This window comes from Hyaena hyaena, unplaced genomic scaffold, assembly GCF_003009895.1.
Source record: "Hyaena hyaena isolate Hyena2069 unplaced genomic scaffold, ASM300989v1 scaffold_9, whole genome shotgun sequence".
Taxonomy (NCBI): Eukaryota; Metazoa; Chordata; class Mammalia; order Carnivora; family Hyaenidae; genus Hyaena; species Hyaena hyaena.
Window position 1 is genome coordinate 232,981 of NW_024080641.1, and position 69,522 is coordinate 302,502.

Below are 69,522 nucleotides of genomic sequence, written 5' to 3' on the forward strand. Positions count from 1 at the left end.
GCAGTCAGCACAGAGCCCGACGCGGGGCTCGAACCCACGAACCGCGAGATCATGACCTAAGCGAAAGTCGGATGCTTAACCGACTAAGCCACCCAGGCGCCCCATCACACTTCGTTTATCTTGGGCCGGAGGTTATAGACCCCTACCAGCCCCGTGGACTGCAGGCCTAACCAGCCTTTAAGGGACCCTCCTTCCTCAAGCCGGTACTGTGGGCAAGCAGGTGATGGGCGGTGAATTGAAAGCCATCGACCAAGGAACAAGGGTCATGTGCTCGACCCTCAGGGCCGACCAGGAGGCATCTTGTGCCCCATTTCCCTTCCTGTGAGCGAGGTCCTTATCACGAACAAAGCGAGAAACATGAGGAAGACCCAGCTCTCCATTCTCTTGTCAAAACCCATCCCCAACCTGTTCCCAACCCAATTCCCATCCTCTATCCCAGTTCTTGTCTAGGTGGCATTCTCTGCTCCTGAGGAGCACACTTCCCAAAGTTACAGAGCACATGAGGAAATAACCCTCTGTGAGTGAGGCCCTGAAAGATCTGGCACCTCGGGAGCTCACCCTTCCACTTGAGCTCCAGGGCACAGACCATCCCTGGGCTCTTAGACTCCCTAAACTTCTCCCATCGCAGAGCCTAGAATCTGCTGTCCCTCTGAGCAACCCCTGATAATCCTTTCGGTCTCTCAGCGCAAATGTCACTTTCTCAGGCCCTACTCTGATTCTCTAATCCAAACTGGGTTCTTCCCCTGGTCCCTCATACTTTCTCATAGTATTATATCCTTTTTCTTCCTAGCTCTTGTCAACATTTTAAGCTGCAGTTTTGTGTTTATTTCTCCATTGTCTGTGTATGTGTGTAGATCACGAGCCCCACGGAGGCAGGGCCTGTCTGGTTCACCACACTATCCGGCACAAGGTGGATGCTCATATTTCTGTGGAATGTGTGAACTGTATGCCAAAGAAGCGTCCCTGCATTAGGGCTTATATAAACATCTGCTCTTGAGTACAGGATGACCATCGCATTGGTGCTGGATGGAGAACCACTGGATTTACGCACAAATAATGCCTCCAGGAAGAAATGACCCTTTTTTGCAACCTCTAAAAATTACCAGCATCTGGCTCCTGAAGGGAGGATGTCATCCATTCAGAGGGGAACAATACACAGCCATAGTCCATCCTTATGCCAGATCCCTGTTCTCATTTCTTGTGTGCCTGCCTTCCAGCCAAGAGATACTGCACTAACCTCTTAACGAGGCTCTTTGCCTCCAGTCTTCTATCTTCTAAGTTGAATAACTACTCCTAGAATGATTTTACTATGTATGTATGTTATGTATGCATTCTTTGCTTCAAACCTTGCAACAGATTATCATTCATTCATCCATTCAATTATTCAACAAACATTTTCAAGAGTCTATTATATTTTAGGAACCATTCTAGGTGCTGGTGGTTCAAATAGAAAACCAGACAGACAAGATCCCTGTTCTTGTGGAACGTACATTCTAAGGGAATCAGGATTAATAGCCTACCAGATAAAGCTCCAATGACTTATCTTGGAATTCATTCCCACCCATTGGGATGGTCTTTGTGTCTTTTCTCCGACTGCACCTCCGGATACTACTTTTCACTCACTCTCTACCCATGTATCCCTCAGGTGAGGATACTGAAGTTCAAAGGGGGCAGGGTGAAGGTCTTATCCAAAGACATATAGCCACTGGGCATTAAAGTTGGGATTCAATCCATATATAATGGGTCCAAAGCCTGGTGCTCTTGTACGTATATTCCAAGTTCTGGACATACAATAGGGGCTCAAAACTACTTCTGGACCATAGTCTCACATTTATTTTTCCTTCCTTTGACACCATCCCAGGCCAGAGCATACTTCTTCTGGTTAACCTGAACAACAGATCATAGAGTTTGCTTTCAAAGTTTCCAAGACCAGGTCCCAGAGTAACTCTGTTCAATGGAGAGCCAGTCAGTGTGAGGGACAGGTGGGGCCTTGAGAGGGCTTTGTGAGCTGAGGAGACTCCTGGGATCCCGGTTTGTTATAGACTCCAGGATTCTGTGGACTTTGGTAATCCCACAGATATTGGAGACTGCAGGTAGGCACATAGTTTTCATAGGCTTCATGAGCTCTGGTTTACCTTGCTTTTTCTGGAAGTTTAAGGTACGTGGTGCTAGAGAAAGGTAAAGAAAGAAGAATGTTGGAATAAGTCTAGAAGTGAGGTATCCAATTCTTTTTTTTTTCACAAATAGTTTATTGTCAAGCTGTTTTCCATATAACACCCAGTGCTCATCCCCACAAGTGCCCTCCTCCATGCCCATCTCCCCCTTCCCCCACACCCATCAGTCCTCGGTTTGTTCTCAGCATTCAAGTGAGGTATCCAATTCTTAAATGGACAGAATCCTATGTCTCCCTGTGAGCACAGAATTACAGCAACGTGGAGCAGGCATTGTCGTCACCTTTTCTCAGAACCCCATGATCTGCAAACCTGTTTTCTCTCACTGTACCTTCCTGTGCATTCCCAGCACTAGGAGCCACCTGATGTTCCCCAGAGTCTTCTGGGGAGTTCTGCCTGACTTCCCCAGGGAGGGTCAGTCCCTCCCTCCTCAACCACAACCCCTGTCTCAGCCCTGTTGCTGCAAGGCTGCCTTCCCACCAGCCTGCTTGCTCTCTGAGGACAGGGGCCTGAGTCTGACCCATTTCTGAGGCCCCGGCATTGCCCAGCATGGGGGTTGGGAGATACTGTAGGATATCTTGGTGGAATTTAACAGCTGCATGGTTTATCCACAAAGGGACACCAGCTTCTGGTGCAGGGCTACAGGAGGGCAGCAGAGCATTTCCAGTCCTAGAGAACTCAAAATGGTACATAACTGTGAGGCCTGCCTCTTCCAAGCCCTGCTGAGGATATGGGGTGCAAGGTAAATGAAGGAATACCTTGGCTTTGGTCTGCTCTCCAAGCACTTCAGGCTAACTTGGGCCTATGGTATCTACATACCGTGTTGACCACAGTCTACCAAACGCTCAGAGACCAAAGCCTTTGGCTTCTATTCTGATGCCACAAACACTGTTAGGGGTTCTTTCAACCCTGGTCTCAATGGGGACTCAGTGTAAAGGTGTGTGTGTGTGTGTGTGTGTGTGTGTGTGTACACATTGCTGATTCTAATTACCCTTAAGAGTTATTTCTCTTAATTTTCATCCTTCTTCCCCTCTGTGGGCCTTGGCTTCACCATCTATAAAATAATCTGCAAGCACATTCTGACATTCTAGATGCCCTATAGGACTGATGGTGGTGACTCCTTTAAACACTGTATGTGCCTCTCCTCATGAGTCTTATTGCCATTATGCTGATAGACTAGACTAGACACAATGGGTACCCACCAATATCTGGCTCTCTGAAGATGGAGTGATTGCGGATTTTTCTGGCTCCTTAGGCTTCAGAGACATCTTGGGTTCTTGGCATGCTCTGACTTTTGGGCTCTTTTCTGCTTTGACTGCTGCAATTTTCTTTGCCAGCTTCCTTCTGATATGTTTCATTCTAAGAAAATGACCCCCCTCCCCTGATCAGTTCTGGCTCTCTGTCCCCCCACCCCCAGTGGGCTCTGGTCTTGACCAGAAGTTTTGGTTAGCTTCAACGACACCACTGGCTTGCTGTGTTATCTAGGGCAAGCCACACAACCTCTCTGGGAATTGGTTTTGTCCTCTGTACAATGGGGAAACCTCGCTTATTGTGGCTCTTCTTTCTCACCCCTGATAGCCAGTTAGTCCCAAGTATCATCATCTCTCTGACTGCCCCTCATCACTTACCCAGCCCACACTGGGCTCTTTGCTGTGTAGTCTTCCTGCCTGGCCTCATGCCTCTGGCTCTTGCCCTCTGCTCTGTGTACAGACACCCTGCACTAGGAGCTTTTCTTCCCAGCTTAGCACTGTTCCATGGCTCCCAACTGAGGATCAAGTCCAAGATACTTTGACTGGCCAGAGGCCTCCCTGTGCCAAGCTCTCTGGCCTGACCTCTGGCCTCCTTACTCTGGGCTTCTAGCCAAAACATTTAGCCAAGTTTCAAGAGTCTTTATGAACTAACACCAAGAAGCTTTTTCAACTTCATGTTTAGCCATTTCCTGTCACTCTCAATGCACCTGACATTGCACAGAGACACCGGCAATTCCTCAAATGTGTCTCTGGGGTCTGCATATACTACTTTCCACCCAGCAAATGAGCACTCAGCCCCTCAGGACCACTTCAGACAGCACCCTGGGGAGCTCTGCTGGCTTTTCCGTGGCTGCCACTTCCTCTTTTGCTTTCTCCTTTATGAAATTCACTGAAATTTCCCTTGGGCCTTGTTTGTGGCTCAGCATAGTCCTGGATGGCCCTGGACTGTGGTGACCATGTTTGGTGCCTCCTTCCCTTGCTAGACCCTTAGCTCCTTGGGGCCAACCGTTCTGTCTTTCCCTTTCCCTGCCAGCACTGAGGCCAGGGCCTGCTGGGAATGGTTTTAGCCCTGGTGCTCACATGAGTGGGATGAGGCAGAAGAACAGAAGTGCAGCAGCAATGGCTCCATAGACCACGCCCTGGATCAGCCCTTCCATGAAAGTCTGGGGAAGAAAAGAACTCTTTCCTGGAGGAAGAGAGCATGTGAGACAGGCTTCTCTCCTGAGAGCCTGGAGTCAGAGTCCAAGCTCTGCACCCTCCCCATCCCACTTCCTCACCCAGGCACTGTGCCCCCTCTACCCTCACTTGGCATCAATAGGATGCTCAAAGCATGGGTTCCATTTTGGTTCTTCCCCTCACAGAGAAGGCTCGTGCTCATTTTTGGCTGCTCTGTCAGGCTGATGGTGCTGTTGGCCCAGGGGGCGATTATGGTGGAAGTCACCTGGACACTGCTATCCACACTGTTCACACCCATGGGAGCCCCTCCCATCCACCACTGCACAGAGGGTGTGGGGATCCCATAGAAGGAACAGCTGCACAGAAGAGTCTTCTCCAAGGAACAGGAAGAATAGAGCAGGCTGGCAGGTGCTGTGGGGAAGAGGGTCAGCAATCAGCAAGCATCCTGACTTCCTGACTTCCTGACTTCCACTTCCTCCAGGACCCAGCCTTCTCCTTATTCATGACTTCCAAGGAGCTTCCAAAAGACTTTCTGGAAGCCCAGAGGAGCTGGGCTTCACAGACAAGCTCCCCTTCATTCTTTCCCCTCACCTGGCCTCAAAGTGATCGTTGGACCTGACTAATGGCAAGGGAACTTCCTGAGAATCTACACTGCCTATGAGCCCTTACCTGACCCCCACCCCCACCCCCAGACTCTTCCTTCCATCCCTCAGGCTCTGCTTCTTCCCAGCTCCCTCTGTGATCAAGTTCTCCCACTCTCTTTTACTGTCCAGATGCTGTTGGGCAAGTCACTTCCCCTCTCTTTGCTCTTTACCAGTTTGGAAAATAGGGGTATTCGCTGAACCTGTATCATGATATCATCAATGTAAGTATAAATGCCCTGGGGCACCTGGGTGAATTGGTTTTGGCTCAGGTCATGATCTCACAGTTTGTGAGTTTGAGCCCCACACTGAGCTGTGCGCTGACAACGTGGAGTCTGCTTGGGATTCTCTCTCTACCTCTCTCCCTCTCTCTCTGCACCCCACCCCCCAAAATAAATAAACTTAAAAAAAGGAATGAATTCCCGGCGGTTGGCAGTGTTCCTAGCTGAGTACATGGTAAAGAGTTCCCCATTCAATAAATAGAACACTTTGCTAGATTTTCTTCTTCCCAGTCCCAAGTGGCCTTGGAGCACTCATCCTAAGCAGAGATCACTATGGCACTTTCTGGGTAAGAACACTGAGCCTGCTTCACGCTACACAGAACAGGTGGGATATGGTATCCACTTGGTGACTTTCGTCAGTTAATAGGGAACAGTCACCCTCTTCAAGGTCTCTAATGAGGAATCAGTTCTTAATATTACTGACAATGCATATATTGTCACTGGGAGTTGTTTGAGATTACTGGAAGAAAGGGGTCATTTCCCCCTAAACAGTAGCCTTTGATCTTGGACTTTACATCTGGGTCACACAGGGGCGGGGGAGAGGAGTTTGCAGGGATTCTCTCCCACTGCTGTCCTCTGGATTATGTATTTTTACCATCTGAGAAAGCATGCCTGTGGACAGTTACTGACAAACCCAGGAAAACTGACTAACTCTGGGTCTTCCAGCATTTTGTGCTCATATGTTCAACCTCCCTGGCTGAGCGCCCACTCTCACCCCTAACTCCGCTCCCTGGCTCAATCTGCTCTTCAGGATCCGACACACAGATGTCTAATCTGTGTTGGTTATTTGGTACCTTACACCCTTATGTCCTCTTCTGAGACCCTGTAGCCCAGCTCACCCTGGTCCTGGCACCTCAGACACCTCCAGCGCTGCCTCTCGCCACTACTCACCCATCTGCAGCAGCAATGGTCCTCAGGAAGAGGAGGGGCCCAGGGTCTTTGCCTCAGCTGGCTCTCACATCAGAGCCATGTGGTTCAGGAGGGATGAGATGGCGAATAACTGAAAGAGGATGTGGGTGGGAAATAGAAATTATTCTCAGCAAGCTAGGGGCTTGTGTCTCAGGTCATCCTGGAGGTCTGTCCATCCTCAGAAGCCGGAATTACATGGGGTGAGATGTTCAAGAGCATCTAGGGACAGGAAGCACCCCTATAGCCTCTGGGCGACCCCAATGCCACATCTCTTTCTCTCTCCCCTGGTCTTTCCCTCCCAGACCCAGCCCACTTGGGAGAAACTCAGTTACCATATCCCTTGGGTTCTGTCTCAAAGCAAATAGGGTTTCATGGAAGGGCCGTGTATCTCAGGGGGACAGGACCAGTCTGGGTATTCCCATAGGAGCCACAAGAGGAACTGCCTAGAACAGGAGCGACTCAGGCCAGGTGGCCAGGGAGGAGTGATGGTCCGGAAAGAAAGACATGCTTGAGTTGGTATGTGGGCCGTGAGGGATGGAGAGGATGGGACAGCTTTCTTTCTTTCTTTTTAAGTTTATTTATTTCTGAGAGAGAGAGAGGGAGAGAGAGCACAAGTGGGGGAAGGGCAGAGAGAGAGGGGAACAGAGGCTCTGAAGAAGGCTCTGCACCAACAGCAGTGAGCTGGATGCAAGGCTCAAACTCACAAACCGTGAGATCATGACCTGAGCCAAAGTCAGACGCTCAACTGACTGAGCCACCCAGGTGCCCCAAGGAGGGGACAACCTTAGATCCTTTGGGAAAATGGAAATGGACAGGAACTCCTACTGCTGATAGGATAAGTTCCAAACTTCTTTGCTTTGCAAATGCGATTCTCCACAATTTTGCCTCCCCCTTGCTTTCTGCCCCACCCCCTGTGCCTTTCCCAACATTTTCCACACCAAAGGGAAAGTGCTGCCTTCTCCAGTGTTCACCTTACACATCGTTCCCTTTTCGTAGCTTTTCCTCTGGCAACTCTGCTCCGCGCACCTTCAAATCCTACTTCAGTTTCAAAGCTGAGTTCCGTGCCACTTCCTGCATCTCCTGATCTCTCTGCCAGGTCAGAAGTGCAGAAATCTCTCCCTTTCCAGAAGGACCCAAGTATTTCCTTTGTAGTTTCTTGAGGAAAGAGTCTGTTTTTCCCTCCTAGTGGAGTTGTTTTATGCAGCAAAACAACAACTATCCACCCTGCTCTTCATTACTAACAAACCTAACTTTGTTTATGGGTGCGTTGGTGCAAGTTAAAGCACTGTTTTGTCCTCCTTTGCAGTTAACTGGTGGCACCCGACATTGTTCTATTGGAAGTGGGCTGGGGTTCCTGGGAAAGTCTTCCTTTCCTGATACTGTCATTTCCTTCTTCCTTGCCACTTTCTTCTCCTTCCTCCCTAGAACATGGATGTGATCCTGGAGGTAGAGCAGCCATTTGGCAGCCATGAGGTGACTACGAGGATGAACACCACTCATGAAGGATATTCTAGCAGAACAGTTTTGAGGAGCCCAATCCCTGATGGCTACACCAGCCTCTGCACAGCCTATCTCTGTACATCTCTTTGGGTGAGGAAGGCAAACTCTTATTTGGTTAGGTCACTCTAGTTGGGAAGCTAATGAAATATTTTAGTAGCGGATCTGCCTGAGACTGAGCCCTTTAAGGGAAGGCCCTACATCAAACAGACCCTTGTGACCTCAGAAGAGCTTAGAAAATGACCTTGCTTGGGGTGCCTGGGTGGCTCAGTGGGTTAAACATCTGACTCTTTTTTTTTTAAGTTCATTTATTTTGAGAGAGAGAGAGAGAGAGAGAGAGAATCCCAAGCAGGCTGCATGTGGACAGCTCGGAGCCCAACGTGGGGCTCCAACTCACAGACTGTTAGATTGTGACCTGAGCCAAAATCAAGAGACAGGCACTTAACAAACTGAGCCACCCAGGCACCCCAAGGGTCCTACCCTTGATCTTGGCTCAGGTCACAATCTCACAGTTTGTGAGAGCGAGCCCTGTGTCGGGCTCTGTGCTGACAGTGCAGAGCTTACTTGGGATTCTCTCTCTCCCTCTCGATCTGCTCCTCCCCCCTTCAAAATAAATAAGTAAACATTAAAAAAGAAAGAAAGAAAATGACCTTGTTTTATAGTCACTGATAAAATATTCACCTGTCCATCTTGTCTTTCCTCAAACTATCAGGGGTGGTGTGGTGTGGGGGGAATAGTTTAAATAAAGAGTCGACTTAAGAGCAGGGACCCTGGATTTGAGCACTGATTATATAAGTTATGTCACTGATTCACTGGAGGACCACAGACAAATCCTTTCCTTCTCTGGGCCATGAGTCCTTCATTTCTGAGTAAATTCCTGGAAAAGGCAGGATGAGGGGAAGTGTCCCTAGTCTGTAACACCTTGTGGCAGATGCTGCTGGCTTCTGGCCCAGGAGGTATCCCCACACCATTATCCCTGTTGTCTCCACTACAGAGACCAAAAATAATAAATATTATTGTTCCCAGGTTTCCTCATGTGAATGTCCCGCTAGTCGGGTGACACAGTTTTGGTCAAGGAAAAATAAAACAACCTTTCCAACGATATTGATATTTTACTGTTCAGAAAGGTCACTCAAACCTAGAAGGGAAAAAGAAAGCAAAACCCTAAATTTGAACACAAACAAGATCTAGTAAACAAATTAAAACAATGATAACAGAACCATCCTGAAAGAATATCTACTTGAAGTAACCTTGGAATGCAGTGCTCTGACGGTACTGTCTTAAGGGAGACAAGCTATCAATACAAACCCTTGGCTTAAAAGAACAAATTCTATTTCCATATTCTGTTCATTGAAAGACCCTAGAAGTAATGGCATATCCCTAGTGATAAACATGCTTAGCACCTATGTCGTGGTTTCTAAACAATATCCATCAGTGGGATGGAGCCTGCGTAAACCAGCTTTAAAAAGCTGATTATTAAATTTTCAAAAATGTTACAAGCTGGTTGTCAAACACAGCCATTATTAAAAATTAAGCTGTATAAACTTATAAACAAATCATATTAAAAACAAAGGTAATAAGCACTCAAAACTGATTACTTCATGATTTTTCTATTGCATTTTACAGTTATGTGTCCTTGAGGTTATTCACACCGTATTGTATCTGTGTGATGGAAATACCACATAACGGTGTGCTACTGTATCTCTTCTTAACTCTATATGATGATGAGTTGGTGGCTTGAAACTGTCTCCAGTGAGAGTTTCTACACAGCAGACGTTGGCAATACTACAATTCAGGGTTTCTTTTTCCCTTTGGAGATCTGGCTAGTAAATATTTACTAGCATACCATTGTTAATATTTCCCACTCAAAGGAACCCATTCATGTTGAAACAGCCTTCCATAAACCAAGCAGCTCTTTATTGGTCAATTGAGAGCGACTCACTGTCACCACCCAAGTGGCAGCTCTTCAGGTGGTAAAAGGAAAGGAAAGAGGTCACCTGCTCACGAATACGATGCCTACCTCCTCACATTCCCACGGTCCCACGTTCCTCTATAAACCATTTCCATGTATTACTGAACTCTTCTGGACCTGGTCTTCCTTATTAGCACGTGTGTCCAACATTACCAAAGGTATCATGGGTATTTCAGGTTTCAGGATTATTTTACTTCCCTCAGTCCTATGGGCAGTTTCCATCAGAGTTCAATAGCCAGCTAGTTGTACGTCTCTCAAATGGAAATTTCCTGATTAAAAAAAAAAAAAAAAAAATCCCAGTGGTTGCCACAGGGTGGTGCTCGCTGGCTATTGCCATAAAATGCAGTCTGCATAAAGACTCCAAGACTTCACTCTAGTGGTTTTATGGTTAGGAGTTGGCCATATTCCCAAATGTAGAATATGTGTCACCCAAAATCTAAATCATTCAAACGCTGGCTTCTGATATGTTGTTTTTTTTTCCCCCACCAGGTATCCTATATTTTTCTAATTAACAACCTGTGTGGGCTTGGGCAATTTTATTGGTTCCCATTTAGCATATGCTGGCTGAAGGGAGGATTTACATGCCTCCTGTTTCATAATAGTAGGTAAGGGAGGTGTTTCCCAGTCAGGCGCAGTATGTACGTACATTCAGATGAGGGAGGAGACACAATGGATTCACATAAAATCTGTTCAAGTATTATATTTTTCATCTAAACCTCCACTTTAACTCCCTTAATCCGTCTATTCCTGTATCTTCCCAATCTAACTATAACTCCCACTAGGACTCACAATGCATGGGGGCCCCAGCTTAAGGAATCCCAGAAGCATCTCTTCTCATGACCATTTTACCACAAATGTGCATGTGGCTTTGAGTCCCCGGCTGGGCATGGAGCCAATGAACCAGGCCCTTTTACCAATCATCATCTTTTATTTCTTTTAAAGAATATTTATTTATTTTGAGAGAGCAAGCACACATTGGGGACAGGCAGAGAGAGAAGGAGAGAGAGAATTCCAAGCAGGTCCTGCACTGTCAGTGCAGAGCTGGACTCCGGGCTTGATCCCACAAACTGCAAGATCATGACCTGAGCTGAAGTCAAGAGTAGGTTGCTCAAACAACTGAGCCACCCACGCACTCCTGACCAATCATCATATTGATTAAATCATGGACCATGACCACAAGCAACTTGAAGTTCAGGTCCCAGTGTCATAGTTGCCTTTGGGCTTGTGAAATTCTTCCACACTAGGGCAACTAGAACAGATTTTATTGGGATCCTTCAAAGTTGGGGGGATATCTGAGGGTCCACCCAAACTCCAAGAGCACTGCACTGAGACCTTTGTTTTGAGCCCATCAATTTCCATTTTATTCATTCAGTTTCTTTATTTTTTTAATGTTTACTTTTGAGAGACAGAGAGAGAGAGAGAGAACATGAGTAGGGGAGGGGCAGAGAGAGAGGGAGACACAGAATCTGAAGCAGATTCCAGGCTCTGAGCTGGCAGCACAGAACCTGACGTGGGGCTCAAACTTACAAACCATGAGATCATGACCTGAGCCAAAGTTGGAGGCTTAACTGACTGAGCCACCGAGGTGCCCTTATTCATTCAATTTCTTCATAACTGTTTAAAGATTTTCCTCTCTGTTGAGATGAGTCCCTTTGACACTCCCTTTATCTTTCTCCATTGTCTTGTGAATCACTTTAATTTTCTTGGCTACCTATTGTTCCAGTGGTAGCCCTGAGACCAGCAGCCATAGCTCAGACTGGACAGAACCCAAACTTGGACTAGCATTAGGATCCACTCAGCTCTTTTCTTTACTTTCATTATAGCTTTTACAGATAAAAGCAGCCAAGGGATTGTTATATTTAGCTTGTTTCTTGAGATTTTGAATTTCCTTATGCATCTAGTGAGTCAACTTCTTCAGAGTTGGATCCATAATTTAAAAAACCAAAAAACATTGGTAACTTTAACTTCCTGTAACTAATTGCAGAACAGCTGTATTTTCATGCTCATGAGTGACTTTGGGGACATACAGGAATGAAAGGTTCCTCATCCCCTGATTTCACATCTTTGCTCTCCCCAAACCATATGTATCACTGAGTTAAGGTTCTCACAAACCTCATTTCTGAGGCCAACTGCAAAATTAGGGAACAGTCCCAAAAACATACCCTCACTTTTTTTTAATGTTTACTTATTTTTGAGAGAGAGAGAGAGAGAGATACAGAGTGAGAGTGGGGAAAGGAAAGAGAGAGAGGGAGACACCAAATGTGAAGCAGGCTCCAGGCTCTGAGTTTTCAGCACAGAGCCCAATGTGGGGCTCAAACTCGCAAACCATGAGATCATGACCTGAGCTGAAGTCAGAAGCTTACCGACTGAGTCACTCTTTGGGCTCCCTAAAAGGCCCTCACTTCTGATACCAATTGTAGACTTTAGAGGTCTCTAAAACCACCCTCACTTTTTTTTTTTATTTTATTTTATTTTATTTTATTTTATTTTATTTATGTATGTATGTATGTATTTATTTTTATTTCTAGGAGAGAGAGAGAGAGACAGCGTGAGCAGGGGAGGGTCAGAGAGACAGGGAGTCACAGACTGAAACAGGCTCCAGGCTCTGAGCTGGCAGTCAGCACAGAGCCCGACGCAGGGCTCGAACCCACGAACCGCGAGATCATGACCTAAGCGAAAGTCGGACGCTTAACCGACTAAGCCACCCAGGTGCCCCAACCACCCTCACTTCTAAAGGGAATGCCAGCTTCCCTATTTTTTGCCCCTGCTTCCAGCACAGAACCAAAGTAGACCCTGCTCCCCAATTCAATCACATGAGATACTCCCACCCCTTCCTTCCTTCCTTCCTTCCTTCCTTCCTTCCTTCCTTCCTTCGAGACAGAGAGAGAGAGAGAGCCACAGGGCAGAGGGAGAGAAAGAGAATCTTAATCTTAAGGCACGCCTGGAGCCTGTCACAAGGGCTTGATCCCATGACCCTGGGATCATGACCTGAGCCAAAACCAAGAGTCAGATGCTCAACTGACTGAGCTACCCAAGCGCCCCTAAATTGCCCCTACTTCTAATTAGCTAACCTCCAGCTTCCCCATGATAACAATCTCCAATCAGACCCTATCTGAAATCCTTCTTTTTATCCACCATGCTGCTTCCCTTTGAGTTGTTGCCAAATGCAAGTGATGGTGGCTGACTCTCCTGCTACAGCAAACTCTGAATAAGTAACTTGTTTGTTCTCATTTGGGTCATCTTTTCTTGTTTCCAGGAACCCTGAGGAATTAAGTCTTACAGTTTCCTCAAACTGAAGCTCAAGCAAAGAAGTGATTTTCCCAGAGCATTGATCCAGTGTAGTTAGAGATGGATTTAAAACTCAAGTTCCTCTTGACGGAGGACCAAGGGGGAGAAGAAGGGCGGAAATGGTGGAGGAAAGGGAGAGAGGCAAACCATGAGAGACTCTTGAATGCTGACAAAAACTGAGGACTGATGGATGTGGGGGGGAGGGGGGGATGGGCATGAAGGAGGGCACTTTGGGGATGAGCACTGAGTGTTATGTAGAAACTAATTTGACAATAAACTATTTGTAAAAAAAATAAAAAAAAAAATAAAACTCAAGTTCCTCTTGCTCCACGTCAACCTTCCAAGAAGCAGAAAAATCCAAGAAGCAGAAAAATGTATAAACTACCTACATTCTTTGGCCTGTAGGCAACAGAGCAAGGGTAAAAAGTAATATTAAAAGTTCAAACATCCTTGGTCTCATCTCAGAAAAAGGAAAAAAAAAACAAACCACGAATCACCTAAAACTTAGGAAACATGTCTCTAAATCAAATGAAATAGTACATAGGAAGAAATCAAGAGTCTAAACCTTCGAGTCCTTTGTGACTACTCTCTTTTCTCTCATGGCCGGCAGCCATGTTGGAAAATCCTGTGGGCACTGCTTTCAAAATACACTCAAGGGGCACCTGGGTGGCTCAGTTGGTTAAACGTCTGACTTTGGCTTAGGTCATGATCTCGTGGTTCGTGGGTTTGAGCTCCACATCAGGTTCTGTGCTGGCAGCTCAGAGCCTGGAACCTGCTTCAGATTCTGTGTCTTCGTCTCTGCCCCTCTTCTGCTCACACTCTATCTCTCTCTCCTTCAAAAATAAATACATTAAAAAACTTTTAAAAACACACACACAAAAAAACAAAATACACTCAAAACCTCACCACTTCTCGTCACCTCCACTGCTGCCACCCTGGCCCAAGCCACCAGCCTCGCTCACCCAGACCACTGCAGGGACCTGCTTACTAGCCTTGCTGCTTTGCCTTAGTCCCTGTCCATTCTATTCCCTGTGTTGTGGCCAGAGGAAGCCTATCAACACCTCAGTAAGAGCCTGCCCTTTCTCTGCTCCAAACTCTCCAAAGCTCTGCATGAGGCAGCCCCTCTCCCTTTACCTCTCTGACCTCACCTCCTGCCACTCTACAGAGGCTCTGGTTTCTACTTCAAAGCACAGTCTGCAGGCACCTGGGTAGCTGAGTTGGCTAAGCGTATGATTCTTGGTTTCCACTCAGGTCACAATCTCACAGTCTGTGAGATCAAGCCCTGCGTGGGGCTCTGCGCTGACAGCTTGGAGCCTGCTTGGGATTCTCTCTCTCTCTCTCTCTCTGCCCCCCCCCCAAAAACAAATAAACATTTAAAAACAAACAAATAAACCACCATTTGGATGTTGGAATGAGTCCTGTCTGGGTCCTCGCCCAGGCTTTGCTAGTAAATCACTGAATAGACTTGGTCAAATATTTTCTTTCTTCTCTCTGGTTTTCCTTTGATTTCCTCATCTGTAACATGAGTGGGTTTTTAATTTGAGGTTGAGTGATCCGTCTAGCTCTAAAATTCCAATTTCTTCTTGCTTTTCTCCTGTCAGGCTGTAGAGATACGGGGGATGACTCCTCATGCACCCTCTTTTTTCCCTCCCCTTTATACTTCCTTTGCCCATCATTTTACCTTTGGCTCTTCTTCCAAGGGCTCCAGGATATTTTTCGTCCTCAGCACACTTCCGACCGTGTATGTCCTTGACAGAGTCTAAATCCTACAAAGGGCTTTTCCGACTTGCTGCGGGAACACCCACTTTTGGATGACTGGCCTACTTATGCTAACTGGAAAGCTGATTTTCTAGGGACGCCAAGGACTAACAGAGAAACTCATTAACCGGATTACACTCGGGATAACCGAAAGACTAATGACTGAGCGCCTCACAAGGGGATTAATTTATTAAGAGACGGATTCAGAGCGAGCATAATTAACAGACGAGCAGGGCTGGCTACGAAGTAGGTGGATTATCAGATTCACTGATTAATTGGTTTGCAAGGGGACCTGTTCGACTCATAAGGACGCTAATCTGATCTTTAATCAACAGACCGCTTGGCGGGCTTATTAGACCGGTGACCCCCCTGGCTGCCCTTGAGGCCGACCTGGTGATCGACTTGGTGGCAGGCTGAATGCAGACAGGCTCCTGGCGAACTGACTGAGCCTCCGCAGACGAGCGATCCAAACTAGTCTCTGCCACCGACAGGCTCCAGGAGGCCTCTCAGGTGGGAGAACCGCCCTGGTGCCCAACCGACCCCCAGTGACTGAGCCCAGGACCGTCTGACTGACAGGGAAGCCCCGTCTTTAGGGTAGCCCAGTTTCGGCCGTCTCAACGCCAAGCCGCTCACTCAACGGTAGCCAGGAAAGAGAAGAGGCCAGGAGAGGGCGTCCGATGCTCGTGGGCTTCCGTCGGTGACGCGGGGAAGGTTGCGGCGCGGCTGGAGTCCGCGGGTCCTGCCTTCCAGCCTTGCCTGGGGCGTGGCTACCCTGAAGCCAATCAGCGGCTGCACGGGCGTATCCCGCAACCAATCAGCGGCTGCACGGGCGTATCCCGCAACCAATCAGCGGCTGCACGTGCCCTTCTGCTGCAGCCAATCAAGGAGGCCGCTGAAGCTTGACAATCCCTGGGAACAATCTTGAGAACTTGAACCAATCCGCACAGTGGGCGAACCCGTGGGCATGTGGGTGCCCGTTTTCTTCTGAGAGGCCCTTCTCGATGATGCTGATGAAAACTCTTCTACCCTCCCTGACTCTGCTGGCTCAAACTCCTCGATGCACTCGTTAAGTACTTTCTTAGCCATTAAAGGTTTTCAGGGTCCGCCTGGCTGGCTCAGTCAGGCGGGGCATCGACTCCTGATCTAGGGGGTGTGAGTCGGAGCCCCACATTGGGAGTAGACAATACCTAAAAATAAAATATTAAAAAAATTTGGGGGGGGGGGCACCTGGATGGCTCAGTCGGTTGAGCGTCGGACTCCGGCTCAGGTCATGATCTCACTGTTCGTGGGTTCGAGCCCCGCGTCGGGCTCTGTGCTGACAGCTCAGAGCCTGGAGCCTGCTTCAGATTCTGTGTCTCCCTCTCTCTCTGACCCTCCCCTGCTCACGCTGCCACTCTCTCTCTCTCAGAAATAATAAAGCATTAAAAAAAATTTTTTTTTTCAGGAGTGCCTGGGTGGCTCAGCCGGTTGAGCCTCCTACTCTTGATTTCTGCTGGAATCTTGATCTCACGGTCAGTGGGTGGGTTAGAGCCCTGACTGCGGCTCTGTGATGTCAGTAGGATGCTTGCTCGCTCGCTCACTGTCTCTCTCAAAAATAAATAAAAATAAACATTAAAAAAACATTTTTGGGACACCTGGGTAGCTCAGTTGGTTAAGCTTCTGATTCTTGGTTTCAGCTCAGGTTGTGATCTCAGGGTTCATGGGTTCAACCCGGAGTAGGGCTCTTCACTGTCAGTGTGGAGCCTGCTTGTGATGCTACCTCTCTCTCCCTCTCTCTCTGGCCCTCACTGGCTCATGCGCCCTCTCTCTCAAAATAAATAAATAAACTTAAATTTTTTTTTTCAGGATACTTTTTGCTACTAAATTAAAGTTTTGCTTATAGTCTGACTACTTCACTAGAATGTAAGCTCACTGTGGGCAGAGTTGTTCTGTTTTTTCAACGGGTTTACCACATGCTTGGTATAGTGAGGATATCTACTATTCATCAATAAATTTTCCTTTAATTGTGAACAGGCTGAAGGGACAGGAACTCAAAGTTTCATGTTAGGTGTATGTTTATTAGTTGGTCACATACTGCCAAAGAATTTTCTGAAGTGAATGAGCCAGCTCAAACTTGCGCCAGCAACCTATGAGAATTGCAGATGCTTCACATCCTTGCCAACATGTGAAAACAGCTGATCTTTAATTTTAGCCATTCTGGTATTTGTGTAATGATACTTAATTGCAGTTTTAATTTACACATCCCTGAGGGGTAATGTTATGTTTATGTTTTTTTTAATTGAAGTAATCAATATACAGTGTTAAATTAGTTTTAGATGTACAATATAGTTATTTAATGCACACAGTGTGTTATCACCATAAGTGTACACACACAGTGCTCATCACCATAAGCATATATCTTAATCACCTTTATCTATTTCACTCATCCTCCCCTCTTGCAACCACTATTTTGTGCTTTAAGAGTCTACTCTTCTTTTCTTTATTCATTTGTTGTGTTTCTTAAATATCACATATGAGTGAAATCATATGGTCTTTGTCTTTCTCTGTCTGATTTATTTCATTTAGCGTAATACACTTAGCTCCATGAAATTTGTTGCAAATGGCAAGATTTCATTCTTTTTTTTATGACTGAGTAATGTTCCATTGTATATATGTACCACATCTTCTTTATCCGTTCATCTACGAATGGACATTTTGGTTACTTCCATGTCTTCGCTATTGTAAATAACACTACAATAAGCATAGCAGTTCACTTACTTTTTTAATGTTGGGTTTTTTTTTTTATTTCTAGGAGAGAGAGAGAGAGACAGCGTGAGGGGAGGGTCAGAGAGAGAGGGAGTCACAGACTCTGAAACAGGCTCCAGGCTCTGAGCTGGCAGTCAGCACAGAGCACGACGCGGGGCTCAAACCCACGAACTGCGAGATCATGACCTAAGTGAAAGTCGGACGCTTAACCAACTAAGCCACCCAGGCGCCCCCGTACTTTTTTAAATTAGTATTTTTGTTTTCTTTGGCTAAATACACACTGTGGAATTCCTGGATATATGATAATTCTATGTTTAATTTTTTGAGGAAACTCCATACTGTTTTCCACAGTGGCTGCAGCCTTCTGCACTCTCACCAGCAAAGCACAAGGTTCCCAGCTTCTCCAAAACCTTATCAACCTTGTTTTTTCTGGTTTTGATAATAGCCATCCTCATGAGCATGAAATGGTATCTCATTCTGATCTTGATTTGCATTTCCCTAATGTCTAGTGATGCTGAGCATCTTTTCAAGTGTTTTCTGGCCATTTATATATCTTCTTTGATGAAATGTTTATTCAAGTTCTTTACCATTAAAAAAATTGGGTTATCGTATTTGTTGTTGAGTTGTAGGATCCCCTTCTATTATCTGTTAATCCTTTATCAGATATCTGACTTGCAAATGCTTTTTTCCGTTCTATGGGTTGCTTTTTCACAATGTCCAAAGAGTCATTAGATGCACGAAAAACTTCAAATCTCCTGAAGTCCAATTTATCTACTTTTTCTTTTGTTACCTGGGTTTTGGTGCCATGCCTGAAGGGTATTGGTTTATAGTTTCATTTTCTTGTAGTGTCTTTGTCTGGCTTTGGTATCAAGATAAAGTTGGCCTCATAGAATAGTTAAGAAGTGTTCTCTCCTCTTTGATTTTTTGGAAGAGTTTGAGAAGAGGTGGTATTAATTCTTTATTTATTACTATTTTCTAGAGGTTTTATTTTTAAGTAATCTCTACAGCCAAGGTGGGGCTTGAATTTACAATGCTGAGATCAAGAGCCACACGCTTTACCAACTGAGCAAGCCAAGTGCCCCTAATTCTTCTTTAATGTTTGGTAGAACTCACTCATGAAGTCATCTGGTGCTCAGCTTTTCTTTGTTAAAAGGTTTTTGATTCCCAATTCAATCTTACTAGTTCTAGGTCTATCAGATTTTTTATTTCTTTATGATTGAGTCTGGCCAGATTGTGTATTTCTAGGAAACACATTTACCTAGGTTACCCTATTTGTTGGTGTACAATTGACCATAGTACTCTCTTATAATATTTTTTTATTTTTGTAGAATCCGTAGCAATGTCCCTACTTTCATTCCTCATTTTGTAATTTGAGTCTTTTTCTTTCTTAGTTGATCTAGCTAAAAGTTGGCCAATTTTGTTGATCTCTTCAAAGAATCAACTCTTGGTCTTGTTGATTTTCTTTATTGTTATTCTATTCTCTTTCATAATATCCATTCTAATCTTTATTATTTTGTTCCTTTTGCTAGCTTGAGGCTTAATTTATTTTTTTTTTGTCTAGTTCCTTAATATGTGAAATTAAGCAGTTTATTTGAAATCCTTCTTCCTTTTTAACTTGAGCATTTACAGTTTTATATTTCTCTCTGATCACTGCTTTCACTGCATCCCATGAATTTTGGCAGGGTGTATATTAGTTTTCACTTGTCTGAGTATTATCTGGTTTTCCTTATGATTTTTTCATTGACCCAATGGTTGCTTAGGAGCATGTTATTTTAATTTCCACATATTTGTGAGTTTTCCAGTTTCCCTTCTTATCATCAATTTCTAGTTGTGTTCCACAGTGATCAGAAAAGATGCTTTGTGTCATTTCCATCTTTTCAGATTCATCTGGACTGGTTTTGTAGCAAGAGGAGTCCTCCTTCCCCTTTTGCAATAATCTCCTTTTCTTATGGCAATAATCCTTTTGAACAAACTCTTGCTTTGTCTAAATCCAAGTTCAGTTTTTTTATGTGGCATACTGAAGGATGAAGTCCAGCCCCCTTACCCTAGAGACAGGGCCTTTGGAGAGCAAGGGCAAGACCCCAGCCAGAGTTTCCAGGAGGAAATTAATCTGGTCTCCTTCACCCCAGGTTCCAGCTAGTGCAGACTGACTGGTCTTGCCCAAAAGCTGCCAGGTCATCTCCTACTTCCTTGTGCCCGATGTTATCACTCCTCATGCTGCTTTTCCTCTCCTCTGCTTGGCCAACTCCTGCTTGCCCATCAAGGTGTGGCTTGAAAGAGGTTTTCTCAGAAAAGCTTTCTCTTTTTTCTTTTTCTTTTAAAAATAAAGTTTATTTATTTATTTTGAAAGAGAGAGACAGCATGACTGGGGGAGGGGCAGAGAGAGAGGGAGTGAGAGAGAATCCCAAGCAGGCTGTGTACCATCAGCACAGAGTTCGATGCAGGGCTTGAACCCATGAGCTGTGAGATCATGACCTGAGCCAAAATCAAGAGTTGGACACTTAACTGAATAGCCACCCACCTGCCCCTGAAAAGCTTTTTGTTATTTATTTACTATTATTATTTTTTTAATTTTTAAGAGAGAAAGAGGCAGAGTGAGCAGGGGAGGGGCAGAGAAAGAAGGAGACACAGAATATAAAGCAGGCTCCAGGCTCTGAGCTGTCAGCACAGAGACAGACGCAGGGCTCGAACTCATGAACCTCAAGATCATGACCTGAGCCAAGGTTAGGTGCTTAACTGACTGAACCACCTAAATGCCCCTTGAAAAGCTTTTTCTAACCCTCTTTTCACCCGTGAAGCAGAGGTCAGAGCTTTTGCCTTTGGGTCCTCAGACCATGGGCTCTACTTATCTGTTTAACATCCCATGTCCATCTTTATAGAAGCCTAATCACACTGTGGTGTTTTTTTTTTTTAAGTTATTTACTCATTTTGAGAGAGAATGTGTGCCTGCAAGTGGGGGAGGGGCAGAGAGAGAGAGAGAGAGAGAGTCCCAAGCAGGCTCCACTCTGTCAGCACAGAGCCTGATGTGGGGCTCAAACTCATGAGATCATGACCCAAGCCAAAGTCAGACACTTAACCAACTGAGCCACCCAGGCGCCCTCACACTGTGTTCTAGTAGGTTGCATATTTCTGTCCCTTCCCCAAATCCTACCCATGAAACTGAGCTTTTCTGAGGCAGGAACTGAATCTTCTTCCTCTTGGAAGAAGTGTTCCCATCACATAATGGGCATGCAGCAAAAGTGTAGAGAACAAAGAAATGGGAAGAAAAGCAGGGATTTCCCAAGGCTCCCCTCATGAATGTGATGTAAAGGAACAGAAATGCACTTAATTGTTTTGTAACTGGCCAGGAGTCAAGTGGTGTCTGTGGTAACCTTGAAAAGAACTGGAGAAAGTTCTTCGTCATTCTGTATGTGTGAGTGTATAGGAGGTCAGTTCTAACTCAGTGGTTCTCAACTGGGGACATTTGTGCACCACCCCCACCATGGACATTTGGCAATGACATTTTTGGTTGTCAAAAATAGGTGTGGGAAGCTCCTGGCATCTTGTGGGTAGAGACCAGGGCTGCTGCTTAACATCCAAAATGTACAGGGCAGCCCCCTCCCCTCTGCACCGCCACAAGCAGAATGATTCAGCCCCTCATATCCACATATCAATAAGGCTGAGGTTGGTAAACAATGCCTTAACCCAACCCGTGGGAGAATGCAGGGTTGCGGGGGCGGGGGGGTCAGGTAGGAAATGCAGCTTGTCTGAGGAGGTGGTATTTGAGCCAGATCTCAAAGGGTAAGTGTGTGCCGTGAAGATGGAGAAAGGGGATAATATCACAGTGAGATGGAAGCATGTGAAGAAAGCATGGAGAGCACAAGGGGCTGGAGATGTTCAGGAAGTGGCAAGGATGTGGCCGGAGATGTGTGAGGCGTGGTGGCTGAGGGAAAAGAGTGAGGCAGGTGACTGTGGGATTGTGGAAATTCTTGAGTAGCCCTCATTGGAGAGGACACCTCATATGGAGGGAAAGGCACGGGGCAGTTAGCAAGTGAGGGACAGATGGGCTGATGGGGAACCCAGAGGCTGGGGAGGTGGCTGTTTCAGTGGTCTGGGAGTTGTGGGAGAGGTCAAGTGAGACCTGATTTGGGGATGCAGAGGAGGGGACAAACCAGGAACTTGGTGACTCATGAGAATGGGCACGGAAAGAGGCGGAAGTGAAACTAAACCCTAGCAGTGAAGACTTGAAATAGGCCTTATACTTCTTATTTTCTCACTTGCACATCACTGGCCTTTCTCTGGGACCACAGAGTTGCCCACTCAATCCGGGTGTGTGCAGAGAATCTGACATCACGTGTCTACACAGGTTGAAGCCTAGAGGTTGTTAGCCAGTGGAATGATTACCTGGGCAGCGTTTGGCCCTTGGCTGAGTGGACTTCGATGGGGCTCCTGGAGCTCACCAGACACCGGGCACAATGCCACCTGGTGCACATTGATTCCCTGCCTTCTCAAAACCACTTGTTGTTATTGTTATCCTCACTTGATGGAGGAACAAGTGGAAACATCAAGAGGTCAAGTGGTGAAGTGGGCATTCGAATCCTGGCAGAATGACTTTGAAGAACGTAAATTATTTTTTTTTAATCACGAGGAAATTATGTTACATGAAATTAATGAAATTTAAAATTAATTAATTATTTTTATTTTATTTTATTTTTATTTCTAGGAGAGAGAGAGAGAGACAGCGTGAGCAGGGGAGGGTCAGAAAGAGAGGGAGTCACAGACTCTGAAACAGGCTCCAGGCTCTGAGCTGGCAGCACAGAGCCTGACGGGCTCGAACCCACGAACCGTGAGATCATGACCTAAGCGAAAGTTGGACGCTTAACCGACTAAGCCACCCAGGCGCCCCGTAATTAATTATTTTTTAAAGATTTCTTTTGAGAGTGAAAGACAGGGGGATCAGGGAGGGGTAAAGAGAGAGGAGGCAGAGCATCTAAAGCAGGCTCTGTGCTGACAGCAGTGAGCCCGATGTGGGGCTCAAACTCATGTACTGTGAGATCATGACCTTAACTGTGAGATCAGGACCTGAGCTGAAGTTGGATGCTTTACTGACAGAGCCACCCAGGAGATCCCAAATTAACGATTTTAAAGCAAACGATTTAGTGGCATTTAGTACGTTCACAATACTGTGTAACTACCACCTCTATCTGATTCCAGAACATTTTTATCACACCAAAAAGAAACCCCTACACCCATTAGAACAGTCACTCTCCCTTCCCTCGTCTCCACAGCCCTGGCAGCCCCTTGTCTGCTCTCTGTCTCTATGAATTTACCTATTTTGTGTATTTCATAGAAATGGAATCATACAATATGTGACCTTTGTGTATGGTGTATTTCATTTAACATATTTTTGAGGTTCATGCATGTTGTATGTATCAGGGCTTCAGTTCTTTTTATGGTTGAATAAAATTCCATTACACGGATAGACCACATTTTGTTCATCCATTCATCCATTGATGGACATTTGGGTTGTTTCTACTTTTTGGCTATTAAGAAGGGCATTAAACATTCAACTGCTTTCCCCTACCGCCTTCGTAAAGACCACAAAGATGGTCTCTAGATCCTGTGATTAAACTACAGTGGAGAGATGAATGGGGTCTGTGGGGTTCCAGAGAAAGAAGTTCCAGAATCTTCCTCAAGATAGCAGGAAGGGGTAGAAGAAGGTTTCATGCAGGAAATTGGGCCTTGAGTACTAGTGGACCTTGGGGGCATTTTATATTATGGCCAAGGGGGCCTCATAGCCTCCAGTGGGGGAGAGGAAGACAGACTCACCAGATTCAGGAAGTGGTTCAGACAGTGGCTTCTTAAATGAACAGGCAGAAAAGACCCTAATTTGGGGCCTGTGAGTTTGAGAAGGGGAAGAGGCCTGTTTTGCAAGATCCCACTCAGTGCCAGACCAGAAGTTGTGCTCTGGTGGGAAGTTGCAGCTAATACAGTCACAGGAGTGTGAGACTCTCCTTGAAGAGATAGCGGGCACCATGCTGGTGGATGGACATTCTCACATCCTGGGTGGAGTACCGAAGGGAGAAGCCCACTTAAGGGAAGACATGGAGCCAATTTGGGATGCATTGAAATTGAAGAGTCTGTGGTCCTTCAGGGAGAGAGATGTCCAGGAAGACATAAGGCTTTATCCAGGAAGACATAAGGCTTTAGTTTAGGAGAGAGTCCTGGGCTGGAGGTACAAGTTGAAGGCCCCAGCAGAGCCCATAGACATCGTCCCCTTGCACTCAAGGGCAAGGCATTTCAGAGGTTCCCTGGCCCACTGCATGTGCTGTGTCCAAAGCTGGGCTCTGAAAACAAAGGGCCAGATGTAGTGCTGTCCCTGCCCTGGGAGAGCTTATAGTCTCGTGGAAATCAGAGTTGGATATTTACAAGGATAATCTTTTCTTTTAAATTTTTAAAAAATGTTTTATTTATTTCTGAGAGAGAGAGAGAGAGAGAGACAGCATGTGCAGGGGAGGGTCAGAGAGAGAGAGAGACACACAGAATCTGAAACAGGCTCCAGGCTCTGAGCTAGCTGTCAGCACAGAGCCCGACGTGGGGCTCAAACCCACAAACCGTGAGATCACAACCTGAGCCGAAGTCGGACACTTAACCGACTGAGCCACCCAGGAGCCCCAAGGATAATCTTTTTTTAAATTTTTTTTAATGTTTTTTTTTTATTTATTTCTAGGAGAGAGAGAGACAGCGTGAGCAGGGCAGGGTCAGAGAGAGAGGGAGTCATAGACTGAAACAGGCTCCAGGCTCCGAGCTGGCAGCCAGCACAGAGCCCGACACGGGGCTCGAACCCACGAACCGCGAGATCATGACCCAAGTGAAAGTCGGGCGCCTAACCAACTAAGCCACCCAGGCGCCCCAAGGATAATCTTTTTTTAAAAACGTGAATGTGTAGTGGAGCCTGGGTGGCTCAGTCAATTAAACATCCAACTCTTGGTTTCAGCTCAGGTCATGATCTCATGGTTTCAGGAGATCAAGCCTCACGTTGGATTCTGGGTTGGCAGCATGGCGCCTGCTTGGGGTTCTCTCTCTCTCTCTCTCTCTCCCTCCCCCTCTCTTCTTCCCCCACTCACACTGTTTCTGTCAATAAATAAATAAATAAATAAATAAATAAATAAATAAAGGTGAATGCAAATTTCATTAAAGAGTACTATTCAAATAGAAAAGGGCACAAATCACAAGTGTGTTACTTAAAAATATTTCACAGAGTGACCTCATCTGAGCAATTAAGACCCAGATCAAGACACAGATCTTACCTGGAACCCCCAGAACATCCCCACTGTCCCCTCCAGTCACTATCCCCCAACAGCAACCAGTATCTTGACTTCTAACACCAAAGATTAGCCTTGTCTGTTTCTAACCTTGTAAAGAGGCTGTCACATCGCGGGGAACTCTTGTGTCTGCGTTCTTCACTCCACATTAGGTTTGTAAGATTCTCCCCTTTACTTATTCCATGGCATGACTACTCTGCAGTTTATCTACCTGTCTTACTGCTGGTGGGCATTTGGACAGGTTCCATTTTTCATCCATTGCAACTACAGCTGCCAAGAACTTTCTTGCACACATTTGGTGATTGTTTGTATGCACTTCTGTTGGATACACACCTTGCAGTGAAATCAATGGCTTGTGCACTCAGTGTTAGTAGAGAGTAACATTTTTCCAAATGGTTGTACCAATTCTCACTCTCTTATTCTTGTACAGGGGCCACACTAATAATCTTCTCCAGATCTTTCCACTTTTTGTATATGTGTTGCTGAAGCACACCTGATATTCTTTAGGAAAAAAAAATTTTTTTAAGTTTTTAATTATTTTTTAAATTTTATTATCTAATTTTATTTTTATATTTATTTTATATTCATTTTACTTATTATTTTATTATTTATTATGGTTAAGTTTTATTTATTTATTTAGTAATCTCTACACCCAATGCGGAGCTCAAACTCACAACCTTGAGATCAAGAATCACATGCTCTTCTGACTGAGCCAGCCAGGCACCCAAAGGAAAAAAAAAAGTGTTTATTGTGGTAAAGTATATACTGTTTTATCTGTACAATGAGTGGCATTAAGTACATTCACATTGTGCAATCATCACCACCATCCATCCCTAGAATTTTCTAAACTGAAATTCTGTACCCATTACATATTAACTACCCACCCACTCCCCCAACCTCTCTACCCCTTGGTGACCACTATATATATTACTTGGTTTTATTGTGGTAAACAAAACAAAACAAAACAACATAAAAATCTACCATCTGAAACTTTTTTTTAGAGAGAGAAAGAAAGCACACACACGCAAGAAGCGGAGGGGCGGACAGAGAGAGAGAGAGAGAAAGAATCTTAAGCAGGCTCCAGGCTCAGCTAGAAGACTGATGCTGCCTCAATCCACAGCTGTGAGATCATGACTTGAGCTGAAATCAAAAGTCAGACACTTCACCGTCTGAGCCACCTAGGTGCCCTAATCTTAAACATTTTTAAGTGTACAATTCAGCAGTGTTAACTATATGCACATCATTGATTTCTAGAAAACCTTCATCTTGCAGAACTAAAACTCTACCTATTGCATTGCAGCTTCCTATCTGCCAACCCCCACCCCCTCCCAACTCCCTCTACCTTTGTATCTAAGAATTTGATTACTTTAGATACTTTGTATAACTGGAATCATGCAGTATTTATCTTTTGGTGAAGGCTTATTTCCCTTAATGTAATGTCTCCAACGCTTGATATTGTTTTTAAAAAAAAAAAATTTTTTTTTACGTTTATTCTTGAGAGACAGAGACACAGTGTGAGTGGGGAAAGGGCTGAGAGAGGGAGGCACAGAATCCAAAGCAGGCTGTCTGTGCTGACATCCCAGGGCCTGACATGGGGCTCGGACTCACAAACCATGAGATCATGACCTGAGCTGGAGTCGGATGCTCAACCGACTGAGCCACTCAGGAGCCCCAACACTTGATATTCTTGATATTGTTTTTATTATTTTCGCCAATGTGGTGGCCATGCAATAGCACAGCATTGGGGTTTTTATTTGCCTTTCCTTGACAGCTACTGAAGTTAAACACTTACCTATCTGCTAATTGGCCCTCTGAATATTTTGCTTTTTATTGGGTTATCTGCCTTTTTCTTATATATTTTTTTTATACTGTGGGTGAATCCTTTGTTAGATACACGTATTGGGAAATATCTTCTCCTGCTAGAGGGTTACATTTAGAAATAGATTTACTGGGCCGCCTAGGTGGCTCAGTCAGTTAAACATCTGACTTCAGCTCAGGTCATGATCTCACAGTCTATGGGTTTGACACCCCTGCATCGGGCTCTGTGCTGACAGCTCAGAGCCTGGAGTCTGCTTCAGATTCTGTGTCTCCTTTTCTCTCTGCCCCTCCCCTGCTCATGCTCTCTTTCTCCTTCAAAATTAATAAACATTAAAAAAAAATTTAGGGGCACCTGGATGGCTCAATCTGTTGTGCATCTGACTTTGGCTCAGGTCATGATCTCATGGTTTGTGGGTTCGAACCCTGTGTCAGGATCTGCACTGAGAGCTCAGAGCCTGGAGCCTACTTCCGATTCTCTGTCTCCCTCTCTCTGGCACTCCCCTGCTTGTGCTCTGTCTCTCAATAAATAAACATTTAAAAAATTTTTAAATAAAAATGAAGAATCAGTGCCTGGCACACATTTCCTCAAAGATGCCCTGTCTGGGCTCCCAAGGGGGGGCCGTGGGTGGGGCTGTCAGTCTGGATCTTGATCTCTGCATACTCCGTGGTTTCCCATTCCTGGAAGTTGTGTGGCCTCAGCCCTTGGAAGGTGAGGGAGGCGTAGTAGAGCTCTTCCTGCCCCTTCTCTGAGAGGGAGGCAGCTGGGTCTGGGGGCGGGGGGGCTGACGGGCTGTCTGACCAGGGTTTGTCCAGGTGACCCTGAATGGGACGAGAGAAAGGCATCGGAGCTGGCCTTTCGGTTTGGAGAAGGGAAGTAGGGGCTTGGGGGACACTTACCCATTTACCACTTCATGCCCATTTCCTGAGCGTTCATTCATTCATTCACTCACCCATTCATTCATTTGTAGCTTTAACAAATTTTCATCATAATGGCATTGATTCCTTGTAAATCCCCTCACTCCCCTGTGGATGATACAGCTGTTATCCTTTCATTTTACAGATATGGAAACAGAGTGAGCAAGGTCAAGAAACTCTTGTGGACACACCATCTCTGACCTCAGACAGCCTATCAGGACAAGGAGTCAGTATTCGTTTGTCTTTCTCTCTCACACACACGCGTGCGCGTACACACACACACACACACACACACACATTATCTAATTGCACATTGTGATTTGGTGGGCAGAAGCAGGGCGTTAGGAGTGTGGGTGAGAATCACTGAGGTTTGCAGAAGCCCTGCCAACCCCCACCCCCCCCACAACCCAGGGGCTCACAGGGTGTTGGGGACAGGCCTGTGGTTACTACAAGAAGGCATGATGACAGTTTGCCTGCATAGGGAAAGGGAATATTTAAACTGGAGCATGAAAGGCATTTAGGGGTCTGGCTAATGCAAATGGAGAGGAACAGAGGAAATCATGCATGCAAACACACAGAATTAACAGAGAATGAGCCTTGCCTGGGGACGGGGAGCTCATTTTCAGGGCAGAGGCAGGAAGTGGGCTGGAGGACTCAGCAGGGAACAGATCACAGAACACCAGCCCGAGGAAACTGTGTAAAATATGTGTAAAATACAGTAGCTCCTAGCCACCTGTGGCTACTGAGTATGTGATTCATGGCGATTCCAAATGGAGCTGTGCCATGAGTGTGAAATAAACCCTGGGTTTCAAAGACTTGGTACCAAAGGAAGAAGAAGAAGAAGAAAGAGAATGCAAACTATCTCATTAATAATCTATACATTGATTATTTATGATATGATGGTGAAGTGATATTTTGAATATACTGGGTTAAATAAACATTATATTAAAATCGATCTCATGCTTCTCTCTATTTAAAAAAGTTTTTTTATGTTTATTTATTTTTGAGAGAGAGAGAGCTAGAAACAGAGCATGAGTGGGGAGGGGCAGAGGGAGAGGGAGACACAGAATTCAAAGCAAGCTCTGGACTCTGAGCTGTCTGCACAGAGCCCCATGCCGAGTTTGAGCCCATGAACCATGAGATCATGACTGGAGCCGAAGTCGGATGCTTAACCGACTGAGCCACCCAGGTGTTCCTCTCTATTTTTTAAATGTGGCCACTAGTAACTTTTAAGCCAGGCACATGGCTCACATTATATTCTTGGTGGTCTGTGCTGATCTAGACAGTGGCAGGCACAGGAGTGAGAGTTGTTTGGGGAATTTCTTGCCCAAAGCTTGGGAGGAGAGGTGAGTCCGAGAAGGGTGAGGCCAGTGCCCCAGGAAGGGAGACAGTGAGGGCTCAGCAGGGAAGGGGCAAAATGGAATAAAGCTTTGCTGAAAGGGAGTTGGGTGGGAGAGGAAAATGTGGCTCTCGGGTCTCTGAGCTGACTGCAGCTGGAAATCCCGAGGGAGGACCTCACGGCCTAGTCCCCATGCCTGATGGAAAGATGCCCATGTCACTCACCTGGGAGTCATCCCTGTGCGCTGATTTCTGGGTTGATTTCTGCCTGTAGGTCTTCACTCTGAGGAGAGAGATCGAGGCCCTTCAGTCTGGCTGGCTCACTGCTGGGAGCCTGGGAAGATGACTGAGGCAGCTGTCTGGCTGCAGAGACCATGAGGAGAACGCATATTCCCTCTTCACAACCACCCCATATGGGGAACACACCCCTCCCTGGCCACCGAAGGGTCAGGGCGCTGAATTTCTTTTCTTTTTTTTTTTTTTAATTTATTTCTAGGGGAGAGAGAGAGAGAGAGCGTGAGGAGGGGAGGGTCAGAGAGAGAGGGAGTCACAGACTGAAACAGGCTCCAGGCTCTGAGCTGGCAGTCAGCACAGAGCCCGACGCGGGGCCCGAACCCACGAACCGTGAGATCATGACCCAAGCGAAAGTCGGACGCTTAACCGACTAAGCCACCCAGGCGCCCCAGGGCGCTGAATTTCTGATGCTTTGACGCACTGCGCTCCTCCAGCTCTGGGCTTTGAGTTCAGGAGATTTTCTCAGTCCCCTCTCTGCCCAAACTCGTGAGGCCCTCACCCAAACCGGGGTCACCACTTACACGAAGAAGGTGATGAAGCAGAGACACAGAGCAAGCAGGGCTGTGACACCAGCTCCCCCGATCGCCCCGTGAAGTGCACCTGTCCCGGGCCCTGGTCTCCCTGCAGGTAAGAGGCACCTTGAAGCAGGCACCTGAGCGTTCAGCCTTCTGGAGCCCCGGACCCCGTGGTGCGCCCAGTTCTATCCAGGACTGGCTCCTCGGTCCCCCGCCCCTCTATGGGATCCCAGCCTCCTGTTCCCCAGCCCCTCCCCCACCAACCTTCAGGTGACTCTGACCTCTGGTGCCCCTTGGCCCAGAGTCAGAGGCACTTCTCTGCTCAGCGTCTTCTAGGATCCTGCCTCCTGCACCCCCTTCCTCCAGACATCACCCTCCCCCCACCCCGACACAGCCCCCTGACCTGGCAGCAGCTGGACCACAGCGCTCTGTTCCCCGTGTGCGTTCCAGGCCTCGCAGCTGAGTCTGAGGCTGGAGCCCAGCGGCTCCATGAAGCTCAGGTTGCTGTTGGCCCAGGGCCCCTCCGAGCTGGAGGTGACGGTCAAGGAGGTGTTGCTGTGGTTCGCCTCCAGCAGTCCCTCCCCCAGCCGCCAGTGCAGAGAGGGGGTCAGCTGGGATTGAGCCGAGCAGGTGCAATGCAGCCCCTCGCCCTCCCAGGAGCAGGAGGGACCAAACAGCTTTGGGGGGTCTGTGGAACGACAGGAGAGGGATCAGAAGAGCCCCACCTCCCCAGGACCCAGGCATCCTTTATAGGTATGTTCCAACTCACTCTTCACAAGGAGGCTCAGGGACGCCTCCAGAGAGCCCAGCGCGTGCTGAGCTTGGCAGACGTATTTCCCATGGTCCCCCAATTCCACCCGGGGCAGCTGCAGGACCCCAGGATCTGAGGGTTGCGGAGGCTGTAAGGTCAGGCTGCCCCGGGTCCAGCGCAGCCTGGCAGGGGGGTTACTGTCGTAGACACAGACCAGGTGCAGGGACTGGCCCTCCTGGACTGGGAGAGATGAACCGTTGCCCAGAGCCTCAGGTGCTGGCAAGACAGAGAGAAAGTTAAGCCCCAGCCCTCAGTGGGGGGTATTCTGTCTCTATCTCTCTCTTTCCCTCACATCATTTAAGTCTGTTTCTTCTCTTCCACTGCATTATGGGCTTCTACGTTTGGGGTCAGCTCCAGGGGACAGAGCTGGGAGCGGGCACTACAGCCTTTCCAGGGGTCCCTCGTGCTTTCATCTGAACCACCTCGTTTCTCACCTGCCTACCTCTGTCATCTGTGCCAACATAGATCCCATATTGGCCTCCAAGAACCTGGCCATTCTGCCTTTCACGGAGTTCACTAAGACCCGTCTCATTTAGTTGGATCTGAGAGTTCAGTCTTATGAGTTAGATACCCCAGAATCACTGTGATGTGTTTTGTGACAGGGGCCCATTGTTCAAAGGAAGCCCTGTGGATGGTTGTTCAGTGAGACCGGCAGAGCAGGGAGGGCTTCCTGCAAGAGGAGAGGCTACGGCGGAGCATGAGAGGGGCTGGGAGCTGGCTGGAGGACGATGCTGGCATGGAAGGGCAACTGCAGGAAGCAGACATAGAAAGTGCAGCTACGGCGGGGGTGTGAGATGGTCTATATGTCAGGGAAAATCACATAGTCCCGTAAGGCTTGAGTGAATGTGTATGTTTGGGAGTGTTTGCCTATGAGGCTCCTGGAGACTAAAAAAATAATATTAGACTAGGGAAAGACAGAGGTTGAAAGGAAACATTGGTACCCATAACGATGCTTTACTGGTAAATGTTTAACAACCAGGTCATTGGGGAGGGCGGAGGGGAGGGAAAAGAAAAAGCCCTGATTTTTGTCATTTGCCAATTTCCTTGGTGTAAATACTTCCCTGCTGGCCAATTTCAAGCACCCAACTAGATGTCACTGAACCCAGAGTTGAGGAAACATGGGTGTAATTGGCTCCCGTCCACCAGTGAAAGCCAACTCCAGGAGACCAATGAATGCAACACTTCCCCTCAAAAAAAAGGCATGTTTTTGCCTAACAAAGTCACCCCATGCTAAGTCAAAGAGGCCATTATTAGGCAAATAAATCCTTTCAACTAACACACAACTGATTTCCTTCATATAAAAAGCACTTCTTCAAATCACTAAGAAAAAGTCCACAAAGAAATACAAATGATTCTCAAATGTAATGGAAGATACATAACATTGTTTACAAAATGGTCATTCAGTTAAAATGGCAGTCAGTTCACTTAATATATCAGCAAGGATGGAAGTGTTCAGCAGCTTGAGATTATCAACAGAACAACTTCCACGCCACATGATTTGGCAGTATCTGTGGAAATTGCAAACACACGCTTTGATCTGAAACTTTTCTTCTTGAGATAATTACCTTATGGACACATGTACACGTATGGGGAATGTTTGTACAAGTTATTTGTTGCAGTGTTATTTGTCTTTTTTTATGTGGGTTTTGTGTGTGTGTGTGTGTGAGAGAGAGAGAGAGAGAGACAGCGTGAGAAGGGGAGGGTAAGAGAGAGAGGGAGACACAGAATCCAAAGCAGGCTCCACAGGCTCTAGGCTCTGAGCTAGCTGTCAGCACAGAGCCCGACGCAGAGCCCGAACCCACAAACCGCGAGATCATGACCTGAGCCGAAGCCGGACACTTAACCTACTGAGCCACCCAGGCACCCCTGTTGCAGTATTATTTGTCTTAACAAAAGTCTGGAAACACCATGGCTTCCCACCAATGGGGGCTAATTAAATACTTTACCTTGTAATACACTTCGAATTAGAAGACCGTGGAGTCATCAATAAGGGTTCTAACGTCTCTTAGTTGGGACAAACGTATCATGACGATGTAAGACTTTTAATGACAAGCAAAGCTAGGTGAGGGCTTTATGGAAACTCTGTGTACTATGTAAACCAAAATTACTCCACAGCGAAATGTCTATTAAAAAATAATAGCTAAGTGAAATAAGTCAGTTAGAGAACAACAGGTACCATGTGATTTCACTCAGATGTGGAATTTCAGAAGCAAAACAAACGAGCAAAGGGGAAAAAAGAGAGAGAGAGACAAACCAAGAGAACAAACTGATAGTTACCAGAGGGGAGGAGGTGGGGGTGGGGAAATAGGTGATGGGGATTAAGGAAGGCACTTGTAGGGGTGCCTGGGTGGCTTAGTCGGTTAAGCGTCCGACTTTCACTTAGGTCATGATCTCGCGGTTCGTGGGTTCGAGCCCCGCGTCGGGCTCTGTGCTGACTGCCAGCTCAGAGCCTGGAGCCTATTTCAGAGTCTGTGACTCCCTCTCTCTCTGACCCTCCCCTGCTCACACTGTCTCTCTCTCTCTCTCTCTCCTAGAAATAAATAAAACATTTAAAAAAATTTTATAAAAAAAAAAAAGGAGGGCACTTGTGATGAGCACCAGGTGATGTGTGGAAGTGTTAAATCACTATTTCATACACTTGAGACTCATATTGTACGTTAACTAACTGGAATTTGAATAAAAACTTAAGAGCGGTGTATAGAGTATGGTGTATATGTATGTGTGTGCTTTTAAATGGAGATGCGTAGGGGCGCCTGGGTGGCTCAGTCAGTTAAGTGACCGACTTCGACTCAGGTCATGATCTCACAGTTCATGGGTTCAAGCCCCACGTCGGGCTCTGTGCTGACAGCTGACTCAGAGCCTGGAACCTGTTTCAGATTCTGTGTCTCCCTCTCTCTCTGACCCTCCCCTGCTCACGCTGTCTCTCTCTCTCTCTCTCTCTCTCAAAAATAAAGCATTAAACATTAAAATAAATAAATAAATGGAGATGTGTAAATGATGTTTGGAAAGATAACCAAGAGGGGAGATTCGCAGGTGCTGAACAGTATTTTATTCTTATTCCTAGTTTTGTTAGGGACTGGAATGTGTTCCCTTCAAGCTCAATGCCCAAGCCCTAACCCCCAATATGGTGGTATTTGGAGGTGTTTGGATGGGCCTTTGGGAGGTGATAGGGTTAGATGAAGTAATGAGAGTAGGGGCTTCAGGATGGGATTAGTGCTCTTGTAAGAAGAGACACCAGAGAGCTTTCTTTTTTTTCTTAATGTTCTAATGTTTATTTATTTTTGAGGGAGACAGAGAGAGAGAGAGAGAGCAGGGAAGGGAGATAGAGAGAGAAAGACATAGAATCTGAAGCAGGCTCCAGGCTCTGAGCTGTCAGCACAGAGCCCAATGCGGGACTCGAACCCACGAGCTGTAAGATCATGACCTAAGCCGAAGTCAGACACCCAACCAACGAGCCACCTGGGTGCCCTAGAGAGCTTTCTTTCTTTCAGATGCATGAGAGAAAACACGGCCAAAAAGCATCGCTCTCACCAGGAGTGAGCTCTCCCCAGGAGAAGCTCTCCCCCAGAACCATACTGGCTGGAACCTTGGAACCTTGACCTTGTGTATATTTGCCAGTCTCCAGAAACGTGAGGGATAAATGCCTGAATCTTAAGCCCCTCAGTCTGTGGTATTTTGTTATGGAAACCTGAGCAGACCAACACACTTTACGCTTACTATTTTAAACAATATCATTCTAATGTTGAAGGAAACTGCAGGAATAGGCAGGGTCCCGGTCCTGAGGGAACAGGGAGAGATTTGGGAGGGGACACACCCTCACATCCGGGAGTAGTACACCCATCAGGCATGGAGGTCATGCAAAACCCCTTGGGAATCGGGTCAGCAGTGGGAGGAAGGCAGTTTGTAAGCTGAGGAGCCAATGGGAGGTCTCCCACCTCCGCTGTCCCCACATCTGGCCTGAGCCTTTCTTCCATCTGAGTTCTAAATCCCCATCTCTGCTCTGAGGGGTGGAGACAGATGCCCCTTCCGTCAAAGCCTGAGAGGAGAGGTCGTGTCCTACCTGTGCCTTCTCTCCGGAAAACACTGATGGTCAGGTTCTGGGACGCATCTGCACAAATAGACATAAATGTTTTCATAGGCAGGAAGATGACTGTTGGCCCTATTCTCCCAGAAACTTCAGAAATAGGAAAAGGGTGGAGTCGGGTGTTCTCTTTCCTTCCTCTCCAGGATTCCAGACCCTCCTTCCCCCAAGCCCACTGCCCCCAGGGACCCTGGCGTCCTGGCCTGGCACTCACAGGAGACATTGAGCTGGATGGTTCTCTCTGTGCTCACATTAGCTCCAGGGAAGGTCACTCGACAGGTGAGGTTGGTGCCATGGTCCTGGGGCCTCGGGATGAGGGTGAGCACCGAAGAGAAGTGTGTCCTGGGGTCCAGGGAGGTGAGGGCGTCCCCGATCCAGGAGAAGGTGGGGGCCGTCCCCCTCTGACAGGCCCAGGGCACGCTACAGGTAATGTTGCTGGGCTGGCCAGATTCTAGGGGCCCCTGGATGTGGATGTCCGGTATCCGTGTCAGAGCTGACGGGGAGACAGAGAGGCTCTGAGTGTTCCCCAGAAGCAGCCTCTACCTCGGGCCAGCCGTTTCCTCCCCAGCCAGGATGGAGATCAGGGGGTCCCCTCCCAGGCCTGCCCTGGGGGCCCTCAGGACTCATGCATGTCCCCTCCTGGACCCCACTCCTTACCTGTCACATGCACGGAGAACCGGTTCCATTGGTAATTATATCTCACATAAGACCCTCTCTCCACCCTAAAGAAGTATGCCCCCGAGTCACTCCTCCGTGCGTCTCTGATGTCCAGGGAGCAGTTGTAGTCCTGGGGGTTTCCAAGGAGGTGGAATCGGCCTTGGGTCTCCTGCTCCACTTTTTGACCTGGGTTGTTTGTGGCCACTGGAGCACTGCGCCCTGTATGGGTCCCTTCACGGAACCAGTAGCCATGAGCTGGGTCACTGTCATTGTATTGGACTTGGGGGTGGGAGAAATCACAGGGCACAAACACACACAGGCCCTCCTGCACCGTCACGGTCTTCTGCACTTGCAGGTGGAATCTGGAATCCTGAGCCTGGGACCCTGCAGGGAATTGGTGGTCAGTGGCAGTCCCCGCCCACCCGGCCCTCTCCCCTCGGCTCACTCACCGGCCCACAGCGGCAGCAGCAGCAGCGGCAGCATGTGTGGGGTAAGGGCCATGGTGCCTTTGTGTCGCAGGACGGAGAGGAAGCCCCGATAGGAAGCCCAGGGCCGATGTCTGGAAGGTGACTGTCCACAGAAGAGGAACTTGGCTCCAGCATTGCTCTCAGAGGTGGCGTGGCCCCTGAAGATTAACCACTCCTACTTTCCAGATAGGGTGCAAGCAATCTACCCCCATTCCCCGGTCCCTGTCCGTGCCCTGTCCCTCATGTGCCTCTGTCCCCACCAGGAGGGCAGGTACTACCTGGCCAATGACAGCTTCTAGAAGCCCAGAGGGTCAGTCCTGCCAATTGTGGGGCTCAGGAAGGGGTTTAACCACTCTGTGCAGGGGAAGCTTGAAGCATTAAAGATGGGGACAGGTTCCCCACACACACCCCAGGTGAGGGAGATGATGATGAATGAATGAATGAATCAATGAACGTGATAAATGTATCATGAACAACTCCTTTCAGGGGAGTGGAGTCAGAAGGGAGATTGACAGACTTTGTGTCCGGTCTTGAGAACTTCCCTGACACCCAAGGAGATGGAGACACTCCAGCCCACACCAGCTCCTGCTGGGAGAGTGTGAGCTGTTAGGACCAGGCCGGGGCTTGTAGGAAACTCCATTGCTCTGTTGCTAGAAGGTGAGTTCCCAGGTCTGAATGGCCAGAGTGGACGGGACCAGGACTCTGAGGGGGGGTCTTGGGCTTCCTGGATGGCTCATAGCCCCCTGCCTCAGGCTTCCCTGGGGTTACCTGCACCAGGCCATGCCTGGGAGTTGGGCATTTGCTGCAAGATGACAGCACAACATGATGTTGAGGGAGAATGTGCAGGTGTGCCTGACCCTCCTAGCCTCCAAGCCTCAGTCTCCCCAGGAGTCCCATGGAGAGATCACAATACTCAACACTTTGTCTGCGGGACAATCCCATAGGAAGACAGAGGCGGGCATTTGCGGCAGTCGCGGGTGTGGCCATCTTGCATGTCAAATGTCTGGCCCTGTCCCTTCCTCAGAGGTCATTCTGAGTCCTGCCTTTAGTAAGAAGATTCTGGTGATCAGCCCTGCCCTAAGGCTTCTTCATCTATGGCCTCCAGTGAACGGATCAGGTTTCCTGGGACTGCACCAGATAGCTCCAGGCTCGGGCATGTCTCCCTAATGCTCAGTGTGCTGCCTTTAACCACTCTGCACAGTCAGATGCTTATGCTCACAGGGCCAAATGGTGTACCTCCAAAATTCATATGTTCATTTCCTAATCCTCAGTACCTCCAAAAACCATTGTCTTTGGAGAAAGTCTTTAAAGAGATCATTGAGGTAAAATGAGGCCATTGGGATGGGCTGTGATTCAATAAGACTGGTGTCTTTACAAGAAGATTAGGGCACAGACACACAGACAGGTGGACACAGGGAGGAAAGGTACCACCTTCAAGCCAAGGAGAGAGGCCTTAGGAGGAACCCGTTCTGCCGACAGCCCCAGCCTCTGGGGCTGGGTTATTTAAGCTGCAGGTTTCGTGGCACTGTGTTGTGACAGACCTAGCCAACCAGTGCATGGGGGGTTTTAAGAAGATGGATGCATTCACACATGGGAAGTGCTCCCAGCAGGCTGGCCTGGCCCACGCTGGACAAAGTCGGCACATTGGCCAGTGGCCAGTCTATAGGATGGGGCTGATCTGAAGACGGAGGAAAAGGGAAGGGACAGATTTGGCAACTGGAGGAAACATCCACTGCTCTTCTGTGCTCGGATCTCTACCTCGCTCTTACTTAACCCCAGCCACACTTCCTCTTCTCTCCCCAGGATATGACAGGCTTCGTGGGCCTCTGTTCCGGCTGGTCCCTCCGCTGGCTGGGCTGCTCTGGTCTTCTGAACAGGGGCTCCTGGAGGCTGGGCTGAGGCAAGGCTGACCTTGGAGGAGCAGCAGCCAGGGCCAGGATGGAAGAATCAGAGACACAGTCACAGCCTGGTGTGGACAGGGCTGACCAAGGAGGGAGGACGGGGCTTTTGGAGCCCAGAGGAGGGGGTGAGGATGTGCCTGGAGGATGGGACAGCTGAGCTGGAGCTGGAGGGTGAGAAGGGTTTTCTCGGAGGCAGGCTCGTCTTATTCCAGAGAGCAGGACCTCAGGCAAGCACGCTGGTGTGAGCAGACGGGGTGTCTGCCTGCAGCACTGGCTGCGGCCTGCCAGCCCCTGTTCCACTCAGTCTTTCAGGCTCTCTGTTCCAGGGGCCAAGGAAATCCAGTCTGATCTCCTGAACCACCACATCCCCCCATCCCCTCCTCCTCCTCCCATCTTTCTCCCCTCCTCCTGTCTTCTCCCCCTCCTCCTCATCCCCTTTTCCTCCACATCTCCCTCCCCCTCTGCCTCCTCCTTCTCCCCCCTCCCATCCTCCTCCTCATCCTCCTTCTGTCTGGGAAAAGAGAATGGTAACTGAAGCACCTGATGAGCTCTGTAGCCAATGAAGCTCATAGCTGTGCCAAGCAGGGGACCCTAGTTCCCTCTGACCAGGTCTCTTCATCAACACACAGGTCCCCAGGAAGACACCTCAAGAGCTTCCTCAGGGAGCCCAGAGTCCGGCTGGAAGGAGTTGGAGTATCCAAAAGAGATGTTCTATTGGGCTGGGCTGGGCTGGGCCCAGGAGCACGGGAAGAACTTTCTGAGCACCCTTGGGGGGCTCCCGGCATGTCCCACGAACTCCGCTCACACCCCATGGGGCCCTCAGAGCAAGACTGAGGAGGAGCTCCGGGGACAGAGCCACTTCGTCGTGCACCTGGGCCTCCCACAATGGCCTGTGGCCCCAGAGCCCAGCCATTTTTGCCCCCTGCTCTTTCAGTCCCCACTCCCTTTAGGTGAATTCACTTTGCTTTGCACTTGTCCTGCCTGCATGTCCGTCTTCCAAAGGCTGAGAGACGTTTCCATCTTCCCTGTCCATTCCCTGGTGATCGGCCCGAGTGTGGACACAACTGTTCTTCCTGACACAGGCCAGCAGCTGGCTGGCGAGGTCTCGGGATCTGGTGGTTCAAGGACAGCAGGGACAGGTGGATGGTCATGCTGGTGGGCAGGGGAGGTGTGTACCGAGAACAAAAAGGTGGCCCACTTGGCAGAAAGTGGCCCAGAGTCACAGGGCACCTCGACCTTTCTCTTCTTCTAGGACATTGGATCTGTCTGGCCTGACCCAGAGCAAAGCTTTCTGTGTGGGGAGTCAGTGGCTAATGCCTCATCCTGTGTGGCTGTGATGTAAGTATTTATGAGTGTGTCTGTGGTGTTTGTGTATTGCAGTGTATGTGTCTGTGTATATGCATGTCTATTTGTGTCTGTAGTCTCTGTGTGTGCCTATGTTGTGTGTATGTTTCTTTGGTCTTTGTATACATGTGTGTGTTTGCTGTTTGTGTGTGCATGCCTGAGGCATGTGTGTCTGTGTATATTTGAAGTACGTATGTGTCTGTGTTTCTATGTGTGTCTGTGGGTTTTATGTGCACGTCTCTATTGTGTCTGTACATATGTGTGTATGATTTATGTGTGTGTATTTTGAGGTGTCTGTGATCTTTATATATGTGCGTATTTTTGAAGTACTTGCGTGTCTGTATTTGTGTGTACATGTGTCTGTGTCCTCTGTGTGTGCATATTTGAGTTGTGTATATGTGTCTATATAAATGCCAGTGGTGCATCTGTATATATGTGTGCACACTCAACATCAGTTTCTCAATGATCACATTCATGGACAACATATTGAAGAGTATAATCCATTTCATATTCTCTGTATATCTTTCTCTTTTGTTTTTCTTCAAACTTCTTATCATGAATCAATATAACACATAGTCTACTTATTTATTGTCTGTCTCTCCTGTCACTAAAATGTAATCATCACAAAAGAACTTGTATTTCCCATTTACTGCTGACTCCACTCTGGCTAGAAAGATGCTTGGCATACATTAGGTGATCAGTGAATACTTGCTTTGAGAAGTGTAAGGATGTTGGGGTGCCTGGCTGGCTCGGTCCATGGAGCATGCACCCCTTCATCTTGGGGTTGTATTTTCGAGCTCCACGTTGAGGGTAGAGACTACTTAAAAAATAAAATCTTAAAAAAAGAATAGGGGCGCATGGGTGTTTCGGTTGGTTAAATGTCTGACTTTGGCTCAGGTCATGATCTCGCAGTTTGTGGGTTCGAGCCCTGCATCAGGCTCTGTGCTGACAGTTAGCTCAGAGCCTGGAGCCTGCTTCAGATTCTGTCTCCCTCTCTCTGCTCCTCCTCCGCTTGCCCTCTGTCTCTGTCTCTCTCAAAAATAAATGAACATTGAAAAAAAGAATTATAAGAATATTTAGAATAAGTGAAATAAGATAGCTGGCTGCCTCTAATGAAAAAGTATTTATTTTTTTTAATGTTTATTTTTGAGAGAGAGAGACAGCACAAGTGGGGGAGGGGCAGAGAGAGAGAGGGAGACGCGGAATCCGAAGCAGACTCCAGGCCCTGAGTTGTCAGCACAGAGCCCGACACTGGGCTCTGACTCACAAGAACCATAAGTTGGATGCTTAACCGGCCGAGCCACCCAGGCACCCTATTTCAAATGCTATAATTTATAGATAACTACTAGCAATGCAAATAGTTCTTGTCCATAGACATGCATATACATTCTGGCTGGCTGGGGAGGACCTGAATCCTCCTACAAAGCCAGTTTTACATGCCTTCACAATTTCATTTCAATATTCCTTTACTCCATATAAATTTGTGCATCTTTAATTTCTGCCTGCTCCTTTCATTCATAATGAGTTAAATAAAATGGGGCATTGCTGTTCAGTGGGTATAAAGTTTCAGTCATGCAAGGTGAAAAAGTTCTACAACATAGTGTCTATACTAGGCATATTAGTTAACACTAATGTACACTTAAAAGTTTGTTAAGAGTATAGATCTGATAGAGACTGGTTTTTTGCAAAATAAAAAAATCTCTTTTTTTAATTTAAATTTTAGTTAGTTAACATACAGGGCAATATTGGTTTCAGGAGTAGAATTTAGTGATTCATCACTTACATATAATACTTAGTGCTAAAAAAATCTTTAACACATGCTTATTTTCTATCTACATGAGGGTCATGATGTTGCCCTTAAAAATGTTATTCTTGGGGCGCCTGGGTGGCTTAGTCGGTTGAGCGTCCGACTTTCGCTTAGGTCATGATCTCGCGGTTCGTGGGTTCGAGCCCCGCGTCGGGCTCTGTGCTGACTGCCAGCTCAGAGCCTGGAGCCAATTTCAGAGTCTGTATCTCCCTCTCTCTCTGACCCTCCCCTGCTCACGCTGTCTCTCTCTCTCTCCTAGAAATAAATAAAAAATATTTTTAAAAAAAATGTTATTCTTTGGGGTGCCTGGGTAGCTCAGTTGTTTGAGCATACAGCTTCAGCTCAGGTCATGAGTTCATGGTTTATGGATTTGAGCCCCACATCAGGCTGGCTGCTGTCAGCCTGTCAGTGTGGAGCCCACTTCAGAGCCTCTGTTCCCCTCTTGTTGCCCCTCCCCCAACTTGCACTTTTCCAAAAATAAATATTTTTTTAAAAATTTTTATTCTTTGATAGAATAAATTAATCTGTGCTTCTGTGCATGTGTCAGCTATTGGCCTATGGTGTGCTTTAGGCATTAGAAACTGGTCCCTGCCCACCCTGAACCAAGTAAGATGGTCCATGTAACAGCTTGAGCTCATCTTAAAGGATTTTGCTATTTCCACTTGGGCAACTGAGAGCCAATGGAGGGTTAGAAGCTGGAAAGGACACTTGGATTTTTAGAATTTTCTCTGTGGAGAACAGATTTGGAGGTGGGCAGAAAGCAGGTGAGAAGATGAATTTCCTTGACTGTATATTTATGTTCCCAAGATAGAAAGTGAGTCATTGGGACCAAGAATGTGCATTTCTCACAAGTAATTGTAGAATTGCCTTACATCCAGTAATGATAAATTTCATAGAATATGATAAATATGTGTCAAGTGGCAGTATTTACATAAAGGTAAACACACAAGTAGCAGAATCTTGCATAAAGTATAGCTTCAATTTTGGTAAAGATGACATATAAATGACTTTCCTCTCCTTGAATCTACTCACTAACAACCGTAGAGAATAGTTTGGGAGGCCAGAAGTGACAGGTGAACAAAAGTTTGTTTATTTATTTGTGTGTGTGCAGGGGCAAAGCCAAATCAGCAAAATGACTCTTGATTATGCAGAGATGGGTTAGGGGTGGGGAGAGAGGTTTGGGAGACAATGATCACAGTGCCCCCAAGTCTAGCCTCTCCTTTGGGCTCCCATGTCCAGGACTTTACCCTATTCTAAGAGGCAAGGATCCTCAAGTTCTCATCTTTTTCCTTTCCTAGAAGTTTCCAACTCTGCCTGTGAAAACCTGAATGAGATCAGTGTCCTGTAGAATGTTGGCTGTAGTGGTGAACCCTGTTCTGGTGTTTGGGGGACTCAGATAAGGTGTTTCTTGGGTAGGAGCCTGATCACCTGGTGTAGTAGACCCTGGAGGGGCCACATGGGAGGAAGCCAGCCCTCACACGAGCACTCCTGAGCAGGGTGAGGACCAGGAAGGGGAACATATGAGGGAATGTTGAGTGGACATGAAATGGACCCAGGCTTCCTGCCACTTCCCAGCTCTGGCACTCAAGACATCCTGGGCTAGTAACTGCAAGAATTGCCTGGGTAGAAGTTGAGGTGGGAGCCTAGGAGTGGTTGAGACCACGTATAGAGGAACAAGAAGGCTCCAGACACAAGTGTGAGGAAACATAGAAAAAGGAAAAACCCACCCCAGACTGAAAGAGTGAACACAACTCAAATGAAGAAAAAAAAGCATCTCTGAAGTTATTCGGGCTTGGTAGGATGACAGCTACAAAATTAAATGGAAACCTTATTTCTCCCAAGGTCTTACAACAGGTCTAAATACCATAAGGACCTCCTCTTTGAGTGATTAATACTTGCCAGAAATTCCTCAAGACTGGCTTTATTATTCCATCTAATTACTGGAGACACTTCTGCTAAACCTCACCTCAGGACAGCACCTAATCCCTGGTTAACACCTTTTTGGGACAAAGAACCCAAGTCTGAGGATGGAAGCACACACTGCAAGGTCCCAGACACAACTGACCAACATCATTGACCTAGGATGTCACCAGACCCTTCCCCAGGCTCCTCCCACTTTGCATTGGGGGCTGATAAATGGCGCTCCAGGAGCTCTCCATCCACCGAGAGACACTGACCCCTGAAGAGCCCATGGCAGGGGAGCAGGTGCTGTCCGTGGTGCTGAAACAAGGTCGCACTTGGAGCTCAAATAGCTCCCAGCTCAGCAGAAGGGCCTGACCCGGATGCTTATGTTCCACTTTAGGGCCAGGAGATCAAAGGGATGGGGATGGGTGGAGCCAGGGGAGCAGACAATCAAGAGTGAGTGGTGCTGGCCTTCTCTCTCTTCTCCACCTGCTACCTCTCCTGTTCACTCTCAGGCATTCTACCTCCTGTGGATGACCTCTGTCTGCCCCATCTGGTTGAGCCTTCTTGTTAAGGCCCTTTGCTCACTGGCCTCTGTACGGCTCCTTAAAATAGCTTACTTCATCACACACACACACACACACACACACACACACACACACCTTCTGAAAGTGAGGAGGCTAGTCTTCACATTTAACAAAGGAGAACTTAGGGTCAGGATCAGGAGTATTAGACAGCATACTTGGATCTTTTTTCCCTTTCTGTCCACATGCCTTAGTGTTTCTGGGCAGGAGGAGATATCTCCGGTCTGATGAGGAAGGTAAGTATTTCCTGGACACTTGTCTCCAGCTCCAGTTGATCCCCCTTGTGGTGGTGGTGGGCCTGCCTGATTGTCAGATGGCCTCCCCTTCCATCCAGGAGACAAATGAGCCTACCTAGCTGCCTCCTGTTTCTCAGTCAGGACTTGGGAAACAATGTGTCTGAGTGTCTTTCCCCTGATAGGTGGGGGGACCGAGATGTTCTGCCTCTGTATTGTTCCTCTGGTTCTGGGGTCCCAAGCCAATTCACCTTCCTCTTACAATGTTCCAGAATTCTCTATATATATATATATATATATATATATATAGGGGAGAGAGAGAGAGAGACAGCATGAGCATGGGAGGGTCAGAGAGAGAGGGAGATACAGACTCTGAAACAGGCTCCAGGCTCTGAGCTGGCAGTCAGCACAGAGCCCAACGTGGGGCTCGAACCCACGAACTGTGAGATCATGACCTGAGCGAAAGTCGGACGCCTAACCGACTAAGCCATCCAAGCGCCCCTGGAATTCTCTTTTGGTTCTTGCACCATTTACAGGGTTTCTAGTTGTGAGTGGAGGGAGGAGCAATGGGTTGATGATAACTTGTCTGGATTGGAAGTAGAACTATCGACTTTTAATGTTTTTAACAGATGGTTGGCTCATGTCACCCAGCTTGACATGATCACAAACAGAAGTCTGACTCAGCCGTCCCTGCTGGATGTAAGTCAGAGAGAGTTAAGCCACAGGTATTTTTTCACACCACACCAAAATCTTCCATTTGTTTTTAGGTGTCACTTTATGATTTTATGGCATTATGCTTTATCCCTGACAAGATGTTGGTGCTACTGTTGGGTTTGGGACTGTTTTATTCAAGATTATTTTTATTTTAAGTAAAATATTTGGGGACTTTTAGGAGGAAGATTACAACTTCCTGCTTACCTTCACCATCTCAACCCTGACATCTATTTTTTTTTTAAAGATTTTATTTATTTCTAGGAGAGAGAGAGAGAGAGACAGCGTGAGCAGGGGAGGGTCAGAGAGGGAGTCACAGACTGAAACAGGCTCCAGGCTCTGAGCTGGCAGTCAGCACAGAGCCAGACGAGGGGCTAGAACCCACGAACCAAGAGATCATGACCAAAGAGAAAGTCGGACGCTTAACCGACTAAGCCACCCAGGCGCCCCCCCTGACATCTATTTTTAAAGTTTATTTTGAAGGATAAGAAAGTGCCAAACAGATGATGACCTAGTGATGAGTCTTCCTGGAGGACAAATGTGGATTCATGAAGATGGTGAGGAATGCACAAACATGGGGACATTTACAGAATGGCATGAAAGATTGATGGGTTAGGATATGGAGATGCAGAAATAGACTGGGTGAGATTAAAAACAACCTGGAACTGGGGAGATGGGTGGCTCAGTCAGTTAAGTGTCTGACTTCAGCTCAGGTCATGATCTCACAGTTCGTGGGTTCGAACCCCGCATTTGGCTCTGTGCTGACAGCTCAGAGCCTGGAGCCTGCTTCGGATTCTGTGTCTCCATCTCTCTCTCTCTGCCCCTTCCTGGCTCCCACTCTGTCTCTCTCAAAAATAAAATAAACATTAAAAAAAAGTAAAACAAATATAGAGTATCAAGTTGTCTGCGAAAAGTGAGTTTGACTTCTTTGCCAATTCTGATGACTTTTATTTCCTTTTGCTATTTGATTGCTGATGCTAGGACTTCCAGCACTATGTTAAACAACAGTAGTGAGAATGGACATCCCTGTAGTGTTCCTGATCTCTATGACCCAGCAATAGCACTGCTAGGAATTTACCCAAGGGATACAGGAGTGCTGATGCATAGAGGCACATGAACACCAATGTTCATAGCAGCACTATCAACAATAGCCAAAACATGGAAAGAGCCTAAGTGTCCATCAACTGACGAATGGATCAAGAAGATGTGGTTTATCTACACAATGGAATACTCCATGGCAATGAGAAAGAATGACATCTGGCCATGTTTAGCAACGTGGATGGAACTTGGGGGTGTTATGCGGAGCGAAATAAGTCAGGCAGAGAAGGACAGATACCATATGTTTGCACATATAGGTGGATTAGGAGGAACTTAATGGAGGAGTGTGGGGGAGAAGAAAAGGGGAAAATAGTGGGGGAAAGGGAATGAGGCAAACCATGAGAGACTCTTGAATCCTGAGAACAAACTAGGGCTGATGGGGATCGGTTGGAGGGGAAGGGAGGTGATGGGCATGGAGGAGGGCACTTGTGGGGATGAGCACTGGATGTTATATGGAAACCAACTTGACAATAAAGTATTAAAAAATAAAATAAAATAAAAATGAAAATTAAAAAAGTAAAAAAATAAATAAAATGTTATAAATAAATAAATAAATACAATTACACAATGCTCTGTGTCAATTATATCTTAATAAAGCTGGAAAAAATAAACTCTAGATGCACGTGTATTACTTAATGGTAAATGTTACTGAATATTTATTAGGCAAAGAAAGCCCTCCCCGTGGATCCCCATGGTTCTCCGACTTGGCCTCCAGCGATATCCCTCTCCCCTCCCGAACCTCTCTTTCCTTCTCGCCTGCCTCCTACTAGTCCTGTTAGAGGCAAAAGCACATATTAACATTTACAGAATTTCCTAAAACTCAGAGATGACCACACTCAAAATATCTCTCCATCCCCTCAGCCCCAAAGACTAATTTACAAGCCTCTAATTTGACTTTCCAGATCAGGGGTCATGAGACCATGACCTGAGCCGAAGTCGGATGCTTAACCAACTGAGCCACCCAGGCGCCCCTACGTTGTGTAAGTTTAAAGTGTACAGTGTAATGATTTGATATATATGGTACATCCCAAAATGATTGCCACATGAGAGGGTTTTGAGTACAGAATGGGGCTAACTCATTGCTTAGGTGGTGTCCAGGACAGAACATACCCAGCCTCTAAGTGAAATGTCACTGACATCTTTCTGTTCAAGAGGGAAGGAACCAGTGCTCACCAAACTCTCACAATGCAGCAGGATTTGTACTGTGTATTTTCCATATTCACTTTTATTTAATCCTCACGGAAGCCCTTACATCCATTTTGCAAAGCAGAAAACCAAGACATGGAGGGGTAAAGTGGCTTCCTGACGTCGTACTGTTAATAAATGAAAGAGCCTGGATTCCATCCCAGGCCTCTCTGATTGCAAAGCCTTAGTTCCAACATGGCAAGAAACTCACATATAGTAGTTTATAAATTCATTACCTATGGGGCTGGTAAGTCTCCAAGAATCAGCCTTTGGGTATCCCTTCCTAGAGGATATGGACGCTCCCTCTGAGGCTGTTGCTCCAGGTGGTTCCTCACTTTGTCATGATCTCTGAGTGTTCTTCGTAGGTGTTCTTCATCTTGTGAAAGCTGATGGAAGCATAATACAGTTCCTGTTCCATCTCCAAGGCGGGGGACACCCCTGCAGAGCTTGTCTGCTCAGCAGGGAGGTCCTGCTCGGACTCCTGCTGGCAACCCTGTGTGGAAAGCAAAGAAGGGCTAAGAGCAGGGCTCTTGGGGTGCAGGGGGTGAGGGGGGAAGGCAGAGAGGGTCCATGAGGTAAATTTGATTCGACAAGACATTGTTCTTTCTTCCATTCTTTTATCAAACATTTCTTATTTAGCAAATAGAGCACTATTGATTGCTTTCAAATTTTGTTGAGAACTCACTCAGACCTATGTGGAAAATAGTTTACATAGAGAGAACCAAATTCTCAGAGAGGTTAGGTACTACCCAAGACCACACATCTGTTTATCATAAACTCAACCCTGTCATTCTGGCACAGGATACACAGGAGGGTGTTTATGAGAAGTTGACTTCTGGGTATGTCTCCTTTATTCTCACACTGTTCCCCACATACACAACACTTCTGATACCAGATGTGTGGGGTTTTCCCCGCACCAAGCAATTCTCCAACACCAGCTGGGTGGCCTGTAGTTCACTTCAATTCTGATGCTCTCTACCCAGAGGTAACGCCAGATCCCATAGATTAAGGGCTCAGCCTTACAAAGCTACCCCCAGCCCCACTTCATCTGTCAGTAGGAATTTAGGTTGTAATCTGTGCTTCTGACCAACTGGCTATGAATCAGTGGTTGCCACAGCACTCATCTTAGGTTCCATTAATTTGCTAGAGTGGCTCATAGAATGCAGGAAAACAGTTTACTGTTACCAACTTATTATAAAAGGATGTGATAAAAGACACAGATGAACATCCAAATGGAAGAGGTGCCTAGGGTGAGGTGGGGGAAACAGGCAGGAGATTCTACACCCTCTCCAAATGTATTCCTAGCATCTTGTGTTCACCAACTTGGAACTCCATACTTTTGGGTTTTTATGGAGACTTCATCATGTAGGCATGATGGATCACTAATTCCATTTTTAGTGATGGAGAATGGGGAGTGGGGATGAAAATACCAAGCTTCTAATCATGGCTTGGTCTTTCTTGTGATCAGCCCATCCAGGAACCCACCCAGAGTCACATTGTGAGAACAAAAGATGCTCCTATCTCCCAGAAAGCCTCAAGAGATTTAGAAGCATGACCGTTTTCTGCTGCAGATTAATTTCTCAAGATTTATGGCAACATTTCTCAAGAGGGTTTGCACTTCCTCTCCTCCTATTTTCTCTTGAACTTATTCCAATCAAGAAAACTTCCTCCACTGGGCAACCAGATCTGCTTTTCTCAAGATTAATTGTGACACCATGTGCTAAACTTAAATGGTCATTTCTCAGAACTGATCTTACTGGACTTATTAGCATGTGAAACAAATAAACATTCTCTTCTCCTTGAAACCTCATCTCCCTTTGGCTACTAGGACCCAAATCTACACTCTTTAGGTCATTTCTTTCTTTTTTTTCCCTCAGTGGTCTTCTTGTTGTCTTCACCTTGTATCCTTGTTTCTCCCAGGGCTCTGTCTGTGGACCTCTCCTCTTCTTTATGGCTTCATCTCCTATCAAACTTTGATGTGGATGTCCCCCAAACCTCTTTATCTCCTGAACTCTTCTGAGCTCCAGACTTTTGCCCCATACTTATCTTCTTCACTGGGACATCTTAGAGGCACCTTAAGCTTATAGTAACCAAAATAAAGTTTGATCCCCTATGAGAAATATAATCCTGCAGAGATGGTAACTTAAGGAATTGGTGATTCAATTATATATATTGCTCAAGACAACCACACTAGAGTCCTATTTGGTGTCTATGAGCATGTCTGTACATGCATGGGGACATCTATGGATATTTATGACATCTATGACATCTGTGGACACCCGTGACATCTATGGAGTCATCTTTGGCATCTATCACACCCATAAGGTAGAAGCAGTGAACTACCTTTGCTCATACCACACACATACTCTACCATTCCATTAGCAACTCCTGATCCATCATGGTTACCCATTGGATTAAGTACGTCTTATGGACTGAATTCTGTCCCCTTGGATTTGTATGTTGAAGCTCTAACACCCAGTGCTGTATTTGGGGATGGAGCCTTTAAATAAGTATTTAGGTTTAAGTGAGGTCATTAAGGTAGGGCCCAAAATGACTTATGTCCTTATAAGAAGAAGAGACACTGGAGATGTGTGTGTATAGAGTAAAAGCCACGTAAGGACATAGAGAGAAGGCAGTCATCTGCAAGCCAAGGAGAGAGTTTTCAGGAGAAACTAACCCTGCTGTCATTTGATCTTGGACTTCCAGCCTTCAGAATTATAAAAAACATATATGTTTCTGTAGTTTAAGCCACTCAGTCTATGATATCTTGTTATGGGAGCCTGCATTATCCTTTGCTTGGATTATTTGAGTTTCTTCCTTATTTGGTGTCTTCTTTTCCTAGACTGATATAGGTATTCTCAGCACAGCAGACAGGGCAATCCTATTAAAATGAGCATCAATTTATGTCTGTGAAATAATAAAAGATATATATGTATCAAAAGATTAGATAGATAGATAGATAGATAGATAGATAGATAGATAGATCTAGTTCCTGCACAGATTTCTTAAAACTTTTATAACGTTTTAAGTTATAAGAGTGCTAGGAGCATCTTCTGGTCTAATGTTTGGTCTTTGACCCTGGTTCCTGACACAGAATACCTAAATCCCTTGGGATTTCCTGGGTAACAGCAGTGTCTTTTGTTCTAATGATGTAAATCTTGCTTGGCTCCTGGATAGAGGCTGGTCGCAGAAAGACCACCAAGCCATGGTTCAAAGCGTGGAAATTTTAGGCCCATGTCCTCATCCCCCAGGAAGGAGAGAAGAGCCAGAAATAGAGGTAATGATCAATCATGACTATGTCCATAAAAATCCCAATAGTATGGGGTGGTAGTTAGGGAGCTTCTGGGTTGGTGAATTTGTGGAGAGTGCCATACCTGGAAAGGACTTGGAAGCTCCATGCATCTCTTCCATCTGGATGTTGATCTGTATCCTTCATCCTATCCTTTTATAATAAACTGGTACACACTAAATGAAATGCCTTTCTGAGTTCTTTGGGCCGCTCTGACAAAGTAATTAAACTGAGGAAGGGGATTGTGGGAACCTCTGATTTATAGCCAGTTGGTTAGAAGCACAGGTAACAACCTGAGCTTGTGGCTGGTGTCTGAAGGGGAGTGGGGCTGTCCTGTGGGTTGAGCCCTCATCTGTGAGATGTGATACTATCTCCAGATGTGTAGTGTCATAATTGTGTTGAGTTGCACAGTAAGTCATCCAGATGGTGTCAGAGACAACTATTTGGTGTGGAGAAAACCACAAACACATTTAGTGACCAAAGAGTCAAAAGTCAAGTATCTTGGATGAGTAATAGTTCTGTGTGGTTTTTCTTTACATTATCACTCCTCTCAAAATACATATATAATTATGGTGAACTGCAGGGCCCTGTGTTATCTGCAACCCTCATGCATCTCCATCTTCGTTTCCTACCCACCATTACCCACTGCCCACCCCCACACAGCTCTTCTCAAGCACACCGCCCAACTTGCTGTTTCTCCCACACACCAGGCATGCCCCAACCTCAGAACCCCCAAACTTTTTTTTAGAGCTTTAGTCATACTCTCAGGTCATGCTGTACTCCCTCACTTCTTGCAGGTGTCTTCTCAAAACTGTGCCAGGACTGACATCTCTCATTCTTCCATCTAAAGCCCCTCCATAGCACTATTTCTTGACAATTTCTTGCATATTTTCACTACTTATCTGTTCACTGTTTTCTACACATCCCCCCCCGCCCCAAATAAATGTAAGTCCTCAACAGCAGGGACATTTTATATTTGTAACATATGTATTTGTAAAAACACAGATACTACCCAAGCACCCAGAACAATCGACAAGTGGGAGATATTTGCAAAAGGAATGAATGAAGGTGTAGTGATTGCAGATCATGTGCTTAGAAACCTCAGTGGTGTCCACCTTAGTCAGAGTTTTAATAGATGAAAGTCAGAGCTTGGAGATGAGCAGGAGTAGGGCAGATTGACAAACACACATAAGAAGGCGAGCACAGCCAAGCAATAACTCTGAGATGCAAAAAGCTCACTGTGCTTGGGCAAGTGAGTGTCAGAGGGAGAGAAGCATTGAAGGGCACTCTGGGTTTCCTGCCCCAAATGTCAGACCAGGTTGTGTGGGCAACTGACTTTCAACAGTGTGGAGAGGCCAGTGCTTTTCAGACTTGTGCATGTGGGACAAAGGTTCTTCCTGGAGGTGGTGCTAAGGTGCCGGGGAGGAGAAGCATGGAGGGCTGCAGCAGAGTAAGGACTAAGAGGGGAGCTCAGCTCAAAGGGAGTGGATGCATTACGCTGTACTGAGAAGAAGCACAGGCCTCAAACACATTGATGTGAGAAGTGCCGGGTTGGCGCAGGACAGAGGTAGGTCGCTGACAGGGTGACAAGTGCCATCAGGGAGGTGGATGACCAGCAAGAAGAGTGTGTTTAGGAGTGTATTAACCATATGTTTTCAATGCTTTGGCATCTGGAGCCTTGCTAATCCTAGAAGAACTGCCCCCGTCAGGACTGGCCAATCTCTAGCGATGGTGAAGGACTTGCCTTGCAAGCATCTCTTTCATATGCAAACCAATCCACCCAAATTTCATACCCCAAACCCTCCTTTATCCAGCTCTTACATTCTGGGTCACTATTCTTCCACCTAAACACCCAGGGGCCAGGTACCAAACAACTAGGGACAGCCCCAATACCCCAGAGCTTACTGAAGTGATTCAAACTAGCCAATCCTAAACCTATTTACGCCGTCTCACCATACCTTTCCTGTGGAAACCCCAATAAAGGCTCCCATGCATGTCTCCCTATGCCCCCTCTATGCCCTGTCCATGTGGTCTTGTACGTGATCGTGTGCCCTTCTTCCTGGGAACTTGAGTAACAGAGTGCCTTTTCAGTGGCAATCACCTCTTGATCTACTGGCCTCAGACACCTGAATAACAAAACCTACATTTTCAAATAAGCAGGAAGGTGATGAGCTCACTTCTGGATGTGCTGAATGGAGCATGGCTGTGTGCCACCCCAGGAGTTGCAGAGGACAGTCTGCACACCAGGATGTCCACATCACTCACCAGGGGAGCTGGCTCTACAGCTGAGTGGATGGCGTCCATGCCCACTGCTCTCTGGGATGCTGTCTTCCTACAGGTCTTCACTCTGGTGGGAGAACCAGGGTCTCTGACATAGGGTCACTCTCTTAAGGCTGGAGTGAGCAACTACGGCAGGTCAAGGATGGGGTGAGCCCAGGAGCCTTCATATCAAGACTTTGTAACAAGGTGGGGCGCCTGGGTGGCTCAGTCGGTTAAGCGACCGGCTTTGGCTCAGGTCATGATCTCACAGTTCGTGGGTTGGAGCCCCGCGTTGGGCTCTGTGCTGACAGCTCAAAGCCTGGAGTCTGTTTCAGATTCTGTGTCTCCCTCTCTCTCTGACCCTCCCCTGCTCACGCTGTCTCTCTCTCTCAGAAATAAATAAAACATTAAAAAAAAATTAAGACTTTATAACAAGATGCCCTGGCTCCTGGACCTCTGGGACCAGGCCTGGGAACACATTCATGCCTGGCTCAATGGTATCAGCTGGATTCTTACCACGAATCCACCTTTTGCCCACATCAACCCAGCTCACCCAAAGAAGATGAGGCAGAGGCAGAGAACAAGCAGTGTGGTGATACCAGCTCCCCAAATGGCACCTTTAATCATTCCTGCTCTGGTCTCCAGTTTCCCTGTAGACAGAGACACTTGGGGTGAACTCTAATCTTGACAAGCATGCATGAGTCCCCTCCTCTCCAGCATACTGAGGGGGGTGCCCCTTGCCTCCCATACGGGGTTCAGCCCCAAAGGTCTCCCACCCACTGTAGGACCTCAGCCTCCACTGGAAAGACATGGTCTATGTGATACCATCTGGCCCTCACACTCCTATTCAGCTAATACCATTTCTTCTGGGACCCAGTTTCTTCTCCATCCAGGGTCTCTCTGCAACAGATCCCAGACTTATCTGCAGCAGGACCGTGGGGCTCTGGGCCCTGTGGGCATTCCAGAGAGAGAGAGAGAGAGAGAGAGAGAGAGAGAGACATATGCACAGAGCACTGTGGGATGTGGAGAGAACTTGTCCTTCCTTCTCTCCAGGGAGGGTATGTGAATCTCCTCTCCTGGCCTCTGCTGACTCTGTCACTCAGGGTCAAAAGTGGACTCTTATGCTTCCAGAAGTGGGAGGAAGCAGCCCTGTCTACTGTGAGCCCAATACACCCAGGGTGAGGGATGTGTCTATGGGTACCACCTGTCAACCATTTGGTGGGGACTGAAAGAGTCTAAAAGGAGCTCACTGCTCAGGTGGGAACCAGATGTCACTACCAATGGGAATAGAACAGATGGGGAAAGTCTGGGCTCAGAGAGAGGTCGAGGTGAGAGCTGAGGATTCACAGTCAAGAAATGTCCTAGAGACATTTGGGGACAGTGAAACTACTCTGCCACTAGATGGATACATGTGATTATAAATTGTCCGATGCACAACATGGACAACACCAAGAATGAACCCTAATGTCAACTATGGAGTTTTGGTGATAAAGGCAAGTCAATGTAGGTTTGATTGTAAGAAAGGTACCCTCTGGTGGGGGCGCTGATAGTAGAAAGGCTACATGTAAAAGGAGGGGGTTTGGGGAAATCTCTCTACCTTCAGCTCAATTTTGCTGTGAACCTAAAACTCCCTCTCTAAAAATAAAGTCTCCTAAAGATGCTCTAGGCCTTCAGGGACTGAAGGAAAATAAAGAATATATTCAAGATGGTGGGGAGAAAATAGCAAGTCATTCTGGCAAGACCAGAGTAGGAGGGGATGCGAAACGAGGGCTGAGGAGGTTTCTCATGTCTAACAACAGCCCACCACATATCCACCCATTGACGCTGAAAGTCTGGCTCTGATTGAAACAGAGAGACCCCAGCTCGTCAGCACTCCCTGGATGCGAGGCTCCTTCCCACCTGTGCCATCCACTAGGCAGACACCAGCTGTAGAGTTCTGTGTGGCACCTAGGATGGGAGGACAGGATTTGCCTCTTTAGTGAGGTGGGGTGATGTGAGATACATACAGACCTCTCCCCATCCCCAGAAGCCACAGAACACAAGAGAGACAGAGCTTGGGTCCTTCTAGGCCCCCTACTCAGCCAGACCTCCAGGATTAAAGCACCAGCATCAGCATCCAGACCTGAATTGCCCACCTGTCACCCCCTCAGGCACCCAGGTCATCCTGGCCCCACACTCACAGGTGACATTGAGCTGGATGGTCTTTGCCACCATCACACCAGCTGCAGGGAACAGCACCTGACAGGTGAGGTTGGTGCCGTGGTCCTGGGGCCGTGGGGTGAGGGTAAGCATGGAGGAGAGGTGGTTCCTGGGGCCCAGGGAGGTGGGGGCTGCTGATGTCCAGGAGAAGATGGGGGGTGTGCCCCGCTTACAGGCCCAGGGCACAGAGCAGGTCAGGTTCCAGGGGCGTCCAGACTCCAGGGTCTCAGGGATGAGGATGTCAGGTGTATGGGTGAGAGCTGGTGAGGAGAGGGGAAGACACAGATCAGGAGAAGGGTCTGAGGTGCTGCCCTGAGAGAAATCTCAGGCTTTGGTCCAGGATGTCCTGGGACCCCTGTTCTTCCCCTGTGGCCTCTCCCGCAGTCTGTTCCTTACCCGTCACACGCACGGAGATCTGGTTCTGTAGGTAACTATGTCTCACACGAGGCCCTCTCTCCACCCTAAAGAAGTATGTCCCCGAGTCCCTTCTCTGTGCGTCTCTGATGTCCAGGGAGCAGTTACGGTCCTCGAGGTCACCAAGGAGGCGGAATCGACCTTGGGTATCCAGTTGCACTTTTCGATCTGGGTTGTTTGTGGCCACTAGAGGATCCTGCCTTCTATTTGTCCCCTTCTGGAACCAGTAGCCGTGAAGAAAATAAAACCCGTAGTACATGGGGTAAAAGAATTGGCAGGGTACGTACAAACACAGACCCTCTTGCACTGTCATAGACTCCTCCACTCGCAGCGAATAACTCCTGTCCTGCGTCTGGAACCCTGTGAAGAAGGTAGAATCAGCAGAAGCTTCTGGCTTCCCTCTCCCCTTGGCACACTCACCGGCCCACAGCAGGGACAGCAGCAGCAGCAGCAGCAGCAGCATCTTAAAGACAGAGGGTGTCCGGGCTTCCTGTGGGTGAAGGAGAAGGGGAGGCAGAGGGAGGGGGGCTGAGGAGGACCCACGGGAAGCTGGGAGGAGCATGAAGCTGCACGATTTCGCAAAACAGGAACAACAGCTGCGGAGCTCCCTCCCTCTCTTCACAGAGTCAGTGACCCCCACGCTCTCTGCCCAGGACCTGGGAGACTCACTCAGGGAGGAGAGACCATGAGTAGAACCTGTGTCCTACCTCCCATCTCCACGCTTCCCTCAAGCACCAGAGCCTGGACCAGGACCTCTGAGAACATGTGAGGTGTGGGACACAGTGAGCCCCCTAAGATCCTTACATCTGAGGTGCTTGTCTGAGCAGCCTTGTCTACACCAGGGAGCTAGTCAACTCCTGTCTACATATGGAGGGTCACAGGCTCACCTAGACCTTCGAGTGTTTGGTCCTGCAAAAGGGAGGATTCTTTAGGTCTGTGTGAGTGTCCTGGGTGAAGTGAAGGCAGGAGCCATTCGTTGACGCATTGATTCATTCTCCAAATGCTTAGTGAACATGTCTCTGTGTTGGGGGACCTGAAGACAAGACACGGGCTGACCTGGTCCATCCTGTGACACGGTGTCCACCCTAGGTGCCACTTGCTCTGCAGATATACTGTGCTTTCACTTTGTCCCTGCTAGTATCATAAGCTGCAGGCACTTAGGACTTTGCATGTCTCTTCTGGCCTCCTGGTTATTTTTTAAGTATACAACGATGGGGCCATCTTTTATTGTACTTCAAGGATGCTGATTCATGAAGTTTCAGTGGTATCTCCAAATGGAAAACCATGGAACATCTTCATGTAGAACAAAAGGGAGAACACACGTGCATGAGCCAGTGGACACTCTTTTCCATGAATGCTGTCTATACAGTGTATATTTGGACAGAAGCAATTTACTAGGTCCTCACCACACAGATTAGCATTTCCTGTCACATAAAAAATCTGGTTCTCATGGTGAAATGTGGATCAAAACACATAATATTCCAGAAAACAGGAGTGGAATGAATACACAGCTGCGATTAAAAGTTTAAGTTCTGCTCATGTGGTTTTCTCTCTCACTCTGTGGAGTAAACATCTGGCAAATCCTTGATGCCTCTGTTTACAATATGCATATATAATAGCATTTGCTATCATCCATTTGCAAAATCTTTGAAACATATGTGTAAATCAATGTTCTATACACATTACTACCATGGAGAGAATTTTGCCACTTATCTGATAACTGAGGAATTGAATCTCCAATAAGTGAAATCACACCTTATGCTGGATTTTTTAGCCCTTATTCTAGATTATTAAAAATGTATGAGGGAGCCTGGGTGGCTCAGCTGGTTAAGCATCTGCCTTCGGCTCGGGTCATGACCTCATGGTTTCTGAGTTCAAGCCCCACATCAGGCTCTGTGCTAACAGCTCAGAGCCTGGAGCCTACTTCAGATTCTGTTTCACCCTCTTTCTGCCCCTTCCATGCTCATGCTTTGTCTCTCACTGTCTCTCAATAATAAATAAACGTTAAAAATTTAAATAAATAAATAAATGTATGATTGTGGCACATAATGGAAAACCCAATGCAGTTGGTTTTACAGTAAAGAGAGCTATACCATTTTCATAGACTGGGAAGATCCGTGAGTTCTCATTATGTTTCTTTAATGAACTCTGTACTTTTAAAAATTTCTAACGTTTATTTATTATTGAGACAGAGAGAAACAGAACATGAGTAGAGGAGGGGCAGAGAGAGAAGGAGACACAGAACCTGAAGCAGGCTCCTGGCTCTGAGCTGTCAACTCTGTCCTTTTTATAAGATAAAATGCAACCACTTCAAGTGTGCCTTTCTATGAATCCTGACAAATGTATACCTCCACAATCAGAACATGAATGTAACCACCACCTCAAATGGGTTTCTGGCACCACTGCACAGCTTATCACAGCCACCTCCAGCCCCAGGGAACCATTGATCTGTTCCCTTCGTGGTGAATTAATTTTGCCTACTGGAGAGTTTCTTAGAAACATACAATTTGTGTCTTTGGTATTCTCTCATTCAGCAAAATAATTTTGAAATTGATTCAAGTTGCATTTGTAGTTCATAACCTATTATTAATACATATTATGCCACTCATGGGTATACTGTAATCTTTTATTTTATTTTATTTTATTTTTTCAACTCTTTTTTTTTTTTACAAATAGTTTATTGTCAAATTAGTTTCCACATAACACTCAGTGCTCATCCCCAAAGTGCCCTCCTCCATGCCCCTCCCCCCCTCCCCCCCACATCCATCAGTCCTCAGTTTTTGTCAGCATTCAAGAGTCTCTCATGGTTTGCCTCTTTTTTTTAAATGTTTTTTTTTTTTTTCACATTTGGAAATAGAATCTTTATTTTTTTTTTTCTATTTGGGGTACATTTTATTTTATTTTATTTTATTTTATTTTTTACAAATAGTTTATTATTTATTTCTAGGAGAGAGAGAGACAGCGTGAGCAGGGGAGGGTCAGAGAGAGAGAGGGAGTCACAGACAGACACAGGCTCCAGGCTCTGAGCTGGCAGTCAGCACAGAGCCCGACGCAGGGCCCGAACCCACGAACCACGAGATTATGACCTAAGCGAAAGTCGGACGCTTAACCAACTAAGCCACCCAGGCGCCCCTCAACTCTTGATAGTAGAGATTTTCAAGTTTGGCTACATAGAGGAAGGTGAAACCATTTTGTGGACATATTTCCACCCCCATGAATATATAAAAGTAACTTGTGAGACTAACATAATAATGTGTATCAACTATACTTCAATAACAAAATAGACATAAAAACTGCTTAAAGAGAAAAAAGACTCCCTCCCCAAAAGTGTCATTATTAGGTCAAAGAGTCATTGCGTGTTACACACTAGCAGGACTTGCTACGTTACTTTCCATAATGGTTTTAACCTTTACTACTCCTATCCACAATATTCCAGAATTCTGGCACCTCCACACTCTTATTAATACTTGGTATTGTCAGTCTTTGAAATTTTAACAATTTTAGCAGAAGTGTAGTAATATCTCATTGTGTTTTTTAATTATTATTTGTTGTTATTTATTTACTTTTAAAAGAGAAAGTGTGTGTCCAGGGAAAGGGCAGAGAGAAAAAGGAGAGAGAATCACAAGCAGGCTCTACAAGTTCAGCAAAGAGCCTGATGTGAGCCTTGAACTCATGAACTGTGAGATCATGGCCTGAGTTGAAATCAAGAATCGAACACTTAACCGACTGGCTACCCAGGGGCCTCTTTAACTCTTTTTTTTTTTAATGTTTTTATTTATTTCTGAGAGAGAGAGAGCCAGCGTGAGCAAGGGAGGGTCAGAGAGAGAGGGAGACACAGAATCTGAAACAGGCTCCAGGAGCTGAGCTGTCAGCACAGAGCCCCATGCGGGGCTCGAACCTACAAACTGTGAGATCATGACCTGAGCCAAAGCCAGTCACTTAACCGACTGAGCCACCCAGGCGCCCCTAATTCTTAATGCATTTTAAACTTAGACACAGTGAGATTTCACTTGTTATCATGTATCATTCTGTAAAATTTGACTGATATATAGACGTATGTAACCATAACCACAGTCAAGGTACTGAAGAGTGCCATTCCCTAAGATGTTCTTTCCTCCCATTGCTTGGTGGCCAAGTCCTCCCTCCACCCTCAATATCTGCAAAAATGCTGGTCTGTTCTCCATCCCTCTTGTTTTGCTGTTCAAGGGATGTCATAGAAACAGAATCATATAAGAGTTTGGCTTCATTCACTTGGCCTAATGCACGAGAGGGTCCTGCATATTGTTGGGTGTGTATGCCAATAATGAGTACAATCTTGTATACATTTACCCCTGGGAGACCATTGGGGTTGTTCCCTGTTTGGGGATTGAAAATGAATAAACTGTCAATATCCACATGCAGATTTTTGTGGGAACGTGTTTTTGTTTCTGTTGGGTAAATATCTCGGCATCAGGCTCCTCAGTCCCACAAGAGGTGTAGGTTGGACTGGACACAGATGACAAACTGTTCACCCAAGTTTCTGTACTATTTGGTGTTTCCACCAGCAACGTGTGTGGTGAGTCCTGGTTGCTCCACACTCGTTCATATTGGGTATTACCAGGATTTTCCTCTTATCTTCATTTGGATTCTTTAGCCTTTGTAAGAGGAGTGCACTGGCATCTCATCCCGGTTTTAATCTGTGATTTCCTGAGAACAGGCAAGGTTGGGTATGTTTTTATGTGCTCGTTCACCATCCATTTTCCTGCTTTGGTGAAGTGATTGATTGAACTTTGACTGCTTTGTTTTTACTGAAGTGAAATATGCGTAACAGAACTTCTATCCTTTGAACCATTTTAATTGTTCAGATCAGTGGCATTAGACACATTCATATTGTAGTGCGCCCACCACCATCACCATCCATCTCTACAACCTTTTTCATCATCCCAAGGTGACATTTTGTGCCAGTTAAATTAGCAAGCCTCCATTCCCCCACCCATCCCCTGGCCTTCCCAATTCATCATTGTATTTTCTGTGTCTGTGAACTTGCTTCCTCTAGATACTTGGTGTAATGGAATAATATAGTATTTGTCCTTTTGTGACTGGCTTATTTCACTTACAGTGATGTCTTCAATCCACATTGTAGAATGTGTCAAACGTTCATTCTTTTTAAGACGGTGTAATATATTTCACCTTTTGCTTTTGTGTTGATCTTTTATTAGACCCTTGGGTTGCTTCCTCCATTTTAGCTCTCATGAATCAGGCTGTTGTGGATATGGATGTAGAAATATCTATTCAAGTTCCTGCTTTTGATCCTATGTGTATATACCCAGACACAAAGTTCCTGGATCCTATGGTAACTCAATACTTAATTTCTTGAGGAACTGCCATACTGAATTCCACAGCAAATGCACCATTTGCTGTCTCAAGAGCAAAACACAGGACTTCCACTTTCAATGCATCCTTGCCAACACTTGTGATTTCCTGCTTTTGGTTTCTTCTTCTTTTTTTTTTCTATACCATCATTGTGTGGTTGTAATCTGCATATGCCTGATATTAGATGTTAAGCATCTTTGCATGCACTTAGTGGTCATTTGTATACTTTTTGAGAAATATCTATTCAAATCCTTTGTCAATTTGTGAATAACGTTGTTTGGTTTGTCTCTAATTTTTACAAAATTAGGTTTTGTTTCTTTGTTCGTTTGTTTATTATTGTTTGGGCTTGAGAGTCCTTGGTATACACTGGATACAACTCATTCATCAGATATATAATCGTAGGTATTTTCTCTCTGTCACTTCTCTTTGAGCTCTGTTAAGACTGGCTTTTACAGCACAGCAGGTGCTTGCTCCCCAAGATGTGTGTCATGCCTGCGGTGACCCACTAGTGTATCAGGCCATGGAAGAACAGAGTAAAGAAGCTCCGGGGGGCTAATGGGGACACTTAGGGGTGCAAAAATCATTTGAGCAGTGCTGTGGACTGAATAATAGCCCAAAAGTTACCTATGTCTTCACCACTGAAACTTGTAGATGTTACCTTACAAGGAAACAAAGTCTTTGCAGATGGTGATGTAGTTAGAGATATGGACTTAGAGATTGTCCTACATGATCTGGGTTGGGCCCTAAACCTATCGCAGTGTCCTTCTACAGGGGAAGCAGAGGGTGACCTGCTACACACAGAGTAGCATGAGGCAAAATTACCAGAGAGACCTGAGTGGAGCAATGACACCACAGATCCTGAAACCAGCATCCACCATCACCCAGAAGCAGCAGGAGAAGGATTCACTTCTTCAGCCTCAGGAAAGTGTGGAGCCCAACCAATCTTGATTTCTGTTCAGCAAGACTGATTGGGATTCTGGGGTTCAGACACAGTACCTCTAATTGCATCATTTAGGCATAGTGATGCTCTCAGACTTAAAGAATTTGAAAAATGGCAGTTGAGGAAGGATTTTGTGACCTTCCCCTGCAGTGGGTCTCATTGAGAGGTGCCCTCCCTCTACCCAGAGGAAAGGAGCATCACATCTCTGAAGACAGATGGACAGAAAACAGATGAACAGATGTACTTGCCAAACCCTCTGTTACTACCCACAGCTCAAACTCTCTTCTACCGGATGTGGCCGCAACTTTTCACTCTTAAAAAACCACTCAGCTTTAACCATTTATTCGGGTCTTCATTTCCTGAAGCAGGCTCCTGTGCCACATGAACCTCATATTAAATACATGAGTGTGCTTTCCTGTCCTTCAGCTGTCCTGAGTTACAGGGTCCCAGAGGAGGACTTAGCAGGGCAGAGGGAAGAGATGTGTTTCCTTCCCTACACAGCTTTCTGGCCTCCTTGTGAAGGATTACATTTCCTTGGTTTGAAGACACTGAGAGTGTGCTATTTGTGACAATAGCCCCTGGAAGCTGATACAGGAGGGAAACCAGAGGTGCCGTCTACAGAAGCAATGCAGAGAAACACAGAGAACAACCCTCTCTCTCCAGACCCTTCTTGGCTCCTCTTTGCAGCAGTCCTCACGGGGTTTGTCTGCACCCTTGTACCATCTCTCCTTGTCCGACTCTCCGGTAAACGCTCCCAACACTTCATCACTCATTTACCTACCCTTCTGTTAAATCTGCCATTCGTGGGTCCCTTCTGACAAATGTGTCCCAGGTGATTCCTATTCTCTCTGTGCTGCCAGTCCCTTTACCTCCCTGACGATCCCTTTCTATTAACTGCATGATTTAACATCTCCAGCCTGGACCCCTCTCTTGATTCCAGACAGTCATAGCCACTCCGTACCTGACATTCTCAGAATGAGCATCTCTGAAGACCTCCCCGAAACATGACTCCAACCTGCCAGCTGCCTGGGGAGACACTAGGCATCATTCTCGCCTCTCCCTCTTTCCCCCCTACACCACATCCATTACCCCAGAAATCAAATCCAGTTTGTTTTATCTTTATAATGTGTCCAAAATAAGTGCCCGCTCTCTCTGGTTTGAGCCAGCCTCACTTCCTGTATGCAGTAGGCATCACTTCCCTTCCCCATCTCAGTCGTGCTGTCATGGACCCACTCTGGACCGGTCCTGAGCAGAGCAGCCACAGGAATCCTAGTGAAAGTAAAGTTCAATCATATCTCCGCTCTCCTCATAGGCTTCTGATTGTTTCATTTTCGGGAAGGCTCATATTGTCTGCACCATGACAGGGTCTGTACCCCCACTGGGTGTCCACTCTCTCTGGGTCTTTTCCCCCATGAGGTCTGCATGCCCACAGGGTCTGCCCCATCTTCCCAGCATCCCCACCTGCTATGCTCTCAACCGTGGCCACCTGTTTCCATGAAACACCAAGCCAGCTCCCACGTCAGAGCTCCTACACTCTCTGCGCCTTCTTTTCCTTTTTCTTGGAGCAACTTTCTCTGAGGCAAACACAGAATCTGGCTTGTCAGTGTCTCAAGTCTTTACTCCACTCAAATGTCCTCATACACTTGGTTGTAGAACATGCTCCCCAATATGTCACATGCTGCTTAGTCTACATGGTTTTGTTAGAAGAACAGTTTCTACCCAACATGCTTTATATTATTTCTTGTTTATTTCTTTTGATTTCTATCCTTCTTGTCTCCAGAGTGACATCTTCTTGATGACAGAGATTTTTTTTTTTTTGCTGTGTTCACGGATCCCCCCTGACACCTACAATATAGTGATGTGTCATGAGTACTTGTTGAAGGAATCTATAAATAACTGAATATTACTTCACTCAAAACCATATGAGACTCTCACTCACACACACGCATGTGGACATACACAGCTGGATGGCATTTACTAGTGAGCCTGAAAGTGACCAGGACTTGGAGATGCAGGAATGGGGAGTGAAGAACATTTCCGGAGATGGAAAGTCACATGCACAGTCTCAGAGTCATAAAACACCTACCCTGGCTGGGTGTGGAGAAGTTGCAAGATGCAGGGAGAGGTGGGGTTCTGGGTGGAGAGCCCAGAAGGGGACCGACCATGCCAAGTCTTCAAATCTAGACTGTTTGCACCTTGGTCTTGTCCATGGAGAGAAATCAGAGCTCTTCATAATGTAGAGGAAATGGACAATAATGGTGTCCTGATACTCAGTCTGGAGACCTGTGTTGAGGAGAGAGAGAGGCAGGAGGCAGGTGGGTTAGAGGCTCAGAAGTGACCACAGGAACAAGCAGGGTCAGGTTGGGGAGGAGATGAACATCAGGATGAGCAGGAGGAAGGACGGACAAGATCGAGTGATGTGTTGGATCAGGCAGAAGGGAGGGAGGTCACAGTGGAGAATCACACCCCAGTTCTGGCCTTACAGATGGGGGCCAGGTCATCTCTGCGGGGGAGTCCCAGCCAGAAGTACTTTTGGGGCAATTGGCAGCTCAACTTGGCCATGATGAATGGCGTAGTCCTGGGACCGTCCTGGAGGAGGTGTTGGTGGGATATTGGGTGGTGAACTGCCCACATCACTCACCTGAACGATTAACTGGGTATGGTATTTGCCTCCTCCATGCCCCCTGCAGGTCTGGTTGTCCCCTTCCTGAGGAATCTCATTCTGAGAGAAGACACCAGGGTTTTTCAGTTTGGACTTGGGGACGCATGGTGAACTTACTCACCCCTTGTTCCCAGTTAAGGGCCTGGAGGGCAGACTGAGGTGGGGGAGCGCAGGTCTGGCCCCAAGGATGGCTGTGAGCAATGCAGGCACAGCCCATCCTGGACACTCTGTGGGATCCTCACACCTGACTGGTTTCCCACCTGCTCTGCCTTCTCACCTGTTCCGTCCCTCCTGTCCTGGTTCTGGGACTCAGCCGCATGACCCCACCCTCCCCATGCTTCCCCTCCCCCTGGGGCAGTGCTCACATGAGGATGGTGAAGCAGAGGAGGAGGAGCAGAGCCTTGACAGTTGTTTCTCCAATGACCACCAGAACCACCTGTGTCAGGGACCCTGATTTTCCTGTAAGAACATGGATGAGGATGAATTCCTGTGCTTGATTGCAACCCTGAGTCCTCTGCTCCCTGCAGGGCTCTGGACATTGGTTCTCAAGTCCTTCTTGCACCATTGGATGGAGGACCACTTGTGCCTGGGCCTCACCCCACCCTGTGCCCTGGTTTTCCAGCAGGAGGATGGGGAAAATATGCATAAGTGGGACTTCACTGAAATGAATCCTTTTATTCATGTTAGCCCTACTGAGAAAGTAAAGAGCCAACCTACTGAGTGGGAGAAAATATTTACCAGTGATAGATCTGAGAAGGGAGTAGTATCCAACACATATAAAGAACACCTACAACTCAACAACAAAAACTCAAACAACTCAATTTAAAAATGGACATTTGCAACAATGTGGATGGAACTAGGGTGTATTATACCAAGCACAATAATCAGTCAGAGAAAGACATCATATGATTTCACTCATATGTGAAGTTTAAGAAACACAACAGGTGAAATAAGGGAAGGAAAGGAAAAAGAATATAAAAACAGAGAGAGAGGCAAACCCTAAGACACTCGTAAAACCAGAATATACTGAGGTTGCTGGAGGGGAGGTGCTGGGGAGCTGTGCTAGATGGGTGATGGGCATTAAGGAGGGCACTTGTTGGGATGAGCATTGAGTGTTATATGCAAGTGATGAAACCCAAAATATTCTCCTGAAACCGTTTTTACAGCATGCATTAACTAACTTGGATTTAAATTTAAATTTAAAATAAATATGTCTGGAATAGGGTCCAACAACCTGCACTTTACAGATTTACCAGGAGATTTTCCTGCTCAGTAGCATTTGATAATCACCCTCTTAAATGACATGTAAAATTTTACGGTAGCAAACTCAAAAATACACCAATAAAACACACAAAAAACTAATAATATAAAATAAAAATAGGCACAGGACTTTAAAAACTTCTTCAGAGAAGATATACAAATGACAAATACACCCCCCCCCCCAAAAAAAGGAAGGACATCATTAGTCATTACATAAATACAATGCAAATACAATGTAAATCAGACCACACAGAGATACTCCTTCACACCCACTGGTAGGCTATCAGTATTTTTGAAAGGAAAATAACATCATTGGTAAACATGTATAGAAATTGGAACCTTCCCACACTGCTGGCGGGAATGTCAAATGGTGTTGTCACTGTGGAAACCAGTGTGGTATTATTCTCAGAAAGTTAAGACAGACAAACTACCTTTTGAGCTAGCATTTACACTCCTAGACAACGCCCAAGAATCGGAAAGCGATGTTCAACAACAAGGTGCCCTCTGATGTTCATGGTAGCATTATATTAGCCCCAAATAAAAACCACCCAGATGTCCTTTGACTCATAAATGAAAGGACAGAATGTGGTATATCCATACAATAGACTATTATCCAGACAAAATGGAATTAGTACTCACACATGCTCTATGGATGATCCTTGAAAATGTTTTCTCAAATGAAAGAAACCAGACGCCGAAGGCCATCCTTGGAGGGATTTCATTTAGTTGACATATCCCCAGTGGGCAAATCCACAGAGAAGGAAGGCAGATTTGTGGTTTCTGGGGGTGGGGAGGAGGGGGAACGGGGTGGTCCCTGCCTAACAGGCACGGGGTGTCCCTTTGGGGTGATGATATTGCAGGGTGGGTGGGATCAGGTAGTGGTGATGGTCGCACAACACTGGACATACTAAAAGCCACTGACTGTGCACTTTAAAATGGCCACAATGGAGAATTACCTTTTGGTGAATTTTTCCTCAAGGAAATAATAATGCATATCCATAAAAATTACTGTATGGAGAGATCGCTTCCCACTTGGTACTGGCAAAGATCAAAAAGGTTCACCTCATTCTGGGTTGGTGGAAACACACATTTTTCACCCTGGCTGTTGGGAATATAACCTGTCCACCCTCCGTAGAGTAAACTTGGCCATGTCTCTCCAAAGTAGAAAGAACATATGATTCTGCGATTCTGGTTCTAGGAATTTACCCCATAGACCTAACTAAACTCACATACACACATGGAATGAGATATAAGGTTATTGATTGCAGTGTTTCTGTTAGTTGGAGTAAAATGAATGCCACGATTTTCCATCAGTAGAAGATGCACGCAGAAGAGAACCCCCGTGTGAAGGGTACCGCCCGTCACAGAGCAGAAAGAAGACTGCTGATAGCAAAGGACCTGAATCCTTCGTGCAAACCCAGCGATGCTCAGAGCAGCCTGCGGACACTGGGCATTTGCCAGGGGGGACTGCGCATCCGAGGACAGACTCTGCTGTGCATTCTGAATACTTGTCCATGTGAATACGTTACTTGTTCAAAAGTATTAAATAAACGACTGTTAGGGAAAATAAAAGCCAGGGCGTGAGGAGTCATCAGTAGATGCCTGATAAGGGGCTGGGGAGGCAGACCTCCCAGGTGCATGTGGCCCTGTTCCAGTGCTTCTCCAGATAGCAGGGGGGAGAGCAGACGTGGGGGAGGGAGGGGCCGATGGGGACCGCTTCTCACAAGGCATGGGGGCTGGCGGGAAGGGGAGGGACCACTGGGCCCATCCATGGGGGTTTCTGCTCCCCAGAGTCAGTGAGAATGAGGCAGGGACCTGGCTCTGCCCTGAGCTTGGAAGGGCCCCAGTGACTACAGCCCAGGAGGAGGCTGCTTCCTACCTGTGCTGTGTCCCAGGCCGACACCAAATGTTGGGTTCTCTGTGGCACCTAGGATGGGAGGACGGGATTTCCCTCTTCAGGGGGGCGGGGTGATGTGAGATACACGTAGACCTCCCCCCATCCCCAGAAGCCACAGAAACACATGAGGGACAGGGCTTGAGTCCTTCTAGGTCCCCTCCTCAGCCAGGCCTTCAGGACTAAAGCACCAGCATCAGCATCCAGACCTGAACTGCCCACCCCTCACCCCCTCTGGCACCCAGGTCATCCTGGCCCCACACTCACAGGTGACATTGAGCTGGATGGTCCTTGCCACCATCACACCAGCTGCAGGGAACAGCACCTGACAGGTGAGGTTGGTGCCATTGTCTTGGGGCTGTGGGGTGAGGTTGAGCACTGAGGAGAAGTGTGACCTGGGGTCCCGGCACGTGAGGGCAGCTGACGTCCAGGAGAAGATGGGGGGTGTGCCCCGCTTACAAGCCCAGGGCACAGAGCAAGTTAGGTTCCTGGGGCATCCAGACTCCAGGGTCCCTGAGATGAGGATGTCAGGTGTGTGGGTCAGGGCTGGTGAGATGGGGAGACAGGGCATCAGGAGGAGGGTGAGGTGCAGCCCTGAGAGAAGCCTCAAGCTTTGGGCCAGCTCCTGCCTCTGCGCCCCAACATGTGTTGCTCCCAATCCTTCCCAGGCTGTCCTGGGACCCCCCCAACCTTCCCCTGTGGCCTCTCCCTCAGTCTGCTCCTCACCTGTCACACGCACGGAGAGCTGGTTCTGTAGGTAATTATGTTTCACATAAGACCCTTTCTCCACCCTAAAGACGTATGTCCCCGAGTCCCTTCTCTGTGCGTCTCTGATGTCCAGGGAGCAGTTGTAATCTTCAGGGTTTCCAAGGAGGCGGAATCGGCCGTGGGTCTCTGGTTGCACTTTACGGTTGGGGTTGTTCGTGGCCACTGGAGCACCGTGCCCTGTATTGGTCCCTTTCCGGAACCAGTATCCATGAACTGGGTAATATTTAGTATATTGGACCTGGGGGTAAGAGAAATCGCAGGGCACCAACACACACAGGCCCTCCTGCACCGTCACGGCCTTCTGCACTCGCAGCTGGAATCCGGAATCCTGAGCCTGGGAGCCTGCGGGGAATCTGGGGTCAGTGGCAGCCCCCGCCCGCCCAGCCCTCTCCCCTCGGCTCACTCACCGGCCCACAGCAGGGACAGCAGCAGCAGCAGCAGCATCTTAGAGGCAGAGGGTGTCCCGGCTTCCTGTGGGTGAAGGAGAAGGGGAGGCAGAGGGAAGGGGGCCGAGGAGGACCCACGGGAAGCCAGGGAGGAGCATGAAGCTGCATGATTTCACAAAGAGGAACAACAGCTGCGGAGCTCACTCCCTCTCTGCGAGGAGCCTGTGACACCCCTCAGCCACAGACCTGGGAGACCCACTCAGCGGGGAGAGACCAGGACCAGAACCCCCCGTCACTCCACTCTGTCGCCTGAGCCTGGTTCACAGGGATGTGGGTCCTGCCCGTGGGGGGCCTCGACTCTGCTGGAGGCCTGTCCTGATGGGGAAAAGTGGTGTCTGAGATCTGCTCACACGAGCGCAGGAGAGTGGGTGTCCCGCTGCTCAGGCTGTCGTCCCACCTGCTCTGGGGACGCAGTCGCTTCTGGCCTGGCCTGAGTTACTGCTGCTGTGGTGTCCACACCTTTTATTCTTTTTTTTTCCCCCCAGAATAAGAAAGGCTTTATTTTTAAGTCAAAACAAATAGCACAAACATAGACCTGTTATTCTTTTTTTTTTAATGTTTTTATTTATTTCTGAGTGAGAGAGAGAGACAGCGTGAGCAGGGGAGGGTCAGAGAGAGAGGGGGAGACACAGAATCTGAAACAGGCTCCAGGCTCTGAGCTGTCAGCACAGAGCCCGACGCAGGGCTTGAACCCACAAACTGCGAGATCATGACCTGAGCCAAAGTCGGACACTTAACCGACTGAGCCACCCAGGTGCCCCTAGACCTGTTATTCTTAAGCAGGGGTGTTCCCCCCCCACCAAGCCAGGGGACCGTTGGCAGTGTCTGGGCACATTTGATTGTCACAGCTTGGGATGAAGGAGTGTCTGGCATCTAGCGAGTTGAGACGAAGGATGCGTCTAAACATCCTCTGATGTGCAGGATGGCTCTCACTGCAAAAAATCCTCGGCGCCAAGGTTCAACAGTGCTGAGGCTCAGGAGGCTGGTCTAGGGGCGCCTGGGGGGCTCTGTGGGTTAAGCGACCAACTTCGGCTCAGGTCTATGATCTCAGGGTTCGTGAGTTCAAGCCGTGCGTCGGGCTCTGTGCTGACAGCTGGGAGCTTGGAGCCTGCTTCAGATTCTGTGTGTGTGTGTCTCTCTCTGCCCCTCCCTGACTCACACTCTGTCTCTATCTCTCAAAAACAATTAAAAGATATATATATATATATATATATGTGTGTGTGTATAAAAGCTTCGTCTAGAGCCAAGAGGCATCAGTTTTGCCAGCATCGGGTCCTGGAGGTTCTGCATGAGACCAGCCCGTGAAAGATGAGAAAGGGTCTTGGGTGACACGTAGAAGACAGAGGCTCATTCACTCGCTCAACGGGTCCAGGGTGAGAGTCTGCC

The 69,522-nt window shown here is 47.1% G+C and overlaps 4 protein-coding genes across 7 annotated transcripts in view; all 4 read right to left on the bottom strand.

Moving 5' to 3' along the window:
- Positions 1–1,411: 1,411 nt before the first annotated feature.
- Positions 1,412–15,606, bottom strand: SIGLECL1 (SIGLEC family like 1). 2 transcript variants are annotated; one of them, XM_039244386.1, is made up of 7 exons: positions 14,867–15,606; positions 9,946–10,166; positions 6,411–6,519; positions 4,727–5,008; positions 4,502–4,607; positions 3,374–3,530; positions 1,412–2,168 (listed from the first exon to the last, which is right to left on the bottom strand). In XM_039244386.1, the coding sequence occupies exons 3-7, from the start codon at positions 6,412–6,414 to the stop codon at positions 2,154–2,156; spliced, it is 564 nt and encodes a 187-aa protein (XP_039100317.1). In that variant the 5' UTR covers positions 6,415–6,519; positions 9,946–10,166; positions 14,867–15,606; the 3' UTR covers positions 1,412–2,153. The 2 variants fall into 2 exon arrangements, with proteins under 2 accessions (XP_039100317.1, XP_039100314.1); XM_039244383.1 differs by lacking the exon at positions 9,946–10,166.
- An 11,759-nt stretch (positions 15,607–27,365) lies between these two features.
- On the bottom strand, positions 27,366–35,976 carry LOC120243619 (sialic acid-binding Ig-like lectin 13). The gene is made up of 9 exons (XM_039249855.1): positions 35,871–35,976; positions 35,422–35,805; positions 34,979–35,257; positions 34,744–34,791; positions 30,642–30,899; positions 30,276–30,560; positions 29,879–29,978; positions 29,289–29,346; positions 27,366–27,629 (listed from the first exon to the last, which is right to left on the bottom strand). Exons 1-9 carry the CDS (start codon positions 35,920–35,922, stop codon positions 27,396–27,398), a joined length of 1,698 nt encoding a protein of 565 aa, XP_039105786.1. The 5' UTR covers positions 35,923–35,976; the 3' UTR covers positions 27,366–27,395.
- Positions 35,977–46,671: 10,695 nt separating this feature from the next.
- Positions 46,672–55,295, bottom strand: CD33 (CD33 molecule). Of its 3 annotated transcripts, XM_039249869.1 has the most exons (7): positions 55,235–55,295; positions 54,797–55,174; positions 54,382–54,660; positions 54,101–54,148; positions 52,755–52,851; positions 52,208–52,289; positions 46,672–47,146 (listed from the first exon to the last, which is right to left on the bottom strand). In XM_039249869.1, exons 1-7 carry the CDS (start codon positions 55,275–55,277, stop codon positions 46,985–46,987), a joined length of 1,089 nt encoding a protein of 362 aa, XP_039105800.1. In that variant the 5' UTR covers positions 55,278–55,295; the 3' UTR covers positions 46,672–46,984. The 3 variants fall into 3 exon arrangements, with proteins under 3 accessions (XP_039105800.1, XP_039105809.1, XP_039105795.1); XM_039249878.1 differs by having other exon boundaries at positions 54,574–54,660; positions 54,797–55,280; XM_039249864.1 differs by having other exon boundaries at positions 54,797–55,280.
- Positions 55,296–66,878: 11,583 nt separating this feature from the next.
- The window catches only part of LOC120241645 (myeloid cell surface antigen CD33-like), a 3,861-nt gene continuing 1,217 nt past the window's right edge, over positions 66,879–69,522 (bottom strand). Inside the window, exons 2-5 of the mRNA XM_039246920.1 lie at positions 68,098–68,161; positions 67,649–68,032; positions 67,190–67,468; positions 66,879–66,955 (exon numbers count right to left, since the gene is read on the bottom strand). Of these exons, the coding sequence (XP_039102851.1) occupies positions 66,879–66,955; positions 67,190–67,468; positions 67,649–68,032; positions 68,098–68,134 (777 nt within the window). The 5' untranslated portion in view covers positions 68,135–68,161. The remainder of the gene's footprint in view (positions 66,956–67,189; positions 67,469–67,648; positions 68,033–68,097; positions 68,162–69,522) is intronic.

Excerpts from the sequence above, each read along its gene's own strand:
- SIGLECL1 (XM_039244383.1), bottom strand. Across the intron at positions 4,608-4,726 it reads GAGCATCCTATTGATGCCAA|GAAAGAGTTCTTTTCTTCCC; the intron begins GTGAGGGTAGAG and ends CTCTTCCTCCAG. Across the intron at positions 3,531-4,501 it reads TTCTGCCTCATCCCACTCAT|AATGAAACATATCAGAAGGA; the intron begins GTGAGCACCAGG and ends TCATTTTCTTAG.
- LOC120243619 (XM_039249855.1), bottom strand. The coding sequence starts at position 35,922 with ATGGCCCTTACCCCACACATGCTGCCGCTGCTGCTGCTGCCGCTGTGG. Across the intron at positions 34,792-34,978 it reads CATCCAGCTCAATGTCTCCT|ATGCGTCCCAGAACCTGACC; the intron begins GTGAGTGCCAGG and ends CTATTTGTGCAG. Across the intron at positions 29,347-29,878 it reads TGCTTCATCACCTTCTTCGT|AGTGAAGACCTACAGGCAGA; the intron begins GTAAGTGGTGAC and ends CTCTCTCCTCAG.
- CD33 (XM_039249864.1), bottom strand. The coding sequence starts at position 55,277 with ATGCTGCTGCTGCTGCTGCTGCTGCTGTCCCTGCTGTGGGCCGGTGAG. Across the intron at positions 54,661-54,796 it reads GATCTCCGTGCGTGTGACGG|CTCTCACCCATACACCTGAC; the intron begins GTAAGGAACAGA and ends TCTCCTCACCAG. Across the intron at positions 52,290-52,754 it reads CTCTGCCTCATCTTCTTTGG|AGTGAAGACCTGTAGGAAGA; the intron begins GTGAGCTGGGTT and ends TTCTCCCACCAG.